Here is a 72089-nt window from a genome sequence, read left to right as displayed (position 1 = left end):
CTATCCAACAGTTTTCCTGTTCATCAAATTCTAGTCATCATTAGACTTGCTAACAGGCTTCATCCCTTTGTTTTGCAAAAACTTGTACAAATATTTGCAGTAAAAGATGTTCTCCATTCTAGGCTTCCAAATGGAGTAGTTTGAAGAGGTTAACTTAAACATTATTGCTGATAACATAAAGGTTGACTCATCCATTGTGAATAACACAAGTTAAATTGCATAATAAATCAAAGCTCATACCACTTGTTGAGAAAGATACCAAATATAATCATCTTATACAAGGCCAACGAATAATTGATAACCACAGGTTTAGACTATTCTCACACTATATATATAATCACAATGAGACAGCAAAAATATCTTCCATTATAAATTAATGAGATTATAAAAGTTGTAATAGTACTCACAAAAAATATTGGTGGCTAAACTCTCTTTTAGATTTTCATCTCAAAAGAATTTATCTCTCACCTACAAACAATAAGATTCTCTGCGTCTCTCAAATCTTTATTTTAATTTCTTTTGCATATGCTAATAAAAATGAAATACATGCATAATATTAAGGAGAGTTTTTCTTTCTCTCTTTCTCGAGTTCCTTAAAAATCTCTAAAACTTTATTTCTTTCCATTTATTATTTTATTTTTATTTATCTCTTCTTTTTCTCCCATCTTAAGGAGAAAAACCCATCAAATATTACTATTTAATTACATGTGGAGCTTTTGCTTCTCGAGCATTATGACCCAAGTATGTTTGCTAAGGAAGGATATTGTACGTTGTTTTGATTATTGTTGTTCAGTCTCATTTAATGCTTAAGTTTCTTGGAATAACTTATCTTTTATATTACGTTTGGACAGTTGTTGATGCCAAAATGATGAAACTGGACAAAAATGACTTGAAAAAGGAATTGAAGAAAGAATGTAACTCAACCGTACTAGTTATGTTTGGCGCATCTTATTCTAGATTTAAAAGTTATTTTAACGTTTAAGTTAAAAATAACAACTTAAATAAAAAAGTATAAATTGCTTGATAAATTTTATTTTTATTAGCTTTAAGTTTATTTTAAAATAAAATTGTTTTGTAAAAAAGGAATTTATAGTTTATATAAATTGGATGATAAGTATAAATTTATATTAATCAGATAAATTTAAATATAAATTATATACAAATGTTTAAAATCTTCTATATTTTTAATAAGTACAGCTTTTAGAAAATAAAAATATTTTAAAATATAATTCAGCTATGTCAATATATATTAAAAAGTATGTAATTATAAAATATATATTAAAAAGTATGTCAATATATATTAAAAAGTATGTCAATATATATTAAAAAGTATGTCAATATATATTGTTGTAATTAAATTAATAATTTTATTTAAAGAAGTCAACTTGTTTGAAAAAGTATTTTAATAATTCAAAATATTAACTATAAATTAATAATTTTAAAAACCGGAAATATGAATTAAATTTAAAGAATGAAAATTAAATTTTTTCACATATGTGTAATTTATTTAACTATGTTATAATTTATTCATTATAGTAAAGTTGTTTTTATTTCATGAGACAAACACCTATAAAAAATTAATTTAAAATTTTCAAAAATTATCTTAACTGATAAAAAATTATCTTAAGTCATATTAAAGATCCTTCTAGTTGCTTAATCAAAAGTTACTTTTTCTTCAAAATTTGTTCTATAAAAATAAATAATTTAATTTTTTAAAAAAATATTTTTATAAAAAGTGTGGGAGCACTCCCATGCTTGATGCACGACCATATTATTTTAACATGATGATTGTGTTAAATAATGTAGTTTTGTTTGACTATAAATAGCACAAACCAGGAATGTTAGAACCTCTTTTTACTTTGTCTTCTCTGTTTCTTTCTTTTTTTGGAGATTCGTTGATGTGGTTTTGTAAGAGACAACAACTACCTAATAGAGAAAAAGATTCTCAATCGAATTAATTTCCTTCTCTTATCTATGATTTTTAGTATGATGTTAGGGTTTTTGCCTGATATATCTATCTGATTCTCTGAACTCCAAGAGTGTGGTTCAGTGTTAGGGGTTGATCCACGCTTAAGTAAGGTTAGGGGTTCGAATTTTGCCTTGTGTATGCAGCCGCTTTAAATCTTAGGATCAGCTATCCCACCCTTTGAGGTGTCTCCAACGTAGCCAGGAAATTAGTCACTGCTATCGGCAGTGGATACTCCAGGGACAAACAAAAAAAAAAATCTATCTGATTCTCTCCGATAGATTGTAATTTAATTGTACTCTATGAATTTCAAATGTTAATTATTTGAATGCGTTATTTTTTTAATTAATTGGATTATCTTATAATTTTAATTTCATACGAGAAATTAATTTATTTAAGTAGTGTGATAATTGATTAATAATTCATGATCAAATATTTGTTAATTAACGAAATCTTAAGATACTCGAGTTTAGAAACTTAAATAACAAACTAGTTTTCTAAACTTCTATAATTGGATTGATTTATTTAATTTAATCAATCTTTTATTTTCTTCATGTTATGTATAAGTGCTATATGACCAATTTAAGATTTGTATAAGATAAAAACTGTAACGACCCGGCTGATCACTATACTCACAACCACAGCACACCGGAAACACTAGACAGAATAGAACGAGTATATATAAATATAGGATCTAGAATATAAATATATACAATGTCCCAATACGACTAGAGTTAGAGTGTACAAAACAAAATACAACCAAAGTAGCCAGATAGTGGCCCAACAACAAAACATCAACCAAACAAGACTCCTCCCTTTGTCAGCTGCAGACTTGCCACTATCACCAGTCTAACCCTGCTCTGCTCCCATACATAGTATGATCATCGCAGTCCAAACCACATGGAAACAACAAAGGGTAAGCTAGTGAAAGGAAACAACATACATATATAAATATGTGAATAAAAAATAGCTACAGTTATCAACCAGCTTAACAACATCAACTTAAAATGCCACAACATGCAGCAATAACAGCACACATCTCACATCATCAGCATACAACTCATCAGCCATACAACATAACAACAATAAAACATACAATGCGTCGTCACGCATATAAGTTAGTATTGGTCGCTTGTAATCGGTATAGGTCGACCTGGCCCCTATACCGTGGTCGCTTTGTACACGTGTGCCTCGACCTTGCCCACACACGGGACCACTAAGACTTAGGGGAGAACAACAAGTTACCACTCCAAGGGTCAGCTTTCCAGGGAGGGTTTTCAACAAATTGGGCTCCAAGAGCACCACAGCCACTCAATCCACACAATGGGATGAGGAAATTTCGAAAACAACTCCTCTAGTCTTAGTGATCAACAACTCAGCCTTTCGGCCTACATCACCTCAGCCTTTCGGCCTACATCACCTCAGCCTTTCGGCCTACATCACCTTAGCCTTTCGGCCTACAACACCTCAGCCTTTCGGCCTACAACACCTCAGCCTTTCGGCCTACAACACCTCAGCCTTACGGCCTACAACACCTCAGCCTTTTGGCCTACAACACCTCAGCCTTACAGCCTACAACACCTCAGCCTTTCGGCCTACAACACCTCAGCCTTACGGCCTACAACATCCAATATCAACACACAGTACAACACAACTATACAGCTCAACATATCAACTCACAACAGTATACAACTGATACAGCTCAACATATCAACTCACAACAGTATGCAACTGATACAGTTCAACATAATCAACTTACAACAATATACAACTGTTACAACTCATCATATCAACTTACAACAATATACAACTGTTGCAACTCAACATCAACAACAACATTATCTACTAGTCATCACATCATATTCATCTATTTCAATTCAACTCAGCATAAAACAACATTAACAACATATAGTAAAATCTCATCTCCGCGCCCGGCGCCCTCGTGGTTGTGCCCAGCGCGGTACAACCAGAGAGTACCAGGGGGCCAACGCGCCCAACGCAAGCATGCCCGCGCCCGGCGGGACCCAGTCAGAGAGCCCAAGGCTCACTCGCGCCTGGCGCAATACCAATTGTGCTCAGCGCCCACAAGGTAGAGACTCCCAATGAGTCTCACGCCCAGCGCGACAAGGGCCATGCTCAGCGCAGCACATCAATATCAGCATCTAGCACAGCTAGGTACAACACAGCTTACGACTCACAACTCAACTCAACAATCTAAAGTACAACAATATTTTAATTCAACATGAAAATCATTCATGACAACCCAGCTCAGCACGACAATATATATATATATATATATATATATATATATATATATATATATATATATATATATATTATAACGTAGCATTACATCATTAACAGCATACACGACATACAACATATTCTAGACATAATACGGCTCATCCACCTTGTTTACAATTCATCTATCTTGTTAAATTACCCACCCAAACAACACCAATCCACCTAAGCACCTAAAACAATTTTTAACTTAACCAAATCACTAAATGTGAAATGGCAACCTTCACAGAAAACAGCGCATCAGGAGTTACACTACTCCTACCATGCTCATCCTTATCTCATATGAAAGATAAGAAGATTTCCTACAACTCTCATGAATACACCAAGTCTTAATTCCTTCATCTACCTTCTTAAAAATTCTAAAAATCGCAATAGCTATAAGCAATGTTGGTAGCTTGACCCCTCTTCACTAAAATAGCCATATCTAGAGTTCTAAAACTCCTTTTTGGGTGATTCCAGCGCCATTGGAAAGCTAACATCCAAGGCTACAACTTTCATAAAACTATAAAGTCAAATTCTGAAAATCAAGTGCACGCCTGGCGCATTAAAAGAGCGCCCGGCGCATTAAAAGCGCGCCCGGCGCATTAAAAGCGCGCCCGACGCAATTCTCAACCAAAGACCTACAAAGGTCTATTGCGCCCAGGGATTCCTCATTTCAATTCACGCCCCGCGCGAAGAACTACGCCCGGCGCAAATTCAAATTCATCAAAACCTGCGAAAAATCACATCCCAAACACATGCAAACCCAGCAAAGTGTCCCATTTTCAACCAGCAGTTCAAAAATCATGCCTTTTCGTAAATGCAACAACAAAACAAGAATTTCCCCAAAATTCCTCAAAGAACCCCGAAAACCCCATACTCCAATCTCAGCAAAATCACCAAACATCAAACAATCAAGGAGTTCCTAGAACTCGTTTTCAGCCAAAACGTAGCAAAAACTAACTTCTCTTACCTCGGTGAAGAAATTTCGAGCTTCCGGGAAAGCGAAGGAGAAGACGAAAGACGAACGGAGAAAAAGATAAACGCCTAGCTATCAACTAACTCCATGAGAAAAGGACCACCTTCCTCACAGTCTTGGCCTGAGGAGAAGAAATTGGTATCAAATATTTTTTAGTGAAAGGAGAAGGGAGAATGAGAAAAGAGAGTGAGAGGGACAACAAGGAAAGGAGAAGGGAGGGAGTGGCTACGGGGGTCTCCCAAAAACCATTAGGTTTCATGATCAAAAGTGATTAAGTAACTTAAGAGACAAAATTGGTAATCAATTTCAAAATTCAGGACAATTGAATTTGGGAGAATTAGGTCAATTAAGTCAAAACTCTAAAAATTTTATTTTTCTAAATAAAAATAAAAAAAAGGAAGGGAGGGGGGTTTATAGCTATGTTTTTATTTTTTAACAAAAATATAAGGTACTTTATGTAATATTCCAAAATTTTGAAACAATATTATGAATTTTCTTATTATTATCTTATTCTTAAAATAATAATTTAAAATTTTAGTTATCATATTTAAAATAAATAAATATAAATGTCTTATTTTGATAGCTTATGATTTTTATATTTCACCAAATTAAAGTAGAAATATTTATTATTCAATTTTATTATAATATTTTAAGAATAATATTTTTTTACCATATTTAAAATAAATAAATAAATAATGATGTTTTACTTATTCATTTATTACCTTATAATTTTTATATTTTCAGTAGATTAAATATATATATATATATATATATATATGTATAATATCCAACTATATTATAAATATTTATAATATTTTATTATTATAAATACATATGAAAAAAATTAGATATATTATAATATAATAATAACATATACATAAAAAATGAAGTGGTTCAATGGCTTGTTTAGTGACTTATAAGAATTATAAGTAGTAGGTCACAGGTTTGAGTCATGTCATGGCTTTATATTTTTAATAGTTTTTATTGGACAAATCTTGTAGTAAAAAAAAAGAATCTTAATTCTTCAATAGATAATAGTAGATAAACTTAATTCAATGCTATAGCAGTCAATTTTCACAGATTGTACAATAAGGGTAATTTAGTAGCCTAGAGCGTTCCTAAACTGGAACGGGCCATTCCAAAATACTAAAATTGACTACAAATCTTAGTTAGGAACGGGTCGTTCCCAAATTGGAACGGGCGTTCCAAACCACCAAAAAGGCTTGTAACCCTAGTTGGGAACATGTCATTCTGGTTTAAGAACGGACCGTTCTGGTTTTAGAACGATCCATTCTGGAGATGAAATTTTACACATAACGAATGAGCCCAAAACGGGCCATTCCGGGCACGCTTGATGCCTATAAATAGAATGCTTTGACACTCTCAAAAGTACACTTTTCACTTCTGACTTATTTTCTTCTACACTCTCTGAAGATCGAGGGGAACCTAGAGGTGGAGACCAACTAGATCCTGTTGTAGTTTCAGCTACTATTTATCGAGGTACAGGGGAAAAAAGAGATTTATGTGTAGAGTTACATCAGGAATGGGTGGAGAAGAGTTCCTGTGGAATTTTTAATAATTTTATAATTATTTCTATTTGGAGAATTATTAGTATTATGAGATTCTGTATGTGTTTAAGATTAGGAATATGTAAATAATTTGTAAAAAATATGATTTGGGAGAAAGAACGAAATTGTAGAAAAGTGCTTGTGAGTTAGGTTTTAGAAAAATTAGGGGTTTTACTGTTTAAGTTAAGATTCTATTAAATTGGTGATTCAGTTAAGTATTATATTAATTTATAAATGTCATTGTTATATTATATGATAAAAATTGATGATCTAGATGTGGATTCATGGTGAATTGCTTGAGGGATATGTGAACCATTATTTTGTGTGGACTTATCTATATTATGTATGTGATGCGGAATTGACTTATGGACTATGGTGTGATGTCTTGGCACAAATGTATACATATTGTATCTACCGTTTTAGTATTGAATTGATAGCATGATGTGGCGAATGGTATGTTATGGCTTAATTGTTCAATTAATTATGATGTGAGTATGTTGGCATGAAATGAGATGTTGTATTGAATGTGAATGTGATGTGATTGTGGTTCCTCATACTAATGACCAGGGATGGCACGACCCTTGGGTAAGTGATGCTACAAGGACGGCGTGACCTTGACATAGTGTGGGATGTGTGAGGCAATTAACATGTATCACTTATCTCAGATGTGGTGTGGCCTTGGCATAGTATTAATCGTAAGATTTTTATGGATTATGAATGTGAATATGATTGTGGTTCCTCACACTAATGACCAGGATGGCACGATCCTTGGGTAAGTAATGCTACAAGGACAACGTGACCTTGACATAGTGTGGGATGTGTGAGGCAATTAACACGTATCACTTATGTCAGATGTGGCGTGGCCTTGACATAGTGTTAATTGTAGGATTTGTGTGGATTATGAATAAAATATGATTGTGGTTCCTCACACTTATGACCAGGGATGGCACGACCCTTGGGTAAGTGATGCTACAGGGATGGCGTGACCTTGGCATAGTGTGAGATGTGTGAGACAATTAACACGTATCACTTATGTTAGATGTGGCGTGGCCTTGGCATAGTGTTAATTGCAAAATTTGTGATGGATTGGTGTGATTGCGAATTGTGACGTGAAGATGATGCATGATTGATAGAGTCAGGATATATTGAAATGCTTGTAAATACTTCATTAAGTAATGAGTTATGATGAGATTATGTTATGGAATTTTCTTGTGTGCTTTATATATAGATGTTTTCTTTTCTCACCGTACAATTTGTGGATGTTTTAGGTGAGAAAGATCTGGCTATGAGTGGCATCTAGAATGCCAACAGTTGAATTATGGGTATGCTCTAATATGTGACATCGGGACAGAGGATTTCAAGGAGATGGATTTTTATATGGATTTGGAGTTGTATTTATTATTTTGAAAACAATTTATAAATTTTTAGGTTTTATTTTCCAAGTTTTATTTTCAATTATTTTAGATATTGAAGAACAGTTATGAAGATTTTATGTGAACCCTTTTTACCAATGTTGAAAAATTTATTCGTTAGTTTTTACATTATTATAATATATGTGTTGGGATAGTAAGGGTGTCACAAATGCTACAAGTACACAAATTCAATTCTACAGGTAGATAAATGCCACAGTAGATAGATAAATATTCTCCAGTACTAGATAAAACTTCTCTAGTAATAGATAACACTATAAATGAATCTATGATATTTTTTACTCTTAATCTATACTAATATATAAAGGGAATACTCCTTTTAGTAACCACCTTGGTCTCCATATGATAGGGAAAGTTTACGTAGGTCCAAGCTTCCTCCATATTGGGCCAAAGATTACAAATTGGAATAGTTATTTCTTTACGTTTTTAAGCCCATGATGTTTTTATCTTTTCCTTCAAGGTCTCTTTAGACCATTGTAAGAAGTATTTAATACCTGGACTCTCTAGTTGAGGGGTAGGATGAAATTCTGAATTAAATCTTTCTTAGCTTTGTTCTGGTAGCCCTAGTTCTTACGGTAGTCTCTATCAATTTGGTGCTTTCATTGACCATGCCTCCTAAACCTACTCGGGATTCAGACTCCAATCGACCTTCGGATGAGGCCATCGCCACCCTCACCTCCCAGATTGCAGAATTACAATTGCAATTAATCCAACATAATCAAATACATGATGATCGCCATGATCCCCTAACTCTTTTGATGTCCAATATGATGGATACCTTCACTCAACAAATTCACAACATCAAATCACCAGGTACCTCTTCTTCTTCCCCTTCGTCTACTTTACCCACCCTAAATATACCCGGATCTATTCCACTCACGGCACCAGCTATGATTACTCAACCCATCCCCAATTGTCCCCCATTTTGTACGGCCCCACCTATCCTTACAACGAGTTCCATTAATTCCCATCTTCATACCTCATACAATCCACCACCTCCTAACCCTCTCATTTTCCCCACTTCCATTCCTTACTCCCATCACGTACCTCACCCCCTACAATACCCTATACCTGTTAGACCACCCAAACTACAACTTGCTGTGTTTGATGGTTCCGAGCCTCTAGATTGGATTTTTCAGGCTGAGCAATTTTTTTTATTTTATCAAGTACCCTGGGAGCAACGGGTGCCCATGGTGGCATTCTATATGAAAGGTGACGCCCTCAGTTGGTTCAAATGGATGTATTCTTTGAATCAACTAGGCGACTGGACTTTTTTTAGTCGAGCTTTGGAATTGCGTTTCGGTCCCTCCACCTATGAAAACCATCAAGGTTCCTTGTTTAAACTCAAACAAGCTAGATCAGTGGCGGATTACCAAGCTAATTTTGAAAAATTGTGCAACAAAACGGTAGGGTTGTCCCATGATAATTTGTTGAATTGTTTTTTGTCTGGTTTAAGCCCACCTATCGAACGCGAGCTCAAGATTTTAAAACCTCAGACCCTTACCCAAGCTATTGGCATGGCTAAGTTGGTGGAGGAAAAATTAATGGATGTTAGGCCTAAGTTCCCACGACCTCCCATGACCACTACCCAAACTACACCCCCTTTCTCTAACTCCTCACGGCCAACCACCTCCCAAAACACCACCTCACCATCCGTCATCTCTTCCCCAAAGTTTCCCATTAAAAAGTTGACAACACAACAAATGCAAGAACGGCGGGCCTTAGGGCTTTGCTATAATTGTGATGAGAAATTTGTACCTAGCCACAAATGTACCACCCCCAAGTTTTTATTGCTATTGTCTAATGATGAAACTGACTCAGCCGCGCCTACCATAGACGTTGCCGAATCACCTGTGACAGCAGAGTTTGAGATGGGCTCCCATTTTCATTTATCCACTTTTGCTTTAACCGGCCAACCCTCAACTCAGACATTAAAATTTCAAGGCTCAATTTTCGGACAATCCGTTAGCATTTTGGTGGACACTGGCAGCTCGCACAATATTATCCAACCCCGTATGGTCAAATTCCTTAATCTCACCCTGGTTCCTACAATGCCTTTCAAAGTCATGGTGGGCAATGGTGAGTATATTTCTTGTACTACAGTTTGCGAAGGGGTTCCTATCCAGTTTCAAACACATTCATTTGAAGTTCCACTATTTGTGTTACCTATAGAGGGGGCTGATGTAGTTCTCGGGTTAGCTTGGCTACAAACTCTCGGGCCTGTGCATGCTGATTTTTCGGTCCCCAGTTTTACCTTCTCTCACCAGGGCCGACATGTTACAATTGAAGGGGACTCTCAATTACCTACTCAAACTACCTTTCCCCAATTTTGTCAACTCCTTCAACAAGATTCGATTGCTACTTGTCACCTTCTCTCCTTTACTCATATTGCCCCACCCACACAACCTCCCACACTAAACCAAACCAGCCATCCTATTCAACCTGAGTTGAATCAATTATTGCATGAATACGCTCGGGTTTTCCAAACTCCTACTGGCCTTCCACCCTCCCGTCCCCATGACCACCATATCAGATTACAACCCCACTCCAATCCTATCAATGTTAAACCCTACAGATATCCTCACCACCAAAAAGAAGCCATGACACAAATGATCAAAGAGATGTTAACCGAGGGCATCATTAGACCCAGTACCAGCCCCTTTTCGTCCCCAGTTTTATTAGTAAAAAAAAAGATGGGTCATGGAGATTTTGTTCTGGTAGCCCTAGTTCTTACGGTAGTCTCTATCACCATATTTTATTGACCATTACCGTTTTATTTTAAAAAATTAGAAAAAAATAATATTTTTTTTATCAAAATCAAGACCCTAAAATTAATTAACTAATTATAAAATTAGATAACATATATTTATTACTTTATTTTATTTTATTTTATCTTTAATAGAGACACGAAGTGCCTTGAATTTACTAGTAATTAATGAGATGTTTCTAGTTTATGTTGTTTGATTATTTTATGATTATTATCACTGTCATTTACTTAATTGGTACTCTTTAATATATTCCATTTAAGTAAAATATATTTTATTAAATTCTAAATAATGAAAAAAATACTCAACTTATTTAGCGTAATTATTTTTATATTAATATTAACTATAATATAGTTTTGCTAAAATATCTTAAACTCGTTTTGTTGTTATTTTTTCATGCATTTATAAAGATAAATATTATCCTATGGCCATAAGAATAGAAATTTGAATTAATTTGTAGTTGGAGGTTTACCTTGGGGATTTAAATGAGTAAAAACTTAAGGTGAAATAACTTTTAGTTATTTGCTATTATACTGCTCATTTATCCTGACTAGTCACTATAAGTATAATTCAAATTTTTATATCAAGAAGAATTATTATATATTTATTAGTACTAAATATTTCTATGCATATTATGTAATTGTTGATATTTGTTGGATAATTGTTCTCACTCCTTATGTTTCTTGTGTAATATATGTAATTAATTTATATATATAAATAAATATATATATATATATATATATATATATATATGGACTTCCCAGCGATTCTGGTCCCTTTCCCTTCAATGATATCCGCGGTATTCTCTGGCATTACATGGAGTGTAGACGCGTTAGCAAATGTAGTCACATTCAATGGAGTGGCAGTATCATCTTTTACTTTCTTTCCAAATCAAGAAGTCCCTACAATGATTGATAACCCTATAGTTGTTACTTTCTTTATACCACTTGCTAATCATGTCAATCCAATTATAAATTTATTTCAACCACCTATGTAAATATTATAGTAGAAGTATAAAAGAAACTATAGTATGTAAATAGACACGCATTGTAAATATTTTTAAAATAATATGTAATGTAAATATTAAAATCATATGTAAGATATAAGAAATTATAATTATGTACATTATTATAAATATTATCTGTAAAAATCTTTCTTTATTATTATGTATAATTAATAATACACTTGTATTTTCAAAAAAAAGAAAAAGAAAAAAAAAATATATATATATATATATAATATTAGAATTAATACGACTAGGCATTAGACTTTAGCTTTTTTATTTTTTGAACTGAGCCCTTTTATTTACTTAATAAGGCAAGAGATAATAAAATCTCAAAATATTCAACTGAACATTTTATTATGAAACATTTAAAAAATACTTAATACATATATTCACTTCAACTTACATAAATATCACATCATATAATCTAGTTTTTATTTTATTTCAACGAGTTTCATATAGAGAAAGCATATTGAATTATACTCTAATTAAGTTTCGTAGTTAAACCTACGAATAAGCTCTGGTTTTATTGAATAATATTTTGAATAAAATAATTATCTAGGTACACACCTTAAATACAATTTTTTTATATTGTAATTTGTATATTTTCCTTGTTGGTCTCAATTTGATCTATTTTTATTCTTCTTAATTTCTAATATTTATATTTTTAGGAAAAGAATACATTTATCGCTAGAAGAAATGTTACATACAATAACAAATAAAAAGTTTTACTATAAATACAAAATATGTAGATATAAACCTATTTGACATACAAATATATACAATTTTAGTATTGACTTTTTTAATAATTTATATTGTGTCATTATGTATTTATACTTTTTTAATGATTCGTTTTCCCAAATTCGTGGCCAGATTCTTCTCTCTGACCCCCTCTCTTCCATTGGTAACGTTTTTTCCCTTATTCTTTAAGAAGAAACACAGAAAGAAATCGTTGTCACTCACGCTACTTCTTCTCATTCTGATGATATGGCTTTTGCTGTGAATCAAAGCTCTAAAACAAATTTTGATAACAACAAAGGTAAATTTATCAAGAAAGAAAGACCCAAATGTGCTCACTATGAGAAGTTTGGACATATTAAAGATAAATGTTACAAACTTGTGGGTTACCCTCCTAACTATTTCAAAAATCGTCAACCACAAGTTGTAAATCAAGTTGACATTTCACCTGAATCCTCGAAATCAAATACTGCCTTAAATCTAACCCCTGCTCAGTGTCAGCAATTGATGACTCTCTTGAACAATCAAATACAATCAGAAAACAATCTTGATGCTATAACTACCAATGTTACAGGTATATGCATGAATGTTGATTTTTCTGATAAAAACCACATTTGGATTATAAATTCTAGTGCTACTTCACATATATGTTGTTCAAAAACCCTGTATAATTCATACTCAACTCTTATCAATTCTCATGTCTTACTGCCTAACTCCACTAAAGTCCAAGTAAAAGTCATAGGAAGTATAAAGCATAGTGATGAGATTTTCCTGCATAATGTTATACATATACCTACTTTTAGATTTAATTTGTTATCTTTGTTAACTCTCATAAATGAGAATTGTTTTAGATTTGTGTTTGAACCTAACAGCTTTATTCTTCAGGATCTGAAAACCTTGAGGACGATTGGCATCTCTACACCACATCAAGGGCTTATTCTCTTTGAATTTCCCAAGTTTTTTTTTAAATTCTAATTGTAGTGAAATTTGTAATTTTGTTACTTATAATACTTGGCACAAAAGGTTGGGCCACACTCCTGCTACTGTTTACCAAATCATTGCTAATAAAACTCAATTGACTGATATCGATTCTAATTTTCATTGTAGTACTTGTAATCTAGCAAAACAAAATAGACTACCTTTTCATAATTCTAACAAATTTAGTGCTAATATTTATGACTTAATTAATGTTGATATTTGGGGACCTTTTAGGATACCTACTTATGATGGATATATACATTTTCTCACCATAGTAGATGATAAGAGTAGATTTACTTGGATATACATGTTAAAGAATAAATCTGATTGCATTGGTATCATACCAAAATTCTGTTCATATGTGGAAAATCAATTTCAGACTACTATTAAGACCTTTAGATCTGATAACGCCAAGGAACTAGCTTTTAAGGAATATTTTTCTAAGAAAGGAATCATGCATCAATTTTCTTGTGTAGAGAGACCACAACAGAATAGTGTTGTGGAAAGGAAACACTTACATATCCTTAACATTGCTCGTGCCTTGATGTTTCAATCTAATGTTCCCCTTTATATATAGGGTGATTGTGTAAAAACTGCAGTTTTCCTTATGAATAGAACTCCTAGTCCTATTTTAAATTATAAATCGCCTTATGAGCTCATCTACAATAAGATTCCTAACTATTCTGATTTCAGAACATTCGGCTCTTTGTGTTATGCCTCCACTCTTCTTTCTAGCAGGCAAATTCAGCCCTCGAGTAATGTGACACCCTTACTACCCCAACACATATATAATATAATTTAATTAAGAAGAATAAACTTTTAAAGGGTTCGTAAAAGGGTTCATATAAAACTTCGAAACTGTTCTTTCTTCAATATAAGAACATGATTGAAAAATAAAACTTGAAAGGTAAAATTTAAGAGTTTACAATTTTAAACACATTTATTACAATACCAAATCCATATAAATATTCTGTCCTAGAAATCCTCTGCCCCGATGTCACATTATCAGAGCATTCCCATAATTTAACTGTTGGCATTCTAGATGCCACTCGTAGCCGGATCTTCTTCACCTAAAATATCCACAGTTTATACGGTGAGAAAAGAAAATATCTATATGCAAAGTACATACAAACACATCACAATATAATCTCATCATAATTCATTATTTAATAATATATATATATATATATATATATATATATATCAATCATTCATCATCTTCACATCTCAATTCACATTTAACATATCTCATTTCACATACATATCTCAATCCATCATAATCCACACCAATTATACAATTTACAACATCATTTCCATATTCATAATTCATGTCAATCTTACAATTAACACTATGCCAAGACCTCGCCACATCTGACACAAGTGATACAGGTTAATTGCCCCCTACACCAAACCAGGGTCACGCCCTCCCTGTAGCATCACTTACCCAGGGGCCGTGCCATCCCTAGTCATTAAGGAGTACGCTCGTCCCTGAAGCATCACCTACCCAGGGTTCGTATCATCCCTGATCATCCGGGAGTACGCTCGTCCCTGAAACATCAACTACCCAGGGTTCGTATCATCCCTGATCATCCGGAGTACGCTCGTCCCTGAAACATCAACTACCAGGGTTCGTATCATCCTTGATCCTTTAGTGTAAGGAACCATAATCAAATTACAATCCATACAGTCTCTTGCAATTAACCCTATGCCAGGGCTGCCATAATCGACATAAGTGGTGTGTGTTAACTGTCTTACTCATCCCACACCATGCTAGGGTCACGCCCTCCCTGTAGCACCACTTAACCAGGGGCCGTGCCATCCCTAGTCACTGATGTGAGGCACCATAATCACAATCATAATCACATTCATACAACATCTCATCTCATAATTCAAATTCACATCACGTACACAATTCCACCTCACATACACAACAGATAAGCCCAACAAAATAAGGGTTTACACACCCCTCAAGTAATTCACATCAAGATCATTCATTCTTATCAATCAATACAATAAAAACATTCATAAATTAATATTATAAACAATGAAATTATCAATTTAATATAATTCAGCATAAACAGTAAAACCCTTAATTAAAACCTATCTCACAGGCACTTTTCTACAATTTCGTTCTCTCTCCCAGATCATCATTCTTACAAATTATTAGCATATTCATAATCCTCAACACCTACCGAATCTAATGGTATAATTCATTCCTCAAACAGAAATAATTCAACTTTTCCAAAACCTAGCCTACATGCACTTTTCTATAATTTCGTTCTCTCTCCCAGAGCATTATTTTTACAAATAAATCATATATTCGTACTCCTAAATTCATACAGAATCAAATAATGCCAATAAATTTTCAAACAGAAATAATTATAAAATTGCTCATAATCCTAAGGGTTCTTCTTCTACCCAATTTCCTCATGTAACTCCACATATAAATAATCTCTTTTTCTCCCGTACCTGGATACATAGGAACTCGGGCAGAACCTCTTCTTTTTCTTTAAATAAGGATCGGAACTAAGACTGGAGCAGAACCTCATCCTCTGAGTTCCCCTTGGTCTTCAGAGAGAAGAAGAGGAACAAAAGAGAGAACAGAAGAGAAGAGAGAGTGAGAATGAGAGGTGTGTAGAAATGAGAGGATTTGAGGCCTATTTATAGGATTTTTCGCCCACCTACCACTACGGCCCGTTCCAAAATCGGAACGGCCCGTTCTGGGCCCTTCAAACCTACGTAAAGTTTTCAACTGGAACGACCCGTTCCCAAACCAGAACGACCCGTTCTCAAACCCAGCAGAACGGCCAGTTCTGCTTCCAGAACGGCCCGTTCTCCAAACCAGAACGGCCCGTTCTCCCTCTGGAACGGCCCGTTCTCCAAACCGGAACGGCCCGTTCTCCCTCCAGAACGGCCCGTTCTGCTTCTCAAATTTTGGGCCTTTAACTTATTCCAGAACGGCCCGTTTCACTTTTGAAACGGCCTGTTCTGGGCAACGAATTGGGCCTACCGCCCATTGAAAATTGGGCTATTACAATACTTCCCTCCTTTATGAAATTTCGTCCTCGAAATTTTTGCAATGGTAGACTCCTCGCTTCTTACTTTCTAATTATTATGCGACCTCACTACCTTATTGATATACAACTCTATCAAAAGATATCTAAGGGAAAAACAAGTAAACTTGGCAAGCCTATCCACTAAAACACAAATAGAATTAACCTCTTAAGCATCTCAGACAAACCTACAATTAAGGCCTATCCACCCATCATCTCACTTCCACAATGGGACGTCTGAGTGCTACAAAATTCCTAAAGACTTCTAGCATACTAAACACAAGTATACAATTTCTCTACTCCTTTCTTCACCTTAGGTCACTTCACTTCCGCTGCGCTATTCAGATACATCCTCCTAAGGTCCCGATACATCTCATTAGCTCATAAATATATATATTAAGAGTACTGTTATGTACTTCCTCTAAAATCATCTTCTTTAATTCAAGGTTACTATGCACCCAAGTTTGTTCTTGCACCTCAAAACAATGTCGATTTCTACTCATAAATGGTTATCTATACTTCTACCAATCTTCTCCACTTGGTTCTCTAAGAAAGGATCTGACTCCTAGGCTTCTCTAATCTCATCCATTAATTCACTAGTCACTTTTAACACAATCAATTCAATACTTCTAAGGATAATCTCATACACCAAGCATAAGTCTTTAAATTCTTCAATCAAATCTAACCCTTAAATCATCATAAATGATATACTAGAGGTCATCATAATCAAGGCATCTGCCACAATATTGGTTTTACTTCTGTGATCATCTTTAAAGATTAAGCACCTAAGCGTAAGTTCACTAGGTATACATATCAGATCTCTAATTTCACCAGTCCATCTACACCCAAGTCAAACTCTTATTCATCACCTTATCCTATAGCCTCATATCTTGTCACCAAAATTAATCAATTAATTATACGTCTCCAATTTTCTTCAACAATTCACTCGTTACTCAAGTTATACCTAGTTTCATACTACTCGGAGTAATCTCATAAGTCAAACTTAAATCTTTAATTTCAGCCAAAAAGATCCATCTCTCTAATCATAAGAAAAAAATAATGTAGAGGGTTCCTACTCAAAGCATCAACCATCACATTGACTTTATGCAAATAACAACTAAGATTGAAATCCTAGTCCACAAAAATTCCAAATATCTCTTTTGTCCCATATTCAAGTCCTTCGGGTCAAACAAAATTTGAGGTTTTAATGATCACTGAATACCTCCAACTTAGAATCATATAGGTAGTGTCTCCAAATCTTAGTGTAAATATCACGATTGCTCACTCAATGTCATGGATAAGGTAATTCCTCTCATAAATTTTCAATTGCTTAGAAACATAAGTTATTACCCTTCCTCCTTGCATCTACACTACCTCCAAATTCATCTTAGAAGCATCACGGTATACCACATAAGACTTACTAAAATCCGGTAACATTATCCAATCTTTCCTTAAGAGTTTGAAACATACTCTCACATTTATTATCCCATACAAAGGCAAGTCTTTCCTAGTCAATCTAGTCAAATAGTAAGCAACCTAGAGAAGTAAGCGACGAAATGCTTTGGGGAGTTGAAAATAAGCATAGGTTCGGGGATCCTCGATATAGGTTAACCTTTTGAACTACTGTTAAATTCATGGGTAGGCAAAAGAAAACTTAGTGAACTGAAACATCTTAGTGGCTAGAAGAAAAGAAAGCAAAAGCAATTCCTATAGTAGCGACGAGAGAAACGAGAGCAACCTAAACCGTGAATGGCTATCTTAAAAATTTACTCAATAAATTTCCTATAAACTATCTCAATAAAACTTCTAACCTCACAAATTGACTTTTGATATCTCCCACTTAAGCACAACTTCTACCATAGGTAGATCTATGTTATATCCGCGCAAGAAATTACAAGGCCTAAATCTATCTTGGATATATCTTCAAAATTAACTCTAATATGATGATCTCACATCTTAAGGTCAATCTCACTAAACACACAACCATTCACTAATTAATCCATAAGGTCATCTATCCTCATATCCACATACATGCATATCATATTAGAATACCTATTTAAACCATCATATATACATCATTCCCAATCATATATATAAATCTATCACTATTTTACACCATATAACATGTGCATGAACTTAACTTTACCACATAGCATCATAAAACCTTGAATAACCTTACAATCCACATGACAACACCTCAGAACATCATAACAAAATCATTTTTATCCTTGCATTGCCTAGTAACTCAAAAATATCATGATAGCATACATATCCCATCAATAACTGTAAAGGAAAATGATACCTAGAGAGTTACACTTGTCCAACGATCTCAATCCTATCTCAAAAGAAAGATAAAAGAATAAGTTATAACTCTTATGAAAACATGAGATTCTGAATAGATCCTGTTCTCAGCTAACAATTCAAAAATCACAACAGATATATTTAACGCTTATAACTAGCCTCTGATTACCAAAACAACTATAACTGAAGTTCTAAACCTTCATTTTACCTGATTCTAGTGCCATTGAAAGATCACATCCAAGACTACAACTTCCATGAAGACCACAAAATCCAAATCTATCAATACGGTACTCCTACTATCATAACAAAACTACAGTGAAAACATCTCCTATACTAGACAACAATAGTGCACTAACAACCCACAGAATACCTCAACCCTTCCAAACTTACTTCTTTCTACCTTAAATTCATATCCAAGCTTCCAACTACAATCCCTAAACGAAAATAATTCACCTATTCCACAAAATACTTAGAGCTAAAATCAAATCCTCATGCCACCTAACCACTAACAAGATTAATATGCAAGCATCAAAACTTAAGGAAATAACCAACACTCTGACCTTTCATCAAGAATACTCAAAGCTCTAATGCTCAACACATAACCTCTTAGATTCAATCACTAGAACTATAACTTTCAAAAACTCTACCAATCGTAAACACTTAATACACTCGAAAAATCAATGTCTCACCCACATTCAAAGTCCTAATAGTTCTAGTTGATTAGCAAGACTTCGTCCACTACTACTGGCACATATGCTTGCAATACGAGCGATACCACTCAACCACTACTTCTTACGTAAGTAAGAACTATCAAAACAAATAAGCAATCATGAATAGCATCAACTAAGCTATATCATGTCTTTCAGCCAAATTCTGAGAAAACAATACACAAGTAAGCACAACACTAACAACACAAGGGAAACATCATCATTATCCACATCATAATGCAAAGCATTGTTAGAGTACACACAATTAAATAACAACAAACAAAATCAATCATCATACTAGCATATCAATAAATTCCACAATCAATTCATTCTATCATTCATCTACTAAACAAGCATAGTAGACTCATAACTCACGGCCGATTGGATCGACCTGCTCTGATACCACTTAATGTGACACCCTTACTACCCCAACACATATATAATATAATTTAATTAAGAAGAATAAACTTTCAAAGGGTTCGTAAAAGGGTTCACATAAAACTTCGAAACTGTTCTTTCTTCAATATAAGAACATGATTGAAAAATAAAACTTGAAAGGTAAAATTTAAGAGTTTACAATTTTAAACACATTTATTACAATACCAAATCCATATAAATATTATGTCCTAGAAATCCTCTGCCCCGATGTCACATTATCAGAGCATTCCCATAATTTAACTGTTGGCATTCTAGATGCCACTCGTAGCCGGATCTTCTTCACCTAAAATATCCACAGTTTATACGGTGAGAAAAGAAAATATCTATATGCAAAGTACATACAAACACATCACAATATAATCTCATCATAATTCATTATTTAATAAAATATATATATATATATATATATATATATATCAATCATTCATCATCTTCACATCTCAATTCACATTTAACATATCTCATTTCACATCATATCTCAATCCATCATAATCCACACCAATTATACAATTTACAACATCATTTCCATATTCATAATTCATGTCAATCTTACAATTAACACTATGCCAAGGCCTCGCCACATCTGACACAAGTGATACAGGTTAATTGCCTCCCACACCAAACCAGGGTCACGCCCTCCCTGTAGCATCACTTACCCAGGGGCCGTGCCATCCCTAGTCATTAAGGAGTACGCTCGTCCCTGAAGCATCACCTACCCAGGGTTCGTATCATCCCTGATCATCCGGGAGTACGCTCGTCCCTGAAACATCAACTACCCAGGGTTCGTATCATCCCTGATCATCCGGAGTACGCTCGTCCCTGAAACATCAACTACTAGGGTTCGTATCATCCTTGATCCTTTAGTGTGAGGAACCATAATCAAATTACAATCCATACAGTCTCTTGCAATTAACCCTATGCCAGGGCTGCCATAATCGACATAAGTGGTGTGTGTTAACTGTCTTACTCATCCCACACCATGCTAGGGTCACGCCCTCCCTGTAGCACCACTTAACCAGGGGCCGTGCCATCCCTAGTCACTGATGTGAGGCACCATAATCACAATCATAATCACATTCATACAACATCTCATCTCATAATTCAAATTCACATCACGTACACAATTCCACCTCACATACACAACAGATAAGCCCAACAAAATAAGGGTTTACACACCCCTCAAGTAATTCACATCAAGATCATTCATTCTTATCAATCAATACAATAAAAACATTCATAAATTAATATTATAAACAATGAAATTATCAATTTAATATAATTCAGCATAAACAGTAAAACCCTTAATTAAAACCTATCTCACAGGCACTTTTCTACAATTTCGTTCTCTCTCCCAGATCATCATTCTTACAAATTATTAGCATATTCATAATCCTCAACACCTACCGAATCTAATGGTATAATTCATTCCTCAAACAGAAATAATTCAACTTTTCCAAAACCTAGCTTACATGCACTTTTCTATAATTTCGTTCTCTCTCCCAGAGCATTATTTTTACAAATAAATCATATATTTGTACTCCTAAATTCATACAGAATCAAATAATGCCAATAATTTTTCAAACAGAAATAATTATAAAATTGCTCATAATCCTAAGGGTTCTTCTTCTACCCAATTTCCTCATGTAACTCCACATATAAATAATCTCTTTTTCTCCCGTACCTGGATACATAGGAACTCGGGCAGAACCTCCTCTTTTTCTTTAAATAAGGATCGGAACTAAGACTGGAGCAGAACCTCATCCTCTAAGTTCCCCTTGGTCTTCAGAGAGAAGAAGAGGAACAAAAGAGAGAACAGAAGAGAAGAGAGAGTGAGAATGAGAGGTGTGTAGAAATGAGAGGATTTGAGGCCTATTTATAGGATTTTTCGCCCACCTACCACTACGGCCCGTTCCAAAATCGGAACGGCCTGTTCTGGGCCCTTCAAACCTACGTAAATTTTTCAACTGGAACGGCCCGTTCCCAAACCAGAACGGCCCGTTCTCAGACCCAGTAGAACGGCCAGTTCTGCTTCCAGAACGGCCCGTTCTCCAAACCAGAACGACCTGTTCTCCCTCTGGAACGGCCCGTTCTCCAAACCGGAACGGCCCGTTCTCCCTCCAGAATGGCCCGTTCTGCTTCTCAAATTTTGGGCCTTTAACTTATTCCTGTCGCCACCGGCCCGAAACGGGCTTTCGGCATTCGCGAAGGATGGTTGGACTCTTTTATTTGTTTAAAAATATGGATTGCTAGAATGACTTATTCTCAAACTGAGACCTCGTCAAACGAGCAATTTTATTAAAAGGCTCACCAATCCATGTTAATCCTAAGCGGGACCCTCCGTGGATTAGCGGTTTTCATAAAAAGGAAGGGTTCATGGAGTCGCCACCAATGTTTTACTCAAAACATTGGAAAAAGAAGTTTGAGGCAATCGATTCAAAAATCGACTTCGGCCATGACAACCAGAGTCGGGTAAGGGAGTCGGTTACGCGTGGGGAAGGTGTTAGCACCCCACAGCGCCCCTTTCGGGTTCCCTATGACAGATTATTTCTAAAAATAATAGTGCGAAATTACTAAATTACCCCTATTTATTCTAAGCAATTATAAATTAACTATCTACATGATGACAGTTTAAATATGTACACACAGAAAGCGGTAAAAGAAGGGACTTTAAAGAGATAAACCTTTGAAGCGTGCTTTCTTATATATCTTGACAGAAATTGGGAAGCGTTTTGGCGTTCCCTCCCTCTACAAGACCGCTCGCTCCCTCCTATAAAATTTTAACTATGGAAATCCGGAGGATTTCCCTTCGACTAGGTTCGAGACTCAAGCAAATGGCTCGTGACTCAAGAACTTCGTCGGATCAACTCTCCGAGTGATTTCTAGGCAGAGCACTGCTCAAAAAAACCCAGAATACTCAAGAAGAGGGTTAAAACTCAGTGAAAAAGTGTAGAATGACGTCCAATTGACGTCATATTTATAGGGATGAGGCGCAATACGGCCTCTGGGGGTCAATACGGTCCGTATTGAAGTTTTGAACTACAATACGGCCGTATTGAATTCAGTACGGCCGTATTGAAGTTCAAAAAACCTCAATACGGCCGTATTGAGTTCAGTGCAGCCGTATTGAAGTTCAGTGCAGCCGTATTGAGTTCAGTGCAGCCGTATTGAGTTCAGTGCAGCCGTATTGAGTTCAGTGCAGCCGTATTGAAGTTCAGAAACTTCAATACGGCCGTATTGAGTTCAGTGCGGCCGTATTGTAGTTTAAAATGTTCAATACGGCCGTACTGAACTTTTGGGAGGCCGTATTGGGCTTCATTCCCTCCACTTTCTTATTTTTTGCTACTCTAAGACCTCTAAACCTACAGATTGTCATCCCACGGTCTTCTAAGAGTCCCTTTGGCTGACTCTAAGACCTCCAAGACTTTAGCGATGTGATACTCCTTGCACTTTACAGAGATGTGCAAGGGCTTGTTGTGGTTCGGTCCCTCAGCGGGGATCTCTTCATCGGTGAAAGAGAGGTGATCATTAGCCGTAATGTGACTAACAATCCCCTCAAATTTGTCTTGGGAGATAGTATGCGACACATATGCCTCGTTCAAGACTTTCAACAGAGCTTGCCGATGCGGTTCGGAGCTTAGGATCAACGACAACAGTGTAATCTTTGCTGGCGTCCTATGAAGTTGATCCATGATGGAGTACTCGCTCTGTCGGATATACTTTAACAGCTCGTCTGTCTCCTCCTCGGATTCTTTATTTTCCTCGGTTTTATCTTTTTCTTTTTCTTTATTCTTGGGAGCTTTGTCATGAAGATCTTCGGGAGTGTAGATCCTGCCACTCCTAGTCATGCCCCCAAGTCCAGCGATGTTGGAGATATCGCTGTCGGCAGAAGAATGGATGTCGTATATCCACGGCACAGCCTTATTTGATTCGTAGGGGAAAGGTCTTGGAGCAGTGATCCTTAACGGTGTTGGACCTTCCCCTTTGTTTGTCTTGATTACCAACAACGGAGTTGACGTGTGTTCGCTTGGCGCGGTTGTTGGCTTACACTTGATAACGAACGGCGTGCGATCCATTCTTTGAACATACGCATCGATTAATTCTTTCTTTTTATTAATGTTTATTAATGATTTACTAGGAGGGATGTATGAAATGTAAACCTAGATCCCTCCATGATCTTTGATAAGAATGCATGATATGAGATGATGACGTTGAATATGCATGCATTGTGTTTATTCAACTAAGCATTATCATGTTTTTAGGATGTCCCTAAGATGATGCATGATATTGCTTGGTTTGGATAAATAATATTTTTCTCTATTTTTCTTTTGGGTATTTTTATTTATTATATTTTTTTGGGTGAAAAGGGAAACTACCTATATGAATGTGATGAAGGTAGATGTTAACACCATGTAATGGAAGATTCTTATTCCTATTTATTTTTATTTTTTAAAAAGGAATGTTGTATGTTTAAAGAATGCAATGTATGCTCAAACAATGTCACATAAACAATGCACAAACAATTCACTCATCCACGAACAGTCACGAGCGAATCACGAGGTAGGGGTATCCTGCAGAAAAGTGCATATTCAAGGTGGTTCTAACTGTTCTCACCGGTCTGAGGCCCCCAAGGTGCCCCCATTATAGGGACCCAATTCCTCTCGTCGTAAGCAGATGGAAAGCTCCAACGCACTATCGGACTCGAGTTCATGGTTATCACCTTGAGTGATGCTTTCCGACAACGGTCTACGGGCACCTATAGACCCATTCGACAACCGGCCGTACTAACATCCACTCCCTATGGCTTACCACTCATGCCCCCGGGTATAGAGGGAACTGTTGTGTGCAAAGGTTTGTGTGCAGTTTTTATTTCAAACATTTGCGAAAATTTAAACATACAACAGTTTATTAAAGCCATATAAATAAAGCATGTTATCATACAAACAAGGGGTAATAAAGTAATTTTAACTATTATTTGTTAAAAATAATCTGTCACTAAATGGGACTGACTCTCGAGGCTTCCCCAGTGGAGTCGCCATCTGTCGCCACCGGCCCGAAACGGGCTTTCGGCATTCGCGAAGGATGGTTGGACTCTTTTATTTGTTTAAAAATATGGATTGCTAGAATGACTTATTCTCAAACTGAGACCTCGTCAAACGAGCAATTTTATTAAAAGGCTCACCAATCCATGTTAATCCCAAGCGGGACCCTCCGTGGATTAGCGGTTTTCATAAAAAGGAAGGGTTCATGGAGTCGCCACCAATGTTTTACTCAAAACATTGGAAAAAGAAGTTTGAGGCAATCGATTCAAAAATCGACTTCGGCCATGACAACCAGAGTCGGGTAAGGGAGTCGGTTACGCGTGGGGAAGGTGTTAGCACCCCACAGCGCCCCTTTCGGGTTCCCTATGACAGATTATTTCTAAAAATAATAGTGCGAAATTACTAAATTACCCCTATTTATTCTAAGCAATTATAAATTAACTATCTACATGATGACAGTTTAAATATGTACACACAGAAAGCGGTAAAAGAAGGGACTTTAAAGAGATAAACCTTTGAAGCGTGCTTTCTTATATATCTTGACAGAAATTGGGAAGCGTTTTGGCGTTCCCTCCCTCTACAAGACCGCTCGCTCCCTCCTATAAAATTTTAACTATGGAAATCCGGAGGATTTCCCTTCGACTAGGTTCGAGACTCAAGCAAATGGCTCGTGACTCAAGAACTTCGTCGGATCAACTCTCCGAGTGATTTCTAGGCAGAGCACTGCTCAAAAAAAACCCAGAATACTCAAGAAGAGGGTTAAAACTCAGTGAAAAAGTGTAGAATGACGTCCAATTGACGTCATATTTATAGGGATGAGGCGCAATACGGCCTCTGGGGGTCAATACGGTCCGTATTGAAGTTTTGAACTACAATACGGCCGTATTGAATTCAGTACGGCCGTATTGAAGTTCAAAAAACCTCAATACGGCCGTATTGAGTTCAGTGCAGCCGTATTGAAGTTCAGTGCAGCCGTATTGAGTTCAGTGCAGCCGTATTGAAGTTCAGAAACTTCAATACGGCCGTATTGAGTTCAGTGCGGCCGTATTGTAGTTTAAAATGTTCAATACGGCCGTACTGAACTTTTGGGAGGCCGTATTGGGCTTCATTCCCTCCACTTTCTTATTTTTTGCTACTCTAAGACCTCTAAACCTACAGATTGTCATCCCACGGTCTTCTAAGAGTCCCTTTGGCTGACTTTCCTTTGATCTTCGAGAGTCTTCGAGTCTTATTTCCGACCCGGACAATTTTAGGGGTCTACAATTCCAGAACGGCCCGTTTCACTTTTGAAACGACCCGTTCTGGGCAACGAATTGGGCCTACGGCCCATTGAAAATTGGGTTGTTACAAGCAACTGTTGCAGTCTTCATTGGTTACCCTCAAGGCTTCAAGGATTACAAACTTCTTGATATCAGCAACAATCAAATCTTCATCTCAAGAGATGTACGGTTTTATGAACACATTTTCCCTTTTCAGAATAAATCCACCACAGGGCTCAATGAGGATGTTTTTACTTCTAATATTACACCAATCTTGGTCAATCCAAACTTTGAACCTGAAGTTGATATGGACCCAGCCACTAATTATCCTACATCTTAGCAGCAGACTATGTAACAATTATCCTTACCAACTTCTATTGACCCTCCAAGAAGATCAACCAGAACCACACATCCACCTTCCTATTTGTCTAATTATCATTGCTATAATGTGAGAATAGACAACAAGCCCATTTATCCCATACAACACTACCTAGATTATTCAAAACTTTCTACATATCAAACACATTTCACATGCCAAATATCAGAAAACTTTGAACCTCAAACCTACAACCAAGCCATCAAACCCTAAACCCTAAACCCTACAACCAAGCCATCAAACACAAGCATTAACAACAAGTTGTTCAAGATGAGCTCACTGCCATGGAAGTTAACAACACATGGACTGTCCAACCCCTTCCTCTTGGGAAAAAGCCTATCAGTTTAAATGGTTATTCAAACTCAAACTTAACTTAGATGGAAGTGTTGCTAAACATAAGGCTCGTCTGGTTGCTCGGGGCTTCACTCAACAGTATGGTTTAGACTTTCAAGAAACATTTTCTCCTATAGCAAAGATCACAACTCTTAGAGTTTTATTGGTTGTAGCCGCCTCCAACCATTGGCATCTTGCTCAACTAGATATCAACAATGCCTTTCTAAATGGCACTCTAGCTGAAGAAATATATATATATGCAGATTCCTCCAGGATATTCTACCTCAAACATAAAAACAAAAATAACTCCTCTGGTTTGCAAACTCAATAGGTCTATATATGGTCTCAAACAAGAATCCAGAAGTTGGTTTAACATGTTCAGCAACACACTCATTTCACATGGCTTCACACAATCCAAGTATGATTACACTTTCTTCACAAAAGGTTTGAAGGCTACATTCATAGCGATTTTAGTATATGTAGATGATATTGTGCTTGCTATTCCAAGTTCAAATATGATCAATGTAGCCAAAACTATGCTACAGCGACAATTCAAGTTAAAAGACTTAGGAGACCTCAAATTTTTCCTAGGCTTGGAACTTTTAAAATCAAGAAAAGGTATTTACTTATGTAAAGGCACTATACTCTAGCCATTCTTGAAGACTGGTATGCTTGCTTGCAAACCTTCTGTTGTTCCAATGGAAGCAAATCTCAAGCTTCATACAGAATCAGGAACCAAACTTCCAAATCTAGGCATATATAAAAGGCTGATTGGGAGATTATTGTATCTAACAATATCTCGGCTAGACATCTGCTATGTTGTCCACAAGCTGAGTCAATTTGTATCTAATCCTCTCTCAGATCACATGAATGTAGTAAACGTGTTACTCAGATATCTTAAAAATACTGCGGGACAAGGTTTTCTATTTAAGGCCAATTCTAACACAAGGTTACATGCTTATGTTGGTGCAGATTGGGGTTCCTACATTGACAGTAGAAGGTCAACAACAGGCTTCTGCATTTTCCTAGGCAATTCATTAATTTCATGGAAAGCTAAACGACAGAAAACTGTGAGTCGTTCCTCTACTGAGGTTGAGTATAGGTCCCTTGCTTCTGTGGCAAGTGAACTTGTTTGGCTGAAAAATCTCTTAACTGACTTCCAAATTAATACAACACATGCAGCAGTTTATTGTGACAACAAAGCCGCCATTCACATAACTTCTAATCCAACTTTTCACGAAAGAACAAAACATCTTGAAATTGATCTACATTTTGTGCGAGAACAAGTCTCGAGAGGAATGCTAAAGTTGTTTCATGTTAGAAAGTTTCATCAAGTTGCTTATGTGTTTACAAAAGTTTTGCCAAGAAATCTTTTTTTAAGCATTTTGTCCAAGATGGGTGTTGACAACATCTTCCTCCCATCTTGAAGGGGGCTATTAGATTAGTTATTTCACTCAGTTATTTTTATTTAGTTATTTTTAAATACCATATATGTAGTTTGTTACAATATAGAGACAGAGGGTGTAACAGCCCGCGCAACCCGCATGAGGATATTGTCCGCTTTGGCCCACGGCCTCACGGATTTGTTCTCGGGAATGGCCAACACCACCCCAAAACGCGTCCTCAAGAGTAAGGTATCCACACCCATATATATGGCATGCTTCGTTCACCTTACTAGCCGATGTGGGACTTCACAATCCACCCCCCCTCGGGGAGCCCAGCGCCCTCGCTGGCACACCTGCCCGGGTCCCGGCTCTGATACCAAATGTAACAGCCCGCGCAACCCGCATGAGGATATTGTCCGCTTTGGCCCACGGCCTCACGGATTTGTTCTCGGGAATGGCCAACACCACCCCAAAACGCGTCCTCAAGAGTAAGGTATCCACACCCATATATATGGCATGCTTCGTTCACCTTACTAGCCGATGTGGGACTTCACAGAGGGTATATATATCCTCCTTTTATGCAATCTTAAAGACACAACAGAATATATTCAGAAAATTATTTTTCTCTTTCCGTTTCAATTCCTTCATGAAATCATGATTATCATACTTCTAATAATATTACAACACCAAGGATCAATAAAGAAAAAAAAACTCAAACAAATAGCAATGCTAATAAACTCAAACAAATTGGTGTGCCTAAAACGTATTAACATTTAATATTTTTTATATATTAATAAACTTATAGGCAATGCTAATAACATTTTTTTTAAGGATTGACAATCATTGGTGTTAAGAAAAATTGACAATGTTTAATATTATTGAAGTTGTAAAAACAATCTTTAATATACACACTAAAAAGAAAAAGTTAATCAATGTTAGTTTTAAGTGACTTTCTGTTAGCCTTTAATAGAGTTGACTTTTTTGGTCAATGCTAATTAGAAATGACGCTAACTTAGTGTAAGCTTGAACAACACTAAATTGAAAGCTATGCAAATTAAATATGATCGAAACTAACTTAGATAAAAAGTGACACTAATTGCATCGACTAATAAGTGTCGACTTAAGAAATGAAAGAAAAAAAATAATAATGTTGTTAATGGCAATCTATATATATATATATCTCCACCGTGGTTGTGGCGATGTAATTTCTTTTCTCTTATTTTTTCACTTAACATTTCTTTTAATCTCCAATACCCCGTACTTTGTCGTCGTTGCCACACTCTTCTTCTTTGTTCATTGGTTGGAGGTGGGATCATTGTTTTATCATCGCCTTAATGATCTTCTGCTTTGTTCATAACCTAATGTTTATTCTCCATTTTTTTTTCAAAAAACAGAAAAAGAAAGAAAATAAACCACTCTGCTAGTTATATCAAATTGTTATTACTCAATATTCATAACACTAGAGAATTAAATTTTGAGAAAAAGGGTTTTGTTATGTCAGTTTTACACTAACATCTAATTACAAAATATTATAAAGTAAGTTTGATAATTTTTACAATAATTATTATAAAAATTATATTAATGGTGATTTTTGATAAATCAGTATACCGACAATATATACCATTAATTAACTCCTTAAATATTTTTACAGCTTTGGCGATGAATTAAAAACACTCTTAAGCACTTTGGTGGAAAACTGACATATTCTAACAGAAGAGAATGTAATTGAAAAAAAAAAAACAAATCCCTTAAACTAATGAAGATGTAATAATAAGAAAGACTTACATTATCTTTAAACTTGGATTACCTATAATCTGCCACCATTGTATGAGATTAAGCTAAATGAGCCACAGGGCAACTCTCCTTTGGCAAGTTATTGACACTGATTTTTGGTTACTGACCTTTCACCTGCCAGGAGAGAGGTGCCCTATTGCTTATTTGCTTAAGTTTTGAGCTTCAGTTTGTGCTTGTGTCTTGAATTGCCTCTGATTTGTGTGTGTTGCACTTTATAGAAAAGAAGATGGAATAAACCGCAATGAAACATTGGCATATGCTTGGGGTTATGCCATGGATATCCATCTACCAACTCCTGTTTTACTTTGGCTGACACAATTGCACAGTTTTGATGCTCATAAATTGCACATTCCTTATAGCCAAGGGTCACAAACCTTTAACATTTTCAGATTCTTCCGCACTAAAGAAGACAAGTAGAAAAAAGAAGTATCTACCAAAATCAGGTATCTTTTTAAGAGTTTAAAAGTGATACACGTAAATATAAATGTTTTTATAGTATCAACAAATTAAAAATTATTATTGACATAACTTTTAAGATAATTATTTTAAATATATATAATTGATCGATTGTGATTTAATAACTATGGAAAACTTATACACATTCCATGCATGATCATGATCCCTTATTCTCATCCTTTTATGATATCAAAATTGCTGAGTGGCGTGGCCCTTTTAGCACAAGGCTCTCACTCTCATGCCATATCTTTCACCTTTTTTGCTTTAAGTGTCTCCTAGTTTAGCAAGTCTTTTATTTCCTTATTGTGCCTTCTGATTTAAGACATATTCCGCAGTAATAGATTTTTATGACTCATTGCATGATTTTGTTGGGAAAGTTGATGTGGCCTGGACTATGGTCTAATTTTGCAGTACAGCTCGCTGAGGCAACTTTTTATGCACTATCATCCATGATTGCTTGTCTTTTATACACCATCTTATTCAGAAATAGTTCATCTATATTATTTTGTAATATATCAACAATACCTCACATCATATGACACAGATATGATGGAGTATGAAGCTGGATTGACAGTGTAAAACTTAGCGCATTGAATGGGACAACCAATGAGGAGAAAATTTGTCATAATTATTGTACTATTTTTGCACAAATACTAACACATGCAGAAGAAAACAATTAGTTAATGTGAACATAGTCATAGAACTTTTCATTTATGATCAATATTAGATCGATTTGGAACCACCTCCTCCCTAAATTTTGGTGCATAACACTAAAATACTCCTAATATAAAAGACTATATTAGAAAAACTATCATTTATATTAAAAATGTTTTTAACTACCTAAGAAGTTATATTAATATTGGTGTAAAAAAAAGTTATATTAATAATAATTTTTTATTGGTTGAATGTAAAAGTCCTTAGATAACCCTTAAATTAATCCAAAAGAATAATATGTTTGGATTAAGTTTTTCATAAGTACTTTTAAGAGAACAAAATAAAAAATAATAATAATCTTCTCTAAAAACCAAAATTAATTATGCATAAATTAATTCAGAGAATTTATCTCATATAAACTTTCTTAAAATATCTTTTAAATTTATATATAACTTAGTTTTAGTTTATAAAAATGTTAATTTATTTCTTATTTTTATTTTATATTCTATGAAGTAATTAAAGAGAAGTTTATCCAAACAATTTCTATATGCAAGCCAAAGTTGCGGCACGAAACTCTCCTTTGACAAGTCACTATCATGAAAGTTATTGGTATAGCTTTACAGGCTGCTTCAAATCACAATTATATATATATTCCCCATGACTTGCTTTGAACAACTGCATTTTTCATGCAAACTTTGAATGCTTTATAAAATATAACATAATGAATTAGATGGAAAGGCAATGAAGCAATAGCATATCGAGTTATGCTATGGATATCCTAGCTAGGAGCAATGAATCAATTATATTCCTCTTGGTTCATCACTTTTCTCTATATTCTTCTTCATTTTTCTAATAAGGGTTAATGATGAGTATTTATTCAATGTTCTTTAATTTCCTTCTCTCTGGAGTTCCTTTTCCGATCTTGAGATTTGGAGAGAAAAGCCACCGAGACAAAATCACGAAGAACTGGAAGATATATTTCTAATATTTTATATGTTAACTTTTAACAATGAGTCAAAGAAAAAGAAAGATCCATTCGACCCATCAAGATTGAAGGGTCACCTCACCGATATATATTAATATGAGAAAAGGGGCAAAAATCAGAAAGAAAACTAATAAAAAGCACGAAAGAATATGATGAAACAAATATATATATATATATATATATATATATATATATATATATATATATATATGAATACATGGCAACGTTACCAATTACGGTGGTATATTTTGTTGTCATTTATTTGTTCTTGTCCTTAATGTAAGGATTTAATTAAAAAAATGAGACAAATCCAACTTAAAACACCTTAACCTCCGTGACTGTTAGAAGGAGAAAGATTTTAATTAAATAAAGGGGAAAGAAAGATGAAGGATTATAAATTCAGTCTGATTTACTTTTATACTTTAATAAATTTGAATTTAAAAATATAATTAAGGATTTTTAATTGAAATATTATATTGAAATTATTATAAAACAACCTTTTTTTCATTATAAATTTTCTGAATATTAGAGGAGATTTAAAATTAGATGAATAACGAATTTTTATCTCTCTTTATTTTTCTCTTAAAAATTTAATCAAATACAGAAAATTTATAAAAGTGGAGTAAAAGTTACTTTTAGACTTCCTAAGATATTTCAAATTTGTTTTTAATTCTCTAATTTGTTTTTATTAAATTAATCTCTCTAAAATCATAATAATAAGAATAATATTTTTTTATTACTCTACTAGTAATGATGTCTTATATGACAAATAGAGATACACGTGACAAAAAAAAATAGTTATTTTTAATTCTCTAAAATTTTCAAATTCTTTAAAATTTTTGTTTGTGAAATAGTCTATATAGTTAAAAACACTCTAGAAAGATCTTTATAAGTTATAAATTTTGTAATTAAATTCTTCATTCACTAACGCCGTTACAATTCAATTAGTTTGAGTTGATAGCATGACAGAATATTGGAACATGGTAATCACCTTTTAATTTGTTTTAAATATCTCTAATTTAATCGCTAATTTTAATATACTAATTACATCAAAACTTAGGATTCGTTTCACATTTTAGATTTAAAAGGAGTGTCATAAGATTTTAAAATACTTTTTTTGAGTAAAAAAGTCTATTGTATTCAATAAGAATTTTATGTCACTTAAAAACAATCCAGTGGTATTCAATCTGGATTTTCAAGATTTTTTAAAGAGTTCATCAAAATCTATTGGTATTCATTTGAGATTTTTTTACAACTTAAAAATAATCCATTAGTATTAAAAAATATAAGGATTTTAAAAGATTGTTATATTAGAAGGATTTTGAAGGACTTTCTAGTGTTATCTATAAATACTAAATTCATAAAACAATCCCATCATCCAAACCCATCAGATTTTGAAGGATTGTTTAAAGTGACTTTTCAAGTGCTTCAAGAATTTTCAAGTGAATTTTTCATTTTTTTTCTCTATGCTTCTATCTTTTCCATTTTTTCTCTACTAATAATACTGCACTACTATTCATTGCTTATATATAATACTGTAGTATTGTTCCTATTCCATTCTCCTGTTTTGTGAAGTTCTGATATGTAAATGATAGTATTATTGGCTTGCTCTATTTTTCTCTTCATTCTTTTTAATTGACCTGTTCTATTTTATAACACACGTCAAGAAAAGGAAGAGGTGAAAGATGAAATTGATATCATAATTTCTACAATATATATATATATATAAGATGAATTTGAGTTAGGATTTCTGTGAGTAAAATGAGATGAAAATAGATCTTAGTTGGAGAAAAACCCTCTCAGCATAAAAACTGCGATCTTTCTCATTCCTTTGAGTTTATTACTTTTATCCTTCCTTCTTTTACGACTCAACAATTATTTTATTTTTTTACTATTAATTTTTTTAAATTTTTATATTGTGAAATTAGGATTTTTTATATTTTAAAAAAAGAAAATTAACATAAGACATTGCAGTATCTAATTTTTTAGGGTTTAGAGTTTATGCCTCCATTAACTTATTTAAAAAAAAAAGGAAATATTGTTAAAATATTTTTTGGAATAATTTATATTTATAAATATTGTTCAAAAATTATCATATAATATATAACTAAAATACTTATATATATATATAGAGAGAGAGAGGAGGGTTCAAACGACACCGGTGTAACTTTTACTAAGTGTTACACCGCTCAATAACTTTATATTAAATGTGAATTGTAAAAATTCAACCGTAAGATTGAAAGTTCATATCTCTTATATCATATATGTCAAATTTTGTATTAATCTAAGATGATTTGATACCCCATTCTCATAAAACAAAATTGACGTAATATATACATTTCAAAATATACTAAAATATGAACACTTTGATTACCTTCAAATTGTTGTTCAATTTTAACAAAATTTGACATATATGATCTAAGAGATATGAACTTTCAATCTATCAGTTAAATTTTTAAAACTCACATTTAATATAAAGTTATTGAGCGGTGTAACACTTAGTAAAAATTACACCAATATCGTTTGAACTCCCTTATATATATATATATATATATATATATATATATATATATCTAAATACTTCTGTTTATATTAAAAAAATTATATATCTAAATATTTTCTTAGTATCGAATATACTGATTTTTTATATAAAAAATTATCTTATGTTTTTGTATTTCCATTTTTACATGTTTTTTATAATGGCGAAGATATTTGATCCTTCATCTTCAACATTACCTGTTAATGAAGATCATACTTTTGAGCTTATTATTCAAACTCATGAGCAAGAGCAAGAAGACGCTAATGCTTGGAGGACTAGTATAATTATGGATATGTGAGTGAATGTTATTTTAGAGGATATGATATTATAGAGAATAATAATAATAATTATTATTATTATTATTATTATTATTTATTTATTGAGACATTGTTATTTTTTTATTATTTTTGTCTTTGACTCTTTTTAAATTTGAATTTATGAAATTTTATCATATGTCAAAAATCCATGAAAATTTTATAAAATTCACAAAGTCCCGTAAAATCTATTAAAGTTCTGATTTAAAAGTCTTGCAGAATCTATTAAAATCCTGATTTAAAATCTTGCAAAATTCTTCAAAGTCTTAAAAGTCATGAAAATCCTGCAAAGTCTTTTAAAATCCACAGGATTTTTTTTAACTAAAAAAGTCCTTTAAAATCCTAATCCAATACACCTCCCTTAAATTATATCTCAGTATTTAAATTCTTCAATTTTTTTAATTTATATTTATTCATAAAAACTAAGAAAAGAAAGAAAGGCAAAACTTTTTATCTACATAATTTAAATTTAAATTTAAATTTTTTATTTGTACAATACAAAAAATGAATGTTTATTATATACAATTGAAATTCATAATTAATAAGCTTAAATATGTTTTTAATCTCTTAAATTTAAGACAAATTTGATTTTGGTTTCTCAAATTTAAAATTATTATTTTTAGTCCTTGTAATTTTTAAAAATATTATTTTAGTCCCTTAGGTCACTAATAATATATTAGAGAGTGACAAATTAAAATGATTATGCAATATCAACGGGATTTAATGCGATGTTTTCACTAATAGGAACACAAATAAATAGATTTTATACAATAATGTTTAATAAATTTCTTAACAAAATTTGAATATAAGGACTAAAATAAGATTATTTGAAATCAAGGACTAAAAACAATAATTTTATATTTGAGGGATCAAAAATAAATTTATCATAAATCTAAGGAATTAAAAACATATTTAAGCTTAATTAGGGATTAAAAATATATTTAAGCTTAATTAATAAATATTTTTATATATATTAAGTACATGTAAAAAAATTATTTAGAATTTAAAAATAAGTTTTAATATATTTTTAACCTATATAAAATGAATTACATTTGATTTAGTCTATTTAAAAAAATTATTAATTTATTTTTCATCCCTCTAACGAAATTATTTTTTTTAGTTCATTGGATTTTGTGATTCTGATTAACTACTTTTATATTTATTATGTGAGCAAGTAATCATTCTTAGTAATATTTAAAATTGTATTCGATGATAATATGCAACATTTTTAAAAAGTTATAAATCATTAAAAAACTATTATTTATCTATCTTAAAATAAATATTATGGATTAAAAATAAAATAAAAATATTTTATAAGAATCAAAATTAAAATTTACTTAAATTTTAGAGAAAAATTTTAAAAAAAATTATAACTAGGAACTAAAATTAAAATGCAATCATTTTATATAAATTAAAAATATATTTAAATCTTAAAAATAAATCTTTATGTGATGTAAGTCGACTCTAAAAGAATATATATATATATATATATATATATATATATATATAAGCCATCTGATTATGCAATGGCAATACCAACCCTTCAAGCCCTCCAAGATACCGGGCTTACTCAGCTTCCATCAAAATCTTGGAAACAAATCTTTTCAGAAGAACATGATGACATCTTCTGGGAACAAAACCTAAAGACTATCATTTCTCAGATAGCCCAATCACAGATAACCCTCAATCCAAAACAGCAATCTAAAACATTGGTTGAGCAGCCTCAGCCGATCACCCAAAAACAATTGTCTTCCTATTAGTTAAAAGAAGGAAGATTCTCCCAAAAAATTCAAATGGAACCAGAATTCTGGGATCCCAATCCTAATAAAATTTGTGAAAAGATATTTCCACCAACTTTTCTTTTCAAACCCCTTAGTCTTAAGAAGACAAGGAAATTTTATGAATTTATCTTGGTGGATTCAAAATCTGTTTCAATTAAACAATTTTGATAAAAGTGATAATCAACTTATCACTCATTCAACACTCCAAATTTTAAAAGTTTTGACTTTTAAAGATTTTGAAACAAACCCTAACCAAGTTAAAAAATTCTCCCAGCCTTTTGACCCTATTGGTTACAACTACTGGGATTATGTTAATGCCTGGACAAACGTTTTCTGGTTTCAGAATAAAAATCACTGGCATTCTTGGTTAATTTATTTCAAACAAAATTTTCGTTATTTCTTTCCCCAATGGTTTGCTGAATGGTGGGAATTTTTCGGACCAATCCAGAATATTCTTCCTCAAGATATTAAGGAAGGATATAATTAATTTAAGTCAAGATTTGAAGAAGGAACCAACCCATTTCATCATTCTCTGCATTTCTTCTCAAAGTTTTCATTAGCTTGGATCTTGGCCTGGCAACACCAGTACAAGAAAAACGCTAATCCCAAGCTTCTTCCAATCCTTGGAAAGCAAGCCTCAGTCAAATGGTGGGATCAGTTTGATGCTTCCCGCGCTATATATATATATATATATATATATATATATATATATATATAACACGGTTGCTTATTCATATATAAAAGATAACATTGTTGCTACTTGGTACTGTTATTATCATTAAAATAATTACGAAGTTAGACGCAAATACGTTTTTTTTTTCAACATATATTACGATAAATAGTTGATTTTCAACTTAGGAAGAAGCATCTATTTTACAAAGACAAATCTCGTTGCACGTTTCACAGATTTACAAGCTTCAGATTTCTTTTTGCAAAGCATCGTACATTTGAAGGGTGATTGTGTGAAACAAACTAAGTGATAGTTCTTATATAAGCATGTCTGGTAAAGAATTACATCATGAAATGCTACAAACAACCATAAATGTCCATATCTTAAATCATAGGTAGGATGCTTCCTTAGGTGTAGCTTTGTGGTGACTTTAATTCCATCCTTCATGTGATCACTAGTACAAAATATGAAATTTACGTCACTGTATTCTCGTCGGACAAAGAAAAATCTGACGTTAAAAAAATAAGGTGGCATTTTTGTAATTAGAATGACTTTTTTTACATCAGACCTCATAGGGGCCATTTCTCTTCTTCGCGCGCGTTTAAACGAGTGTATTGCATATATCTGAGTCTTATCACTTTGTCTTCTTCTGAGTCAATATTTTGTTTCAGTGTATTGCATCTGAGTGCACATTTGAGCGTTTGGGTGGTTCTCGAGTTTCTAATCGATTGCATTGGGCTCGCGTTTGAGGTTAGTTTGGAAAATCCTTTCTTAATATATTAGCTAATTTGTTGAAAATAAATGTATGTATTGATCTATTAATATATTAGTTAATATTATCCTCTTCTTCGCGTTTAGGTGGATCATCCTTTGTGAATATATAAGTTAATATCATGTGGAACAGCCCGTTCTCCAAGTAAAACGGCCCGTTTTGCTTGCACTCATTGTGTGTTATTTGTGCATCAGGAACGACCTGTTCTGGTTTGAGAACGGATCATTCTAGATGCAAAATTAACATATGACCTATGCAAGCAGAATGGGCCGTTCTGTTTTAGAACGGGTCGTTCCAGTAACGGAGTTTAGGTTAGAATAATTATGAATAACTAATACCTTTTTTTTAGGGTTGTAGTTTAGGTTAGAATAATTATGAATAACTGAGTTAATAGTTAATTTGTGTTAATATATAGATAATGAACCGAAGTTGGATGAATGCATGTCGCATTAGTCAAGAGTACAAAAATGGAGTTGAAGAGTTCTTGCAATTTGTAAGAGAAAATGGAAAACCCATCAAAGGGGCATATTATTATCCATGCGTTCGTTGTTTGAATCAGATACGTCAAGAAGTTGGGAAAATACGTGATCACCTATTTATATTTGGTATTGTGAAGAGTTATACGATATGGACATGGCACGGAGAAATATTAGACATTCCAACAGTGTCAACAACTGAAAATTTTGAAGGGATGGACGATAATTTAGAAGAGATGATATGTGATGTTGGTGAAGAAAATTTTGAAAAAGCACATGTGTATGATACCTTAAATTTTGATTTTGAGCAACCATTGTACCTAGGATGCAGTATGTTTACAAGATTATCAGGAACTTTAAGATTGTTTAGTTTAAAAGCAAGAAATGGCTAGACTGATAAAAGTTTCACAAAATTATTGGAGTTGTTGAAAGAGATGCTTCTAGAAGATAACATGTTACCTAATCGCAACTATGAGGAAAAAAAGATACTATGTCCAATGAGTTTGAAGTATAAGAAGATACACGCATGCCCTAATGATTGCGTATTGTATACAAATGATTTTGCTACATTGAAAGTGTGTCCGACATGTGGATTGTCGCGGTTCAAAAAGAAAACTGATGGAAGTAGTGGTGAGGAAGAAATAGAGGGTCCCCTTGCTAAGGTCTTATGGTATTTTCCAATAATACCTAGGTTTAAAAGATTATTTACCATTAAAGAGGATGCAAAAAACCTCATGGCATGAAAATGGTAGAAAATGTGACAAATTTCTTCGACATCCAGTTGATTCTCCGTAATGGAAGAGAATTGATGAAACATTTCCAGAATTTGGTGCAGAGTCAAGAAACTTTAGAATTGGTCTAGCTACAAATGACATGAATCCTCATGGGAACTTAAGTAGTAAACACAGTTCATGGCCAGTTTTGTTGGTCATTTACAATTTGCCTCCTTGGCTATGTATGAAGAGAAAATATATTATGTTGTCTATGATGATATCAGGACCCCGACAACCAAAAAATAACATAGATGTGTATCTTAGTCCCTTGATTGATGACTTGAAAATGTTGTGGGAAATAGGAGTGGAGGTCTTTGATGCATATCGTGAAGAAAAATTTACTTTGCGTGCAATGTTATTTTGCACAATAAATTATTTTTCAGCATATGGTAACTTGAGCGGGTATAGTGTGAAGGGTCATTATGCATGCATATCCCTGCCCGACGCATTAGAGATTGTTGGGGAAAACTCCATGTTAAATATATCTATCATACAGTTGTGGTCCATGTAGTGGTATTTTCTTTTATGAGTCTAAAATTACAATAATTACATTTAACTTATAATAATTAATTGTGTTAGGTACATGGACAAATTGTGTGTGGAGCAAGCACAAGCAAAAATATATAGATTTATTGAGCCTCAATCCATCCAAAAATAAGGAAACACTCAGGTCCAGATCCAGCAATATATGCAAACATGGATGAGTGAATCAAGAAGACATATATACATGGCTCCATACATTAAAGGGTTAGTTTTTTAATTATGGTAATTTTATAACTAATTTTTTGTCATACAATGTAGGTCCCATTGGCAGTTAATTTTAATCATTCCTAAGGAATACACCGTGGTGTGGTTATATTCACTACATCGAAAACCAAGCCACGAAATGAAATGTCAATTACAAGGGTAACTATAATTTTTCATTATGTTTTAAAACTGTAACATATATATTAGCTAACATCTGTTTTTATTTCAATTAATTAGAATCGTGTCTAGAACTAATATTTTAAGTGGAAGAGCCAGATCAAAGACATTGGACTTTATATTCCCTAAGGTTAGCAAATTATTTAATAGAGGCAATAATATTTGAATTTATCGACTTTGTAAATAATATTGTTATTTGTTTCTCATTTTAGTGTAATAAGCAACAAGACTCATTTGAATGTGGTTATTACGTCATGTATTGGATGAGAGCCATAGTTTCTACGGGTATTACTGATTCTTGGGGGCAGGTAATTCATATCAAAATTTATTTAAGTATATATACCTTTATGATAATTAATATTGCATATTAATGACACTTATTAATGTTTTAGGTCTTTCAAGATTCATCTCCATTGCCCGAAGATGAAATCATCAAGATAAGAGAATAATGGGCAACTTTTTTTCTTCAAAGTATATAATAGTTAGATTTCTAAGTTTAGTTAGTTGTATATTATGTTTCTAGTTTGATAGCGTTGACAAACTTATGTTCTATAGATTTTTTAGGATAATAGTATTTACATTGTCTTATTTATGCTTTTTAAGATTTATATATTATTTTCTTTTTGTGATTCAATTTTGAAATATAAATTATATTTGAATTTGTATTTTGGACTGCCTGGGTTAGGTTTTGTATTTTGGATTGTATGCAGGTTTTGGGTGTATCAAAAAGTAATACAAATCTTAAAAAAAAAATGCATACATTTACATTGGACATGGCATAGTCCAACGTAAATATTTTAGTGTTTTTTTTTACAACTTTTTTTTATGTCGGGTCTTGACAATGTCCCACGTAAATTTATGTCGGCTATAAATTTACGTCTCTCGCATTAACAGTCAAACCTGTTTCTGACATAAAAAAACTTAAAATAACTGACGTAAATTACCCCTTTTGTACTAGTGGACTTCTAATTGTAAATTTTATAATTTTCTAATACTATATATCAATTATCAAAAAATTAAAAGAATTTTTAAAATTCATGATGGAAATCTCTCTTAATCCTTAGAATACTTTCGTCTTCTTAAAAAGAAAATAAAGATTTCACTTCCTTTGACTCTTTTATTCTCTCTATCTTTTGTGATGTCTAGAGTTTGAGAGAATACTTTCTGTTAGGGGTGTGAACCTTGTTTCACATTAGTAAATATTTATAACCCCTTAAAGATCGTTATTTCCATCAAATAACAATTATTCTTAAAACTATTCTATTAAACCCATTTATAATTTAGTCTCTAATTATTTAGTTACTTATTTATTAGCCCCTTTATATATCACATGTCTCTCATATGAGACATAATTATCTTACATTCTCTCACTTGACTCATGTGACATTTCTCATAACGAACAAATAAATAAATAAATAAAACTAACATAATGTGCATTAAAATGACTAAATCATTTTATTCATTGGGTTCGTCATAATTTCATAATTAAAAATAAGAACTAATTTGATGACGGTTGTATATAAGTTTAATCGACATAGTCCCTTCCATGTACTACAAACAAGTCTTCTTCTTAATATGATCATTAATAAGAAAAACATAATTGGTCCAACGTAATGTCTTTATCCAAGATAGAACCTATTTACATTACTCTAATACAAATATGCATAAAACCATAAAGAATAGATACTCAAAAACATATCATTAATGAGTTCAAAGTGTCAATCACTTAATACAAAATAAACATAATACTCAACAATCATTAGTAACAATAATACCTATATTTTTAACATACTCAATAAATGTTTTGGGCGATAATCTCTTTGTTAAATGGTCAACTATCATAAGGTTTATGCTAATATGTTCTATTGACACTCTTTGTTTCTGAACTTCTTCCTTCAAGTCAAAGTACTTTAATTCAATATGCTTAGCATCATTAGAGTACTTGTCGTTCTTAGAGAAAAAAATACTGCTACAGAATTATTACAATACATTTTTAGTGGCTTAACGGTATTGTCAATAATTCAAGCCCTGAAATAAAGTTTCGTAGCCAATTAGCCTGAATTGTAGCCTCAAAACATGCTACAATTTCAGCTTCCATGGTTAATGAAGCAACAATTGTTTATTTTTCACTTTTCCATGATATAGCTCCTCCAGCTAAAAGAAATACATAGGCAAGAGTGGATTTTCTTGAATCCATACATCCAATAAAGTTAGTGTCTGAATACCCAACTACCTCAAGGTGATTTGACTTCATATATGTAAGCATGTGACACTTTGTTCCCTGTTAGTATCTTAGAACTTTCTTTGTAGCTTTCCAATGTTTCATTCCCAGGTTACTTTGGTATCTTCCTAACGTTCCAACTTCAAAGCTTATATCTGGTCGAGTATAGATCTAAACATACATAATACTCCAAACAATTGATGCATACGAAATTGCTTCCATTTGTTTCCGTTCCAAGTCATTTTTAGAACATTGAGTGAGACTAAACTTATCTTCTTTCGGAATTGGAACGGGTGATGTTGAGCACTTTTCCATCCTGAATCTCTCTAGTACTTTATTGATATATATTTTCTAAGAAAATCCTAACAGTCCTTGTGATCTATCTCAGAATATTTCTATTCCTATCAGTTAGTTTGCCTCACCCATATCTTTCATTTTAAAGTTACTAGAGAGAAATTTTTTAGTCTTGTGAAGAAGACCAAGATCATTAATTGCAAGCAAGATATCATCCATATACATAATTAAAAATATAATTTTACTCCCACTAACCTTCAAATATATACATCAATCAACAATGATTTCCTTAAATCTAAAGGAAACAATGGTATCATTAAACTTCAAATACCATTGGCGGGAAGTTTGCGTAAGTCCGTATATTGATTTCTTTAATTTGCACACCATGTGTTACTTTCCTTCAACCGAGAACCCCATTGGTTGGTCCATGTAAACATTCTCCTTTAAATTTCTATTTAGAAAGGCAGTTTTCACATCCATTTGATGTAGCTCCAAGTCATAATAGGCTACTAATGCCATGATAATTCTAAATTAAAGGAATCTTTTTCGAGAGATGGCTGAAAAAGTCTCTTTGTAGTAAATGTCATCCTTTTGAGTAAAACCCTTAGCAATAAGTCTAGCTTGGTATTGTTCAAGGTTGCCATCAAAGTCATGTTTAGTCTTAAAGATTCACTTATAACTAACTCTTTTGCAACCTTTTGACAATTCTACAAGGTACCAAATATCATTTTGTTCCATATATTTCAATTCTTTTGGCATTTAACCACTTTTCAAAACTATCACAACTTACAACTTGTAAAAACGAAACTGGATCATTTTCATTAATGTTTGAGTCAGTTTCTAACTCATGTAGATATACCATATAGTCGTTTAAAATAGATAGTCTTCTTTCTCTTTGTGACCTCCTTAATGTTATTTCTTGTGCTTGTTCTACAATAGATTTATTTTGAATCATGGGTTCATTATTGTGTTGCTCTTCTTCGTTGTTGTTTGATACAACAGTTAAAGGAATACTTAATTTATTATCAGAGGCATAAGTCAAATTAAGGAACATTGATAGAGGACCATCCTTAGAGTTGTGTAAGATTTATCACTAGGTCCATGACTAGGAGAGTGCAGGATGATAGAGCAGCTACCGTGCCTAAAGTCATGCTTATCATAAGTGTAGAGTATTGATCATCTTCTAAGCCTTGGTATTCTAGTATAAGATTTATTACTTTTTATTTTTATTTCCTATTTTATCCTTGTATTTTGGGTACCTTAGATAATAGGATTTATTTTTGTTTGTATTTTCTATTTTACCCTTATATTTTGGGGTACCCTAGATGATAGGATTTTATTTTGTAGCTAGGGTATTATGATAGGGTTGGAGAGATAGCCTAGATGTGTTTTTGGTGATTATTGGAGTTATTTTTGGGTTTAGAGAAGCTTAGGCCTAAGAGGAGGGCACATAGGTTGCATAATCTTATTATGCACCTAGATGTAACTTAACCAAACCAAAGATTCCATCTTTGGTCACCAAGTAGGCGTGACATTTAGGGTTACATGTGGCTTGCATTTGTGTTGCATTTCCTTCACATTTAGCATGGAAATGCACACACTCCTAGACCTAGTCGTCACCCTAAATGATTAGCCTTGACCTCACATCATAATCTATATATACTTGAGGTTATGCTTAATGTAATTACTTTGGAGTATATTAATATTGAGTGAGTCATTGTGCCTTGATTTCTCTCCTTAGTCTCTTGGCTATTTTCGGCCAAACCCTACCTATCTCCACCTTGAGTGAGTGAACTCTAGCAGTGGCCTTCATCAACCTTGGAGTGAACCAAAACCCTAGAGCACCTCTCAAACATTTCATCAATCACCTAACCTCCATTGTCATTTTCGGTCATCATCATCATCTAAGATTAGGGAGCTTGAAGAACCATGATCCTTGGAGTAAAGGAGGCCTTCCATTGGTAATTGTCATCCATCAATGTTAGGAGGGTTCCATCACACATTCACTCTAACTTATTTGATTTCCACTTTCTATGGAATTGTACTTCCACTAATCTCACCATTTTCAATAACCTTGCATTTCCAATTTCAACAATTGTCATACTATGATTAGGACAATAAAACATATACCCTTTTATTTTTGTGGATAATCAATAAAATATCCACTAATTGTTCTTGCATCCAATTTCTTTTCATGTGGATTGTAAATCCTTATTTTTGTCTAGCTACCCCAAACATGCAGGTGCCTTAAACTAGGTGTCCTACCAATCCACAATTCAAAAGGTGTCTTTGAAACTACCTTACTAGAAACCTTATTTAACAAATACATAACACTTTTCAAGGCATACATCTACAAATATATGGGTAAAGTTGAATTGCTTAACATACTCCTAACTATACTCTATTAAAGTTCTATTACACCTTTTTGATACATTATTTTGTTGTGATATACCTGACATTGTATATTGTGCACAAATGCCACATTTTTTAAGGAGTTTAGCAATGGGCCTGGGTGTTGTCCAATTTTATCATATCTTCCGTTATATTTACCACCTCTATCAGATCTTACAACTTTCACATTTTTGTTTAATTGTCTTTCTACTTCATTCAAGTAAACTTCCAAGGCATCCACTACTTGAGATTTCTCATGCAATAGATAGACATAACCATAACGTGGATAGTCATCTACAAAGGTAATGAAGTATTTTTCCTTTTCGAAAGAATTGATGTCAAAAGGCCTACATATATCGGTATGCACAATTTTAAGAAGCTGAGTGCTTCTTATGGTTCATTTCTTTGTATGTTTTTTTTGTTTTCCTTTAATACAATCCACACAAATATTTAGATCTGTAAAATCTAGTTTTGGAAGAATTTCATTTTTTATTAATCTTTCCATTCTTTCTCTAGAAATGTGACCTAAACATTTATGTCACAAGAAAGCAAAACATTCATTTACTAAACTACGTTTAGTACCAATGTTATGATGCAAATTTAAGAGGGTTCCATCTTACAAACCATCTAAGTTCAATTTATATAAATAATCACAAAGAATACTAGTACCAATGAGATGCTTATGCTTAAATAAACTGAAATATCCATTACCAAAAGTAAAAGAATATCTAATAACATCAAGTTTAGATAATGAAACTAAATTCCTAGATAAACTATGTACGTAAGGAGTTTCCAATAAATCTAAATGATGTCCAATGTCAACAATTAGATGATAAGTTCTAACTACTTCCACTAGAACTTTCACTTTATTCCCCACGAAGATGAACTTCTCATTTGGGCTTATGGTTTGGATTGTAGTGAATCCCTGCATCGTATTAGAAACATGAGTCATACATCTATGGAGCAATCCACCATGTATGATGGGAAACTTCAGTTAAATTTGACACAAAATATACATAAGCATTAAGCTTACCTTTCTTTTTGAACCAAGCCTTACATTTTGGGAAATCCTTTTGGAAGTGTCCAAATTTTCCACAGAAATGGAAATTATTACCCTTTGATGCTTTCTTTTGGATTTTCATAGATGCCTCATTAATCTTTAATGGCCCTTTGCCCTTATCATGTTTCTTAACAAATTTCTTTCCAGCTCCTTGATTCCCTTGGTGGCTTACATAATGAATTGAGTGACTTCCTTAATTCTTAAGTCTCATTTCTTCCTGAACCAACATACTATGCAATTCATGTACATTCCATTTGTCTTTCATGGTATTATAGTGAGTATCCAATATATGTACCTACATTAATGGCTAGGGTTTGAGACTACTAATGGGTCAAGCTCCATTCCTAAATATATTTCTCACTAGGTATTTTGTTTTAGAGCTAGTTTCAAGGACTATTTTTCAATACCCAATGGACCCTATATCAAGAAATGGAAGATCAATCCAAAGCAAATATTAAGAATAGAAACATAATACAACAATGAATGAAATAAGCATAAATCATTAATAGGATAAAGATTACACAAGAGTTCAGTTGATTACATCCAACCCCACAAAAATGGGTATAACCACTCAAAATAATGAGGGCAAATGAAAAATAGAGATAGAAGAGAAGATGGAAGAACCGTAGGAAAGACCCACACACAGCACAATCCCAAGCACCGGGAATCCCTTCCATAGCTCCCAAAAGTCGCCCTATGTGTGAATGGGGAAGAAAACCTTGAAAGTGTGTTCAAATATGAGCTGGACGAGTCAAGATAAGGTTTACGTGTCTGGCGCATTATACTTTGTGCTCGGCGTAGTGTCTTCCAAAGAGTAGTTGTTCTCTGCTTTGAATCGCGTCCAGTGCAGATGTTAATGTGCCCGATGCAATAATGAAATATAGAGAGTGTTGCTCTCTGCCTTGAGCACGCCCAACGCAGGTAATTACACGCCTGGTGCAAATTGCTTTCTCCTACTCCTTAGCTCCTCATTTTTTGCTCTTTCAGATTCCAATCTCATGAATACTCAACATCAACTCTTCTAATCAATACCTGCACAAAAAATGAGGTGTATCAGGGTATTGTTAGATGATTTTTGGGTTAGTTATATATGCACAAAAATTGAATCAAAAGAGAACAATTATATTTCAAGATTGAATGAAGGAGTTGCATTTGCCCAATGATTTGTATCAAAAAGTAAGTAGAAATGAGAGTTAACACATGGTATTATAGCTTATTTGAAATGGGCGATACTCAATTAGTAATGAGTTAAGAATAAATTGTACAAGGAAGTTCTCATTCATAGCCATTCCCAAGGACTTAAGTCTTACTACAATATTGGTCATCTCAATGACATGATCATGCCTAGTACATGAACTATCAAACTTCATGGTGGTCAGTGTACTCATTAATGTCCCAACAAGAGACTTATCAGTTGTTTGAGAGGGCTCTCCCACCAAATCCATAAATTCTTTAGCACTTTTAGTTTTTGGGAGAGTTGTCTTGATATTGTTAGCAACATTCATTCTCATGAACATTAGGTAGAGTCTATTAGACTTTTTCCAAGCTTTATAATAGGTTTTCTCTTCATTTCTACTAAAATCAATGATAACAACAAGCTTCGCTTCCAATCTAGCAAAGTCTAGATCCAATACACCAAGGTGAAATTGGACTTGTTCATTCTAGTCAAATAAGTTAAGCCTATTAAAAATTGAAATAAACGCTACAAGAGAATTTAGTGAATTAGGAAATAAAATTTCACATAAGTTTTTTGAGACATAAAGTATATGCTACACATATAATATATTCAAATATCAATTAATAGTATATTAATGCTCTCATTTGGGTGATACATCAACATACAACATACAAACATAATGATGCTAATAAATTTAATCATTATTTTGTAACTAAACATGCACCAATTAAAATTATCTAATACCTTTAGGTATATAAATAATCTAATAGCACACATAAGTCACACACAATTATATTCATTAATTGTAAAAACAACTAATCAACCTTTAGATGATACATAAATATTTTATAATAATAAATTTCAATATATCCATAAACAAACAATCATATTATTCAGCATCCATTATTCTATAAGAAATTGAATTAAATCATTATTAATTTAAAATTAAATAAATATAAAAATTTGGTCACTTTAGTCACTAACAAATTTACCATACTTAATTTCAAATTTCATGCATCATGAATAATAGTACAAATATTGCAATTGATATAAAACTTTAATATCAATTCCATATATCATACGAGAGATAACAAACTCTATGCGTTCTTTGATGGCAAAAGCAATAATATCATTTTAGTTTCTTTCGTAAGAATTTTTATATAAAGTTCTAAAATGTCCTTTGATATAAGGATCACGTACACATAGGCTTTCTACATATGCAATGCAAATTAGAGTACACAATTATAATATAACAGCCATAGTAACCATGATCGTAAAACGTAAAAGAAGGGAAAAATAATAAAGAAATTAGATTCACATGAAGCATGCATGACTTCAATGACATCAATCTTCAATATCGATAAACCATTAGGGTTAGTTTAGTGGTTGGGTGGGGAGGAATTGGGGTAGTTAGAAGTACGAGGACTTAGGTTCAATCCTCATTACGACCATCTTTGTAAAAAAATTTATCTTTACAAAAAAAAACTTCAATATCAATTCTGGTGTATTGGTTTAGGATTTCGTAAGATTTTAAAAGACTTTTTTGAGTAAAAAAGTCCATTGGTATTCAATCAGGATTTTATGTCACTTAAAAATAATTCAGTGGTATTCAATATGGATTTTCAAGATTTTTTAAAGAGTCCATTAAAATCCACTAGTATTCATTTGAGATTTTTTACAACTTAAAAATAATTCATTGGTATTAAAAAATATAAGGATTTTAAAGGATTGTTGTATGAGAAGGATTTTGAAGGACTTTCCAGTGTTATCTATAAATAGCAGATTCATAAAATAATCTCATCCAAACCCATCAGATTTTGAAGGATTGTTTAAAGTGACTTTTCAAGTGTTTTAAGAGTTTTCAAGTGGATTTTTCATTTTTTTTTTCTATGTTCCTGTCTTCTCCATTTTTTTATTTACTAATAATACTATACTATTGTTCATTGCTCATATATAATATTGTAGTACTGTTCTCATCTCATTCCCCTATTTTGTGAAACTCCGATATGTAAATGATAGTGTCATTGACTTGCTCTATTTTTCTATTCGTTCTCTTTAATTGACTTGCTTTATTTTATTCTATGTAGTTGAATTTGTTCCTTTATATAACACAAAAAAATGCTTGAAATTTTAACTTTGAAGTGGTAATTTTTTTTATAACACGTCAAGAAAAGAAAAATGTGAAAGATGAAATTGATATCATAATCTCTACAATATATATATATATATATATATATATATAAGATGATATTGTTAAGGTTTCTATGAGTAGAATGAGATGAAAATGGATATTAGTTGGGGGAAGAACTCTCTCAGCATAAAAATTGCGATCTTTCTCCTTCCCTTGAATTTGTTACTCTTATCCCTCCTCCTTTTATGACTCAACGATTATTTTATTTTTTTTACTATGAATTTTTCTTTTTACTTTTATATTGTGAAATTAGGATTTTTTTAATATTTAAAAAAAATTAACATAAGACATTGCAGTATCTAATTTTTTAAGGTTTAGGATTTATGCCTTCATTAGCTTATTTTTAAAAAAATAGGAAATATTGTTAAAATATTTGTTAGACTAATTTACATTTATAAATATCGTTAAAAATTATCATATAATATATAACTAAAATAATATATATATATATATATACATATATATATATATATATATATATATATATATATTCTCTATATCTAAATACTTCCGTTTATATAAAAAAAATTATATATCTAAATATTTTCCCAGTATCAAATATACTGATTTTTTTTATATAAAATATTATCTTATGTTTTTATATTTCTGTTTTTGCATTTTTTTTATAATGACTGAGGTGTTTGATCCATTTGGAGAATTATTATTATTATTATTTATCTAGACATTATTATTTTTTTTATTATTTTTGCTTTGACTCTTTTTAAATTTGAATGTATGATTTTTTTTTAAATCTTATCAAATGTCAAAACTCTACAAAAATTCTACAAAATCCACAAAATCTCACTGAATCCATTAAAATCTTGATTTAAAAGTCTTGCAGAATCATTAAAATCCTGATTTTAAGTCTTATAGAATCCTGCAAAATCTTAAAAGTCATGAAAATCCTGCAAAGTCTTTTAAAATCCGCAAGATTTTTTTTAACTAAAAAAGTCCTTTAAAATCCTAATCCAATACACCCCCCTAAAACTGGGTAAGAGATCGAAACTTTAATTCCTTATTTGATAACCATAAAAACATTCCATTAAAATGTAATCGGTACATGCAACGGAAAAAAAATGAATCCCTAAATTTATAATTAGGGTTAATATATAATTGGAAATTATATATATATATATATATATATATATATATATGTGTGTGTGTGTGTATGTGTAATATTTATGGAGAATCATACAATTTCACAACATATGCTCTGATATCACATGTAAATTTATAATTTTTTAATACTATCAATTATAGAAAATTAAAAGGATCTTTGAAATTCATGATTCTCACATAATAATAAAGAATAATGTGTACCTTTCTCTATAATAGAAATCTTCTTTGATCCTTAGAGCACTTTCGTCTTCTTGAGAAGAGAATCAAGATTTCACTACCTTTGACTCTTCTTTTATTCTCTCTATCTTTTGTAATGATTAAGGTTTGAGAGAATACTTTTGGTTAAGGATGTGGACCTTGTTTCACATTAGTAGGTATTATAATCCCTTAAAGATCGTTATTCCCATTAAATAATAATTATTCTCAAAATTACTTAAACTTATATTTATAACTTAGTCCCTAATTATTGATCAATCTATTTATATGTCACATATTTTTCACACGAGACATAATTATCTTACACCAAATCACAACTACATCTAAGTTATGGGTTTTTAACTTAAATATGAAATATCTACATATGGTACTGTCCCAAACATAAGTTCTTTTTTGTTTTTTCACCCAAAACAATAATGCTAACTAAAGTAGTGATGATTTTCTATGCAAACCAGGTGCAGTCTTGAAAGACATATAACTAAAGACAAATCACTTGACTGCCCTACTAAATATTTTGCTAATGCAAAACACTACTATAAAATTATCATGTCTTTCTTCCTAAATTTCTATATGTCAAGCACTATCAATTATAAGCAAAGCTTACATTACCTTTTTCAATAGTTTCATTGGATGCATGCAAAGGAGACAAATAATGTGTAAGTCAAACACTGACAGGGCAGCTCTCCTTTGGCAAGTAAATTACTATAAGATATAAAGTTTATTTTGTTACAAATTTAGAAGAACTTTTTTTTATTAAAAATAAACAATTTTTTAATAAAAATAATTTTAAAAGTACTGCTAACTTATATTCAAACAAACACATATTTTAATAGTTTCAAAGTAATCATCATTAATTATACCTGCCAAAAGAGACATGCCCTATGAGTGATTTGCCTACTATATTGAATAATACAAGTCCCCCTCACTACCTTATAGCTCCCTATAAACTGTGTCTATACCTTGCTACTTTGTCAAGTGCTGAGTGACACACACCAACATATTATATAGGTACAACATTTAGGGGTAACCATGGACACATTGGCATCTACTCTAGGGTTATGCTTTGGATATACCTGTCCAGCTAAAACCTATAAACTTTTCCTTATATTTTTCTAATTAAAAATAATGGCATATCCTTGAAGTTCCTAAGATGTCATGGTCTTGAATTATTTTTCCAATAACTAAAGATTCTTCTTAGAGCTCAGCTAAAGAATCCCTATATGCTCCATTACATGAAGTTGCTCAGTGACCACATCCAAGGTCATAAGGCATAGGCATGCCCTCGGGTCTCTTTCAATTCTCTTCCAACTCTTATGTGCATTTGAAAAATTCTTGTTTACCTCTAATGAATTGACTTATAATTTCTTGGTTCCGAACATAAAGTTTGACACCATATAATACAGACATATAAAGGGAGATTAACTTGAGACTTTAAAATTCTTAAATTATTTAATAGCATTAGAAAAATTGGCCTAATTTGGTGCTTGCAATAAGCAATTGCCACAAAAATTTCCCGTAAAGTAACCGGATCCGAAAATGTAGCCCGTGTGCAAGAGACGGGACCTGACCTCAATAGTTTTGGGCTTGCCCAAAACATGAAGGTTACATCTTAAGCTTGTGGAAAGGGGCTGCTATTCACAACACTTGCCATTTTTTTTAATAAAAATATTATTCATGGACACTACTTTTTATTGAGTATTTCGAATAGATGCACAACAAAAGTTAGTTTATGTTGCATATCTTTAAAAAACTATCCATTTTGTATCTTAACCTTAAAAAAAAAAAAATTTAGTTTCTGTGAAGAATATTGCCGTAAAAATTTTTTAAAAAATGGACGAATAATACAATGAATTAGGGATGGTTAATGAGGAAGGTTACTTTTTTATATTTTTTATGTTAAGTTTAAATAATTTGATTTATTTTATTATATTATTTGAGATTTTTTTTTCAACAAATGTGTTGGAAAAATTATTATTATTATTACTATCATTATTATGACATACCTATTTTATTATGTAGCAAATTTGAAATTTGTTATGCAACAAATCAAATTAAATATATTTTAATTTAATATTTATTTTATTATTTAGGTACAATAATTTATGTGAATTTTTTAAATATTGAAAAAAAAAATATGTTAAAAGAAATATCCAAAATAATATGCATTTTTTTTAATGTTTTTGGCAGATTGGCTTGTCAACCCATCCTTAGATAAAGTGGATTAGGGCATCCAACCATTTTTTACTTGGCGAGCCAGCTCAGGCAACTTGTTTTTGGTAGGTAGGTTGATGATGGGGCGAACCTAAACAAGTTGAGTAGGTCATTTTGGCACCTACAATAAACCAAATAAATATATGAAAAAAATAACATTTGTCATGCAGTAATCAATGAGTTCTACAATTAATGGGTCAATCCAGTTAAGTCACGAAACCATAGTGCACCAAATTGGATTGCCCCATCATGTTATCCAACCAATGGTGCCAATTTAGATTAAGTCAAATAGTTCACCTTAACAACTCTAAATGAGTTGAATCAATTTCAAACCCTAATTGAATTTTAGTCAATATTAAAGTAATGTTTCTAAGTTCCAATACTTTATATATATATATATATATATATATATATATATATATATAGATAGATAGATAGATAGATAGATAAAAAAAGAAAAAGAAAAAAAGAGGAAATGTTTAAATTATATTGGTGTAACTTTTATAATCATTACATTATTCAATAATGTTCAATTGAATAATATTTTTTCAAAATTCATTGTTAGATTGAAACTTCATTTCACTTAGATCATATATACATTTCACTGATTCAATAATGAAATTATAACTTCATATCATCTTATATATTTATATTAAATTTTGTTAAAATTAAATAATAATTTGAAAGTAATCTAAGTGTTCTTATTTTAATATATTTTAAAATAAATATATTACAACAATTTTGTTCTATCAGAATGAGGTATTAAATGATCTTGAATTAATATACAATTATGTATATATGATCGAGGAATAAATACCTTTCAATCTAACTGTACGTTTTGAAAAATTGACATTTAATATAAAGTTATTGAATGGTATAATAGTCGATAAAAGTTATATCAGTGTCGTTTAAATCTTCCTCATACCAAAATATGAATAATTTGATTACGTTCATGTCATTGTTCAATTTTAATAAAATTTGACATACGTATTCAAAGTAATACAAAACTTCAATCTAAAAATGGATTTTGAAAAAACCATCATTCAATCGAAATTTATTAAATGGTGTAATAATTGGAAAAATTACAACTGTGTCATTTATATATATATATATATATATATATATATATATATATATATAAGAGAATTATTCAAATGATACTAGTGTAACCAATTATTACACTATTCAACAACTTTCAAGTAATTAATGTAAATTTTTCAAAACTTACCATTAGATTCAAAGTTTTTTAATCCTAGACCATATATATAAAATAATATATTAATTTAAGATAATTTGATACCTTATTCTTATAGAACAAAATTGACATGATATATTTATTTCAAATTATATTATAACATGAATATTTTAATAATTTTTAAATTATTATTTAATTTTAATAAAATTTAATATAAAAATAGAAGATAATATAAAGTTATAATTCAATAATTAAATTAACAAAATTTATATTTAATATAATGTTATTAAATAATATAATAGACGATAAAGGTTATAATAATATCATTTATTTAATATACAACTATTAAACAATATAAAGGTTATAGTAATATCATTGAAACCCATGTATATACTGTACAACACACAAATTCCTCTTTTTACCACCGACAGAGTTAATTATTAGGTTCAAAACAAAAATAAAGAAGGAACTAATAACTAATTAAATGAAGATTTCTTCCATTCACTAATAATATTAAAAGAAAAAAAAAAAAAAAAAACACCTGAATTCATTGCACGCACAGCTGGGATATGTTATGTACATAATCAATAAATTGTCGATATCAAAAAAGGGAGGTTGTTTGATTTAAGGCAACCACAATCGGTTGGTACGAAATAGTTCTAAATTAACCAATGATTTTAAATTTAAATCTTTAAAAAGAATTGTCATTTACAATAATCTTATCAAACGTAAACAAGATTGTTAAACAACCTCTAGAACATTGTTAATCATAATTAAGGTTTAATCTGAGGACAACACCAGGGTAAACATCATCTGGGTCTTCAATATGAGGGTTCCACAACCATATATGGGGATCGTCACACTTCTCGGCAATGCTATACATTGTTTCGCCTTCTCTAACGACATAGAATTCACTACAAGGTTGCTCCAAAGGTTGTTGTTTCTCTTCATCGACATTGTGCTCATCAATAGTGGGACAAGAACTCTCTTCAATGTTGGGTACCAAATGTAACATTAACAGAAATAAGAAGAACCATAACAATGGTTCTAGCCCACACAACTGTGCCATCTTGACTCTTCCTAATTAACTTTGCTATTCTTGACAACACAAGAAGAACATAAATAGGGAAAAATAAAAAGAAGATAACAAATAATGATATTCCAAAGAATGAGATAAGATTAAGTGATACATCTTTAATCATAAGGGTTGATTTAGTTTTGCGGTAGAATTCTAATCTAATTCTAATAATCTGAATTTGTGTGCGCGGGTTTTGATATTTTGCAATTTTTCTTTTTCCTGCTCAATTAGTTTTTCGTTTTAGATAACAGTTAACACTTGGATGTAGTTATTGTTGTAACTGAATTCTTATAATTATCCAAAAAAAAAAAGTAATATCATTTTTTAATTATCGATCATTATTAATCAATCTCAATACAAAAGAAAATAACTATCATATATGGATGAGTGTAATTTTAGAGGAACGAAAAACAACACATTTTGTATTTGTTTTAAGAGATCAATTCCAAAAACAAAAAATAGAAAAACGAAAAACGAAAATAACCAATGTTTAAGGACAAAAGAATATTTTTCTCTCTCTATATTTTAAATATAAACATATAATCACTTTTATTTCCTATATCCTTTCTAAACGTGTTAACTTTTCTCATTATTTTAACATATTACCAACCTTATATCATTTATTTTAAAATTATAAATTTATATTATTTATGATATGAAAATATATTAAATAATAAACAAAAACTAATTTCACTAATTAAGAAAATTAGTTTTCAGTCAAAATAAAAAATTAGTTCACACCATTTAATTTTATTAATATCATTTAAAAGTAGTCTATTTTTTTGAAACTATCATTCCATTAAATTTGATATTAAGAATAAAAATGACCATTAAAAATACAATATAAAATAAATAAGGATTCATAAAATTAATTGAAATTTTCTTATAAACAAACATGAGTTGTTTTCTTTTTCTTATACTCAAAATCCAATAAAGTACTCATTTAAATTGACATATATTAAAAAAATTGATTAAGTTCATTTAATTTTTCATATAAAAAGTAAACTTTAATTCCTTCATTATCTTTAATAATATTTATAGGATTTAATAATCACGTTTAATTTAAAAAATATTTTTTAAATAATAGTATTAAATCACTACAAGAAAAAATAGAGCTAACGTGGGTTATTTTTTGCATTACCCGCGGTTAAAACCTCCAGAAAATGTATTTCCTGCGGTTGTGATTTTCGCCGGGAAAGCATCCGTGACAAACGATTTACCAGCGGTTTTTGACAACCCCCGGAAGTGCACATAGCATACCCACGGTTTTGTAACCCCCGTTAACGACATAGTCTACCAGGGGTTATAAACCCCCGTTAACCCCCGTTTCCAATCCCTGCTTCCAAGCCTTGTAGAGCACTACTACAGCACCTTCGACACCAATAGAGCAGGCTTGGTGGGTCTCTATCAGGATTTTTTTTTTTTTTTTTTTTAAGACAAAAATTCCAAATCATAAAATTAACAAATCAGTTTGCAAGACTGTAATTGTCGCTAACACAATAACCACAAACAATTCCAACTGTAATGAAAACAAACATTGTATGGATTACACAGTTTTGCCTACTTGCCCGCTATATTTTTGAAGATCTTAAAGGAGATAATCTACATTAAAATATCACAAAATTCTTAAGAAAGTTCTTCTAAATCTTCACAAGTTTGACCCATCAGTTGAAATACTCGCGCTTGTATTTCTTCAACGGCAAAACCTGAAATTATCTATTTGAAGTTAACAGAACTTCAAACAATCCACAGCAACTCAACCAGGAGGTCTTTTTCACCACATTTGGAGCCGATGCTACACGAGGCTGATTTTCATATTGCTCTGCAGTCTTGGAATCCTTAATATTTTCTGCACCATTAGTAAATTTAGTGAAAGGACTAGCAGACAGTGAAGCTAACACTTCATTATCACATTCCTTTGGCTTAGGTTCCTTTACACTTGATGTTGTCACATTCTGATTAGTTAAGGAGTATGCATTGTCCTCATTTACCTTCATAGCAAAGTTGGTCGCTTCTGCAGGATGGACCACTGACTTCTCTAGTAATACACTTCCACTATCGCTCTTTTCTACCTCAGAAACAAAATTCATGGCCTTAATTGAAGTAACAGCAGGGTCAGAAGCTGAATTAACAGTCTCCTCAACTGGTGCCATTTCAGTAATAGAAATCATTTTGGAAGGGGAAGAATCAATGGACTTAACCAACTCATGACTTGCAATTGCCTCTTCAACTGAATTACAATACCCATCCTCTGAGTTCTTTTCAGGGAAGGATTCACCCTTTAAAGTATCGCCACCGTTGGCAGTCTCAATATGCTCAAAACTTACATTTTTGCTCTTGGAAATCTCCTCAGACTCCAAACCTCTCTTCTGAGTGAAAGATTCACCCTTTGAGATATCGTAGCCATTCCCATCCTGATAATGTGATTCCTTGGCAGTCTCAATGTGCTCAAAACTTGCATTTGTGCTCTCAGAACTTTCCTCAGACTCCAAACCTCTCTCTACCAAAACACCACCACCTTCCTCTCCTCCTAACAAATGGTCAATCTTGACATCACGAGGGACTTCTTCAGAGGACTCGACATCAGAAGCACGCGGTTGAGCAGTCAATGGCCCCCTCTCTTCCAGCTCTTCACTTCCATCATTGGATGGATTACGAAGGCCATCATGTTCATAATATACAGGAGAATTACCATCACTTCCTTTCCCATCTTGGGACTTCAAATCATCATTATCTTTGGGGTTGTTGGCTGATGGGTTGATGTTGCTTTCCTTTTGCTTCTTTTTCCTGGCAGCTTTTCTCTTCTTAGCACCCGAAGGCATGATTGGGAGAGTGAAATAGGGTGGTGGGGTGCTATGTACCCTTCACTATTCAGTGGGGACGATGAAGCTACCACACACAAACCAAATCTAGAGAGAGCGAAAGTGAAGTGTTAATAGCTATGTGTCTCTATATATTGCAATGCAATGAGACGGCGAAGAGGATTATTAGGCTTGTGAAAAGGGTTCCATGCTCACCTTCGAGGGCCAGAAGATCCAAGGCGCCCCCTACATCGTCACCAAACTCACTTCCCTCCCTTTCCAGCAGTGCCACCACTCCATCTCCACCGTCGACTGCCAGCCCTCCAGCGTCAACGCCTGCATGCTCGTCTTCGTCAGCGGCAACCTCCAACTCGCCGGAGAACAACACCTTCAAGGATAAATTGTTGGAAGATTACTGCGTTTTGAAGATTAAAAACTTTGAATTTATTTGTGATCTAAGATATTGGAACCATGTTGATCCAGTTTACCCCTACCATTTAGTAAATGCTTGTCATAAAAAAATAAATTGGAAACGCACTTTGGTGGGGGGTGCGGTCTGGGAAAGCTCTTGGTTGGGGATGATAACGGGCCAGGATTCGCCTGCTTCGCGGAACATCTGCTTGGTCTCGAAGTATTGACCCTTTTTCAGAATGAGGCTTCTTATGCTCTGAGCGGGCGTGGAGGTGGCGTCGAAGACTTGCTCAAAGGTCACCATTATCTGCGGCGGACGCTCTTCCCTTCCGTGCTTCACCTCCACTTTGCACGCCGGGTTCGATTCCTTCGCCTTCCGCGAGTTGCATTGCGCCGAGTATGAACGAAAGAGGTGGAGGAAGGCGAGGGAGTCGGAGGGAGAGAAGGAGGGGAGGGTTTGGGTGATGTGGCGGAGGAAGAAGGGGGTTGGGTTCGCCATTGCGAAGCGGAATGAAGGAGGGGGCTTAGGGTTTGGTGAGAGAGGGAAACCAAAAGATAAGGGAGAGGGAAATGAAAAAAAAAATAATTATCATTACAAAAATAAAAAAAAAATTAAAAAAATAATATATTATTAAAATATACCAACGGTTTTAAATTTTAACCCCTGTAATTTAATAATACTTAACGAGGGTTATTGAAACCCCAGTTAATTACTTATGTTCCCGAGGGTTAGCATAACCCTCATTAAAAAAACCCAGTTAAATACATATTTTTTTGTAGTGAATAGGGTTAAATTAGTTAGAATTTATTTATATTTGAGTGAAAAAAATTAGGTACATTTTTGTTTATATATAAATTCAAAGGGAGTATAAGTCTGGAATGACTTTTGAGAACTTATTTATTAAATAATACCTTTTATTTTGAATATAAAATTCTCAAAAATACTTTTAATTTGTATGGAAAAATACTTTGTTTCAAAAGAAAGAAAGAAAAATCTCATATCACTGATTTATTGACATTGAAATGAATTATTTTCCGAATATAATAAATGTATAAGCATGTATGTGCATGAGAGAAAGGAAAGACAATTAATGAGGGTACTTGATAGATGCAACCAACAAAACGATAAGATTTTGAGAATCAGTTATCCAAATTATGTATCAGCACCGGCCAGCATGAGAAATGGAGTTAAATTGAATGAAATGTGGAGTGAGATGGCAACACCATAATAGTTTCTTTCATACGACTCAACATCTTTTTCATGTTGATTGCTGAGTACATCCACATCAACATGCCCACCACCCACCGCAATCACCGTCCACCCTTGTAAACATAATAATTCATTTAACATTTTATTGTCCAACTTATGTTATATATTGATCATAAAGTGAGTATCAGATAATAAATTAGGTATAGACTATTAAAACAAACAATGTTTAACTTGTGTGGAGTCAAGTGAATATTTAGTATTAATCTAATAGTCACTTAAAAAAAACATAAGGCTTTTGTTTTATGAATTAGAAAAATAAGTGAAATGAATGCAAGGGCTGTCTACACCATACACTTTAGGAAATGTTTTGCAACTTGAGTTTTTATTTTTAATTTAAAAAAAAAAGAGATTGATATTTTATTTTAAATTATAATAAAATTAAATTAATAGATCAACATAAACTTAAGAATTTAATTAGAATATAGAAAGGATCTAACTCAATTGATTAATTGATTAATTAGATAAGATGTGTAAGTGTTATTAACTCTGATATTAAATTTGATCTCCATGATAAAAGGAAAATAATATAAATTAATTTTTTATTATTATTATTATTTATATATATTTAAAAGTTATTTAGTTTTAAATTAATTGCGTATTGATTATTCTATTATTATAATTATGTAATTTTGATCCTCATGGTTTTAATTGAGCAATTTTATTCTACCAAGTATTGTAATTGTGCAATTTTGATTTCAGAATTTTAATTAAGTAATTTTAGTTTTCTCAGTATCTTAATTTTATGATTTTATTCTCTCAAGTATCATAATAGTACAATTTTGACCTATTTAAGTTACATATATTATAATTTTTATCCATGTATTAAATGATATATATATATATATATTATTACTAATATATGTAAAATAGGTAAAAGAAAAATTGTATAATTACAATACTTAAGAGACTAAAATTACATAATTACAATTGAGTATTGTTAAAATTTTGGCAAATGTACCAATTGTCACAAGGAGTAACAACTAATTAATCTAATTTAATATTAATTATAAAAAAGAGAAGATAAATTACTTTGAAGAATGCACTAAAGATAAAGAACATATATTTTAGATATTTAAAATAATAAAAACAAATAAAATGAAAATTGAAAATTTTAAATAAAAGATATCAGGAATTGATTTCATTAATCTTCTTCACACGTATCATTATCAATTATTATTCAATTTGAATATTTATTAAGTTAAGTTAACAACCAAAGCAAATATTTTAACCCTAATTCCTTAGGTGAATTAGGCTCATTAAAAAAAAAACTCAATTTCTTGGTGAAGTTGTTAAACAACCCATAATAAGATTGGATGTCTAAAATATTGACTAATAAGACTTATTTTATTTCTAATAATTGGTGTTATTAAAGTTATTCTCTAGATTGTAGTTTCAATAAGGGTCTTCCAATCTCAGTTAAATCTATGAGATCTGGATGGATAAGACAAAACACACATTAAAATAATAAAAATAACAAAGGTATTGATATATTAGATAATTATAAGAAACTAAATCTACTCGATTAAAAATTGAGAGACTAAAATTAACATACTTTAAAGATTAAAATTAATCAATTAAAATTTGAGGGACTAAATACACAACTTCTATACTTGAGGTACTAAAAATGTATTTAAATCTTTACTTTTATAATATTTAGTGGGGTAAAGGCAAACTTCTCTATGTGTTTTATTTAAATAAAATATAAAATAACAAAAATAAAAGATAAATAATAAATATAAAAATATAGAATGTTGAGAAAAAAATAATTTTTTAATCGTTACACATAAAGAATCGTGATTACTTGATTAGTTTACGATAATAAGATACCAAGAAGTGAAAATTAAAACTTAAATTATGTTTATTTTAAATTAAAAAATAAAATAATCAAAAAAATATTTATATTATTAACATATAAAAAATCAAACATTATATCTCCTTTATATATATTATGTTATAGATCACCTGAATTAAATTTATTTTTTGAATGATTTTAAATAATTGATAATATAAAATTAAAATTCGTACGCGGATAGTATATTAAAATAAAACTCTAGCTTAATATCGCAATCTTTTATTTATTTATTATATATAATGAAAAATTAAAAATAGTTATCCCTATCCTTTTCCACCAAAATCTTACTTGAAGCATATATATCCATGAGGGATGATCCATTTAATTTTAATATGTTCAAATGATTGCAAATTAACCTTATTGATTCTAATAATAAAAGTTGGAGGCAAGTCGTGGCAGAAATTCTGAATAGATAACGATGGAATAGTACTAACATATTTTTTTTAATATATTATCATCGAAAATTATTGAAATTCGGAAAATCCTGTGAAACTGATTGAACAGGAAGTCAAACCGATTATGATGGGAGGTTCATTGAATTATGAGGAAATGAAAGCTGAAGCTTCGTTGCAATAAATGGTTTAGATGTGGAAAGAAGTGTGTAGGGATTTGGATTTGAACCTTTTTATCAAATATATATTTTAATGTAAAACCTTCCGATATTTTAGAAAGCCATATTGAAATATTTAATAAATGCCTCATCAGGTGAAAAAAAAAGTTTTTATTTGAAATATTAAACTTTTTATTCAATCTTTTGTTCGAAATAGAGTAAAGCAAATTGTTCTTACCGAAAATTTGTCGTAGAGGTGATTCTCCTAGTAAGATTGGTGAGCCTTCTTCACGGGTACGCTGGTGCTCCAAGATGGGGGTGGTACCTGCAAAAGAGACTCCGATGCTAAAGTTAGGGTTTGTATGAGTAATAATCTCGTATAAGTAATGCACGTACCTTGGAGTGAATTAGGGTTGCTTTGGGCTCTGGGCCTGAGATAAGATATGATGTGATACAATAGCGGATCTCGTCTGGGGCGAGATCTTCGGGAATCAGTTATGATTCACTTAAGTATTGAGTTGATGTCACGCGGTGCGCGTCCGAGGTCGGCTTGCGTTGTGGTGCCGAGCTCGGAGCTCGGTTAAGCGGTACGGATAGTACACTAGCCCCTTGAGCTCCGAAGACCGTAGGTCGAGGAGTTAAGACCGAGCTCGCTGGGGGGAGGCGACCTCTCGCGTACGCTTGCTCATTGTGGTGACATGTGTCGCGACTGTTCATTTCCCGGAAACGTGCGAGTGGCGTGTCATGGGAAATGATGGTTACACAATGATGAATTTGCAATTAAGTGTGTTGTCAGGCGTGCCCTTAGGTTGACACGTGGTGTGGCCGTTTTGAATTTTTGGGAGAAAACTTTCTTTTCTCTCACTCGCGCCTCTTTGCTTCTTACTTTGCTCACTTTTCGCTTTTCCAGCTTCTTGCGTACGCTGTTCCTCTTGCTTTCCTACTCGTTTTCCGTCTCCGTTTTCTTCGTTTCAGCCGTCGTTTCCGATAACCCCGTCACTGTTAGGGTTAATTTCTGAGGGAGAGTACCAGGTACTTCCTTTCTACAGTTTTCTTTTTCCTTCTTCCCCAACCTTCTTCAAGTCTTTCTTTTCTTTTCCATGGCTGGGGGAAGTGGTGCCGGTTCTTCTGTGCCTTCTCGGGGCAAGGCACGCGGTAAGGCGGTGGCTACCGGGAAAGCCGCCGCCGAAAAGAGGGATCCGCCCCGGGGCCCGGAGCCAGGCATTCCTGGCTATGACTGGGTCAAGTGTGAGATGGCGGGGGTCCAAAGTGTCTTTCGGACCTTTCTTGAGGTCAATAGGATCTCCAGGTCGTGTAGGGTTTGTGACCCTTCTATCTCCCGAATGATCCGGCTTGAACCCTGTCAGGCTGGTGAGGGTGTATACATGGGGAAGTCTTCTGACTCTCCCCATTTCTATATGTACTATTGTTTTTTTAGGGATTTAGGTGTCTGTCTCCCTTTCACTCAGTTTGAGTGTGATTTTTTGAACCATGTCAACGCGGCTCCTTGCCAGTTGCACCCCAATAGTTGGGGTTTTTTGAGGGCTTTTCAAGTCCTGTGTACAGTTTTAGGGATAGAGGTGTCCCTTCCCGTCTTTCTTCATTTTTACCAGTTGAAGTTAGGCGTTCCGCCATATGGCATTCTGTCCTTGAGTGGGAGTAGGGATGGGGGTTTGTTTACCCTCTACTCCCAGTCATATAAAAATTTCAAGCAAGAGTTTTTCCGGGTCGCTCTTGTGAATGTTGACCCTTTGGAGGATGGGGCGTTTTATTTCGGCGGGCTGCCGAAATTTCCTTTCTACTGGTGCCCCCGACCGTCTAGGTTTCATGGGGTAGGCCAGGTGAAACTGACGGCCTCGGAGGTGGCCGCGATCGACAACCTCGCCGTACTTCCTCGCCCGCTGGATTGCAAGCTCGTTCTGTCGCTTGCGAACTCGGCATACAAGGAGAGGGGTTTGGAAAGTGAGTATTTTGTTTTTTGGTAGCTTGGGGTTTATGTAGTTTTATTTTGCTGATGTGTTTTACTTCTTGTTTATAGGTATCATGGGGAAGAATTTGTGGCGTGAGCTCAAACATCGCTATAACGTCACAGAGCTCGAGGTCCCCGAGCCTCAAGAGGAGGATGTTCCCCCTCTGAAGGTTAGCCGAAAGAGGAAAAGGGGGGTGAAGGAGGTCGGGGGGACCTTTGCCCCTCCGGACGCTGAGGAGGTGAGCTCCACAACTGCTGATGCCAGTGCGATGGACCTTACCGAGAGTCCACCGCCCAAGGAGGCTCCTCGAGTGGCTTTTGAGGAGGTGGTTCGGGCTGCCGAGGTGGTGAGTATCTTGTTACTTTTGCTTTGTTAGTGTCATCTATTGTGTTATTCTGTGTTCTAACCTGGGGACGTCTTTCGCAGGCGGGAGATGCCACCGAGGCGGCGACGTAGGCTACTGGGTGGGCCGCCCAGGTTGCCGAGGTGGCAGTTCCGGCCACTGAGCAGGTTGTTTCTACTGCTGGGGTAAGTAGTACTTCCTGACTTTCGTGGTTTCCTGTATGTCATCTTATTTGTTTTTTGACATGGGGCTGGTTTTCGCAGGCGATGTCGGAGGTTCCTATTGCGGACCTTCCCGTTACCGAGAAGGAGACGCCGGCTTCCACCTCCGTTGAGGCTCACGGAGGGGGCCCGAGTCGTGAGGCTCTCCCATCCACTACTGCAGCTTCGGCTCCGCCTTCTGGCTCGTCACAGGGGGCTTTCCGGAGCCGATACTTGGCCCATCGCTTCGGGAAGGGCCTTTCGAAGGTGCGGCTAGACCACGTGAGCGCCTCAGCTGACATGGACTCGCTGTGGAGCTCGAGCGTGACCGCTGAGAAGTTCTTCCCTCAGGGTTCGTTGAGCTCCGAGGACCAGGGGTTGATAGAGGAGGTCGGCCCCGAGGATAGTTTCGATGCTGCTCAGGTCCTGCTGCAGAGGGCTATGGGCATCCTAGGCCACTGGAAGCCGAGGTGGGCCAAACAGCAGGAGGGCCTGGCCAAGCAGCAAGAGGACCTGGCCAAACAACAATAGGAGCTGGCCAAGCTGAGGGGCCGACTTCAACCATGGAAGGATGCGAATAAGATCCTGAGGGAGGAGAACAAGGCGCTTAGTGCTGCTGTTGGTGAGGCGAAGCGGAGCTTTGGTCTGCGCGGGGTGATCTTGCAAGGGTGCAGAAGTCTCTTGAGATCGCCTTACGATCCAACGAGGCTTATGCTTCCCAGGTGGGGGAGTTGCAAAAGCTGGTCGCCTTCTCTCGGGGTCGCGCCCGCTCTTTGGAGGATGAGGTGACGTCTTCTCGTAGCCAAGTGCGGGCTCTGGAGGATGTTGTGACCTCTCTTAAGGGAGAGTTGGTGGCGGCGGCTGAGGAGCGCCTCCGTGGCGAGGTCATTCTTGGTGGCCGGGAGGACGAGATTGCCACCCTGAGGCGGAGCTTGCGGAGCTGGCAGCGGGGAAGGCGGCCGTGGAGGGGAGGCTCGCGGAGATCGAACGTTCCGTTGTGATGGAGCACAGGAGGGGCTTCCAAAAGGCTGCTCGTCAGGCACGACTCCTTGCTCCCGGGTTCGACTTTTCCTCCATGCATGTGGAGAAGGTCGTCCGCTTTGGGAGGTTGGTTAAGGAGGACGATGTCGATGACAGTTCTAGTGAGAATGCCTCAGCCTAGGCCCCTCAGCTTGACCAGTTAATATTTTGTGTTGTATTTTTCTTTTCTTCTATCTTTTTCTTTTGTTTGGTTGGATTCATGCATCGGACATGGTTTTGTATATGTATATATTTTTGTTGTTTGCTTATGTTTGCTTTTGATTTTTGCTGTTTGCGCGTTTTGAGGCACACGTGTGATGTCTGTTGAAAGCTTTTGTATTCTGTGATGCCTTTGTGAAGGTTCGATGACCTTGATTTATTAGCGCTGAGTTTCTAAGTTGACTTCAAACTGAATTGCGTCAACAGGCAGACTCGTATGTTAAGTAGGACGTTGTAGGGGTTCGAACTCATTCTTGGCTGAGTGGTTCGTGTTTTTTGTCTTTGAAATTTATACGTTTCACCAAGGTTCGAACACGTTCTTGGGTTTAGAGTGGTGTGTGTTTCATCAACGTTCGTGTTCGACCTTGAATGAGCGTACAGAGGTTCGACGTCATCCCCAAGTTGAAGTAGAGTGAATGGTACTAGGATTCGAACTCATCCTTGGGCGAGGATATCGAGGTTCGTACTCGACCTCAAATTTGAGTATAACGATTTAACTAAGGTCCGAACTCGGCCTTAGGTGCGTATTCGACCTCAGAATTTGCAATTGTAAGGTTCGTACTCGACCTCAGCTTTGAGTATAACGATTTAACTAAGGTTCGAACTCGACCTAAAATTTGTGTTTTGGAGGGTTGATCCGACCTTGGATTTCGAGGTATACGATTTAATTAAGGTTCGAACTCGACCTCTAGCGAGAACATCGAGGTTGGGACTCGTCCTCGAATTTTGCATGTTTGAGGTTCATACTCGACCTCATGGTTTTAAGGATGTTCGGACTCGACCTCAGAATTTTCCTGTTTGAGGTTCGTACTCGACCTCATGGTTTTAAGGATGTTCGGACTCGACCTCAGAATTTAGTGGAATGATTTGATGAAGGTTTAAACTCCACCTAACGCGGTAAGCGAAGCGATTCAATTAAGGTTCGGACTCGACCTTAGGTGAGGATTTGCATATGACCTCTTATTTGAGTAAAACGACTTAATTAAGGATTCGTACCCGACCTTTGGTGAGAATATCGAGGTTCGGACTCGACCTCGGAATTTGCGTATTTGAGGTTTGTACTCGACCTCAAGTTTGTTTGGAACGATTTAATCGAGGTTCGGGCTCGACCTCAAATTTGAGTGAAGTGATTTGGTTAAGGTTTGGACTCGACCTTTAACGGAAGTGTCGAGGTTCGTATTCGACCTCAGATTTTGCGAATTAATTTGGGTAAGGTTCGGACTTGACCTTTAACAGAAGTGTCGAGGTTCGTATTCGACCTCAGATTTTGCGAATTAATTTGATTAAGGTTCAGACTCGACCTTTAACGGAAGTGTCGAGGTTCGTATTCGACCTCATACTTTGCGAATTGAATTGATTAAGGTTCGGACTCGACCTTTAACGGAAGTGTCGAGGTTCGTATTCGACCTCATACTTTGCGAATTGATTTGATTAAGGTTCGGTCTCGACCTTTAACGGAAGTGTCGAGGTTCGTATTCGACCTCGTACTTTGCGAATTGATTTGATTAAGGTTCGGACTCGATCTTTAACGGAAGTGTCGAGGTTCGTATTCGACCTCCTACTTTGCGAATTGATTTGATTAAGGTTCGGACTCGACCTTTAACGAAAGTGTCGAGGTTCGTATTCGACCTCATACTTTGCGAATTGATTTGATTAAGGTTCGGTCTCGACCTTTAACGGAAGTGTCGAGGCTCGTATTCGACCTCATACTTTGCGAATTGATTTGATTAAGGTTCGGACTCGACCTTTAACGGAAGTGTCGAGGTTCGTATTCGACCTCATACTTTGCGAATTGATTTGATTAAGGTTCGGACTCGACCTTTAACAGAAGTGTCGAGGTTCGTATTCGACCTCATACTTTGCGAATTGATTTGATTAAGGTTCGGTCTCGACCTTTAACGAAAGTGTCGAGGTTCGTATTTGACCTCATACTTTGCGAATTGATTTGATTAAGGTTCGGAGTCGACCTTTAACGGAAGTGTCGATACTTTGCGAATTGATTTGATTAAGGTTCGGTCTCGACCTTTAACGAAAGTGTCGAGGTTCGTATTCGACCTCGTACTTTGCGAATTGATTTGATTAAGGTTCGGACTCGACCTTTAACGGAAGTGTCGAGGTTTGTATTCGACCTCATACTTTGCGAATTGATTTGATTAAGGTTCGGACTCGACCTCTAACGGAAGTGTCGAGGTTCGTATTCGACCTCATACTTTGCGAATTGATTTGATTAAGTTTCGGACTCGACCTTTAACGGAAGTGTCGAGGTTCGTATTCGACCTCATACATTGCGAATTGATTTGATTAAGGTTCGGTCTCGACCTTTAACAGAAGTGTCGAGGTTCGTATTCGACCTCGTACTTTACGAATTGATTTGATTAAGGTTCGGACTCGACCTTTAACGGAAGTTTCGAGGTTTGTATTCGACCTCATACTTTGCGAATTGATTTGATTAAGGTTCGGACTCGACCTTTAACGGAAGTGTCGAGGTTCGTATTCGACCTCGTACTTTTTGAATTGATTTGATTAAGGTTCAGACTCGACCTTTAACGGAAGTGTTGAGGTTCGTATTCGACCTCATATTTCGCATTTGCATATTTAGAGTTCGTTTAGGTCCTTTAGGTAAACAGGAAAAATAAGAATATGAAATGAGCGAAAGGAGGAATTTTATTTATGGAGTCTGTGCGCCTCGTTAAAAACCCTCTCAGTCAAAGGCTGAGGCGGGAAAAGAGTGCGCCACTTTGTTCTTGCTGTATGAAAAAGAAAGAACGAAACTTAAGGAGCTACGGTGGGGGGATTCCCCTTGCTTTGCTTGCTGGACGAGGAGATCTTCAAGCTCTCAGCGTAACATTGCCGAGCTATTTTCTGATTGGCTTTTACGGAGATGATTTTATCGTCCTTGCCCAGGAACTTCATGGTGAGGTGCGGGGTTGACACCACTACCCCGAGTTGATTCAAGGTTGGCCTTTCGATGATGATGTTGTAGGAAGTGTTGGCTTCCACGAGGAGGTACCGGACCATGACCCGCCTTGTATCCGGCGGTGTTCCGAAAGTTGTCAGCAATTCTACGTACCCCCGAGTGTGAACTCGCTCTCCTGCAAAGCCGACGTGTGAGGTTGAATGAGAGAGTAGGGGACGTCTAGCTTGAGGAACGTCGAGCAGTACAGGACGTCGGCCGAGCTTCCCTGATCAATGAGTGTTTTCTGCACTTTCCAGTTGGCTATCTCCACAACGATGACCATGGGGTCATCTTGGTTAGGGCTGACGCTAGCGTAGTCTTCGTCGGAGAAGGAGATCGGGGGTGAGCTTTGGTTTTGGGCCGAGGTGGTAGAGTGGACGCAGTTGATGCTCCGTAGGTGTCTTCTTCGGGCCGAGCTGTTGGCGCCTCCCCCAGTAAAGCCACCGGCAATTGTGTTGATCACTCCCCGTAAGGGATCCAACTCTGTCTCTTGGCTTATCTCAGCTTGTACTATGCCGCTAGCATTTTGCTGGGAGCTCGGGTGTGGGTCAATGCGAGCTCCTGAACCGCGACCTCTGTCGCGTCCCCGACCGCCATAGCCGCCTCTATTACCCTATTGTTGCTGGACGTACTGGCTGAGGTGACTCGCTTGAATGAGTTCTTCGATGCGGTCCCGGAGTGTGCGACACTCCTCCGTGGTGTGACCATGGTTCCTGTGGTATCGACAGTGCTTGGACTTGTCGGCGCTGTTAGGAGTGTGACCCGGTGGTGGAAGGGCGAGTAGGTTGTTGTTGCTGGCTTCCTCCAGGATATGTACCCTAGGTGCGTTCAGGGGAGTGTAGAAGTCATATCTCCCTTCTCTGTTTGCCCTAGTCGTCTTCTTGAATTGGCTGTCGTTGTTGAATTTGATTTTATCCTTATGCCCTTGTTCCGACTTTGCTGGAGCTTTCCCGCGAACCTGGTCGCGGAAAGCGGAGTGCTCCTCCATCTGGATGTATCCGGCCGCGCAGGCGCGGAGCTCGTCCATGTCGCGGGGGGGGGGGGGGGGGTCGCGGCAGAGACTTTCGACAAAGGGGCTAGCTTTGAGGGCCATGAGCATGGAGTGCAAGGCGACCTCGGGGTTTAAGTTCCAGATCCTCACCGAGATGCTTGAGAAGCGCTCCATGAAGGTTCGCAGAGGTTCGTCATCATGTTGCCTGAGGTTGGCCAACGCAATGGAGGTTGTGTGGTGAGGTCGGCTGGTGGCGTATTGTGCCGTGAACCGTCGGATTAGGGTGCTGAAGCTGTCGATGGATTCGGCGGGTAACTGGGTGTACCAGTGGAGTGCGGCTCCTTTGAGCAAGGTCGAAAAAACCCTACACAGGATAACATCACTATTAGTGTAGAGGTTTACCTGGGTCGTGTACAGGTCAATGTGCTCATCGGGGTCCGTCGTGCCGTCATAGCGGTCGAGATGGAGAGGCTTCCATCCACGGGGGAGTGGGGTCTCCATAATGTTGTCCACAAAAGGATGTCGGCAGAAGGTTTCTTGGCCTTCTGTGGCCCGAGTGGGTGCTCTGCTGGCATCTGGGCCCGACTTGTGCGTCGATGCATGAGATCGGTGCGTGGCGGGTCGCGAAGTCGGTGCCCTAGTCGCAGTCCAGGATTGAGAGCCCGAGTGTGCCTCGTCTTCATGGGTGTTGCTCTCGTGAGGAGGGTGATCAGAGTGGCATCGAGGGAGTTGGGCGCGAATGCGCTCGCTTTCTTCTCGTAACGCTGCGAGGTCTGCTTCGTTGGCTGTTCGTATTGCCTCTAGATCGGTTTCGTGCTTGGCATGCATGTTGCGCAGGTCAGTGTCATGCTGCTGTCGCATCTATTCGACTTGATCGATCAGTCTTCTCAAGGCTGCAGCGTCGCTGTCCATGGTGATTGAGTGTTCAACATCGTCTGTTGTGGCTTCTGGTGAGAACCATACAGGTGGCCGATAAGAGTTGTCTTGATCAGCCCCACGGTGGGCGCCAAATGTTCTAACCAAAAATCTGCCGTAGAGGTGATTCTCCTAGTAAGATTGGTGAGCCTCCTTCACGGGTACGCTGGTGCTCCAAGATGGGGGTGGTACCTGCAAAAGAGACTCCGATGCTAAAGTTAGGGTTTGTATGAGTAATAGTCTCGTATAAGTAATGCACGTACCTTGGAGTGAATTAGGGTTGCTTTAGGCTCTGGGCCTGAGATAAGATATGATGTGATACAATAGCGAATCTCGTCTGAGGCGAGATCTTCGGGAATCAGTTATGATTCACTTAAGTATTGAGCTGATGTCACGCGGTGCGCGTCCGAGGTCGGCTTGCGTTGTGGTGCCGAGCTCGGAGCTCGGTTAAGCGGTACGGATAGTACACAAATGATATGATTGAATGTCGACCGAACACTTCACGAAAATTAAGAGTGGATGATTATTATTATTAATATTTAAAAAAAATAAATCAGTTATTAAATTGGATAGAATATTAAATTATAGGTTAAATTAATAAGTTACAAATTAGATCGCACGACTTAATTTTTATTAATTTTTAAAAAAAATATTTATATTATATATTTTATATTTATAAATTTTAATAAAATTTATATCATA

The 72089-nt window shown here is 34.4% G+C and overlaps 2 protein-coding genes and 2 long non-coding RNA genes across 6 annotated transcripts; all 4 read right to left on the bottom strand.

Moving 5' to 3' along the window:
* Positions 1 to 20216: 20216 nt before the first annotated feature.
* LOC145957134 (uncharacterized) lies at positions 20217 to 31901 on the bottom strand. Its single transcript, XR_014433542.1, has 2 exons — positions 30384 to 31901; positions 20217 to 20489 (listed from the first exon to the last, which is right to left on the bottom strand). It is a non-coding gene; the product is annotated as an uncharacterized LOC145957134 (long non-coding RNA).
* A 15281-nt stretch (positions 31902 to 47182) lies between these two features.
* Positions 47183 to 52494, bottom strand: LOC145957130 (uncharacterized). The gene is made up of 2 exons (XR_014433541.1): positions 52015 to 52494; positions 47183 to 47734 (listed from the first exon to the last, which is right to left on the bottom strand). It is a non-coding gene; the product is annotated as an uncharacterized LOC145957130 (long non-coding RNA).
* Positions 52495 to 57389: 4895 nt separating this feature from the next.
* On the bottom strand, positions 57390 to 59652 carry LOC114915725 (uncharacterized). 3 transcript variants are annotated; one of them, XM_083073342.1, is made up of 3 exons: positions 59185 to 59652; positions 58907 to 59078; positions 57390 to 58798 (listed from the first exon to the last, which is right to left on the bottom strand). In XM_083073342.1, exon 3 carries the CDS (start codon positions 58709 to 58711, stop codon positions 57602 to 57604), a length of 1110 nt encoding a protein of 369 aa, XP_082929468.1. In that variant the 5' UTR covers positions 58712 to 58798; positions 58907 to 59078; positions 59185 to 59652; the 3' UTR covers positions 57390 to 57601. The 3 variants fall into 3 exon arrangements, with proteins under 3 accessions (XP_082929468.1, XP_082929464.1, XP_082929466.1); XM_083073338.1 differs by having other exon boundaries at positions 58907 to 59105; positions 59229 to 59652; XM_083073340.1 differs by having other exon boundaries at positions 59229 to 59652.
* Positions 59653 to 70094: 10442 nt separating this feature from the next.
* Positions 70095 to 71333, bottom strand: LOC145955827 (uncharacterized). The gene has a single exon (XM_083071054.1). The coding sequence runs from the start codon at positions 71331 to 71333 to the stop codon at positions 70095 to 70097; it is 1239 nt and encodes a 412-aa protein (XP_082927180.1).
* Positions 71334 to 72089: the final 756 nt, after the last annotated feature.

Source organism: Cajanus cajan, chromosome 1 (genome assembly GCF_000230855.2).
Source record: "Cajanus cajan strain Asha chromosome 1, NIPB_CcT2T_4, whole genome shotgun sequence".
NCBI lineage: Eukaryota > Viridiplantae > Streptophyta > Magnoliopsida > Fabales > Fabaceae > Cajanus > Cajanus cajan.
The sequence above is the reverse complement of the archived record's forward strand: the minus strand, read 5'-3'. Positions and strand labels throughout refer to the sequence as shown.

What these genes read in the sequence shown, in the direction of transcription:
- LOC114915725 (XM_083073342.1), bottom strand. Translation starts at nt 58,711, where the DNA reads ATGCCTTCGGGTGCTAAGAAGAGAAAAGCTGCCAGGAAAAAGAAGCAA.
- LOC145955827 (XM_083071054.1), bottom strand. Translation starts at nt 71,333, where the DNA reads ATGCGACAGCAGCATGACACTGACCTGCGCAACATGCATGCCAAGCAC.